General features: G+C 47.0%; 1 protein-coding gene across 1 annotated transcript; it reads left to right on the forward strand.

Moving 5' to 3' along the window:
- Nucleotides 1–22303: 22303 nt before the first annotated feature.
- On the forward strand, nucleotides 22304–36139 carry UBE2D4 (ubiquitin conjugating enzyme E2 D4 (putative)). The gene is made up of 7 exons (XM_063931896.1): nucleotides 22304–22411; nucleotides 23236–23299; nucleotides 23960–23991; nucleotides 25772–25849; nucleotides 25951–26056; nucleotides 26452–26545; nucleotides 33376–36139. Exons 1-7 carry the CDS (start codon nucleotides 22388–22390, stop codon nucleotides 33419–33421), a joined length of 444 nt encoding a protein of 147 aa, XP_063787966.1. The 5' UTR covers nucleotides 22304–22387; the 3' UTR covers nucleotides 33422–36139.
- Nucleotides 36140–72089: the final 35950 nt, after the last annotated feature.

A 72089-nucleotide genomic window follows, 5' to 3' on the forward strand; every position in this document is an offset into this window, starting at 1 on the left:
GGTGTCCTTTTCGGAGCAATTCCTCTTCATACGTAGGAACTCCCCTTTCGGCAGTCCTTTTATCACTGACGGGTGGTGGGAACTCTCGTGGTGGAGTATACTATTTGTTGCAGTTTTCTTGCGAAATAGATCTTAGGAGATATATGGCCATCCTCTTCCAAGGTCAGTGTGACATCAAGAAAGTTGATCCTCTTTTCATCCATCTCATATGTCAGCTTCAAGTTGAATTTATTCGAATTGAGCTTTTTCATGAACTTTTCGAATGTTGGTTTATCACCTCCCCAGATTATGAGGAGATCATCTATATACCTCATCCACATGTGAATGTGGACGGTATATGGATCGTTCTCCTCGCAAAAGACGATGTCCCTCTCCCACCACCCCAGGTACAGGTTAGCATACGTGGGGGCACACGTAGTCCCCATCGCAGTCCCCTGTACTTGTAGGTAGAAGTCACCATTGCAGACAAAGTAATTTTTGGTCAAAACGAATCGTAGAAGTGTGACCAAAAAATTATTAAAATCACTTGTCTGATCCATATTCAGAAAATATTGAACCGTCTGGATTCCGAACTCATGCTTGATGCTCATGTATAAACTTTCAACGTCACAGGTTATCAGCCATGTGCCGGGATTGAATATTGCATCTTGGATCTTGCTGAGGACGTCAAGAGTATCTCTTGTATACAAGGGTAATCCTATAACATATTCCCTCAAGTGTGAGTCTAGATATTCACTCGCCTTCTCCGTCAGACTGCCTATTCCTGACATGATGGGTCTGCCTGGTGGGTTGACCTCATCTTTGTGAATTTTAGGAAGAAGGTATAGGGTAGGTACCCTTGGATTTTTAGTTTGTAGAAAGTCAAAATCTCTCTTGGAAATAACGCCACTATCTTTTGCTCTCTGAATCATCTTATTGTAAAACTCTTGATAGTCCTGTGTTGGGTTAAAGGTAAGTTTCTTATAACAGAGTCTATCCCCTAATTGTCTCTTAATTTCTTGTGTGTATTTTTCACATGGCCAAAGCACAACATTGCCCCCTTTGTCAGAGGACTTAATAATCGTATCCTTCCATTGTTGTATTTCTCTAAGAGCCCTCCTCTGTTCGATATTGAGATTCTGTTGGTATTTTCTCTTTCCTTTGGATCCCTCTAGTTTATCTAGATCCTGGCTTACCAGGTCCACAAATACTTTCACCGGTGGACAGATATGAAAATCTGGGGAGAAAGAGGATTTTTTCTTCAAAATAATCTCTGGTCTGCTTGGTACAGTTTCTATTTTGAGACTCTGTTGTGTCGGCATTCCTGCACCGGGTTGAGTTCCTTCAAGTTCTTCTAGAATAGACAATGCTTCAGAATCTTCATGGGTTAATTCCTGAGGAATAATTCCCAATTCTCTGAATTCTGATTTAAAAAAAAAAAAATTTTTTAAAGTAATTTCTGAGCAAAAAGATTGAGGTCCTTCTCCATATTAAACCTATCAAATGATTGAGTGGGGGAAAATGAAAGACCCTTATTAAGTACCTCTATTTATGGTGGGGTGAGTATTCTTTCCGTCAAATTGATAATCCTGAGGGAATCCGCAGTATCTACCTCCTGTACCGTCTGGAATCTCTGTAATCTTCCTTCCATTCTTTGGGTCCCTTCTTTCTTTTTCTTTCCCCTTCTGACCCTCTTGAACCTTGTCCTATAGTTTCCCTGATTTCTCTGGGTGTAGCCCCTAAAAAATCTCTGTGTTGTCTTCGGGGAAGCAGTTGGTCTTGTGGGGATTCATTATCTGATGACTCTACTTCTGATGTTGTGTAACCCGTATTTCTTTCTGTCATGGGTTTTTTCCTCAAGTCCATTTATAGATGTTCTGTGTGAGGAAATCATTTGTATCCCTTTGTATTTTGCTCTTTTTCCGGCTAATGATTTATTTCTCAATTCCCTCAATTTCTTGTTTGTATTTATCGTATGTTGTTTGGAATTTTTCCAGGCTCTCATAGTTCTTTAATTTCCCTCCAAGAATTGAAATTTCCTGGGTGCATTTTTCCATCACCAGTTCGTCATGTTTGATTAATATATTAATGAGGTTTAAGGAGCAAGTTGTTAGTGTCTTCTCCCACTCATTCTTTAAGGTTTCCGTTGCCAGTTCAAATGCAGGAAAGACTCGAGGTCTCAAGCCCCTAGGTGTTATTGCCAATTTGATATAGTTCTCGAATGTCAATTTATTCCAAAAAGTTTTGGTTTGTTTAATCAGGGTTAGTTTAAGTTGGAATAAATCATTCATCCAGTCGCCCTGTGATGTATCGGCATTTGCCATCTCCTTATCAAATAAGGTTTCTGTGTTGGTTTTAAGTCTAGCTTGTCTATCATTGAGTTCACGGCTCAGGCTAAAGCTCGCCATGTTGAGTTTAATTGTTTATAATCAAAATATCTTCAATTTTGTGTAGGATGTGAACCTGGTTACAATCTGGTATGGGGAGGAAGGAAATTTACCTCCTCTTTTTATAATTGATCAATAATAGATACTAAGTCATTTATAATATTTAACCGTGCAGACTAGTCGAAAAAGATGTGGAATAATCCACTAGAGAGGACAAGTTACTGTAGTACTGGTCGCACAAGTAAATTTATATTCAATAGATGGCCCCTATTTTTATATTATCAAAAACACGTTAGTGTTGTTCCAGACTGTTTAGGGGGTGCTTCCACAGGCAAGGTAAATCTACGAGAGAAAGAAGGAGAAAGGGTTCGAAATGCCCTATGGTGGTGCACACAATCTTGTATTAAAATATAATTTTTATTATGATATATATTAAAACCAGCGAATATTAAAAGGAAAATAGAATAGTGTAAATAGAAAAGAAATCGTGATTTAAAATGAAAGTGCTGCGCACTAGATGCCACCGGATAGGCTCATATATTGCTATCAAGGTTTGTGGATAGTCAAGAGTATATTAGGAGTATATATTTCATGTATATTAAAATTCGCGTTTTTTACTGCTAAAGAGGCTCCTAGAGTAAATGTCCAAAATTTTTGTCCCTCCCAGGATTTAAAGTATAGGACCGTTAAAGCAAGATTCCAGATATCATCATATATAATGTAATAATACTAATACTCGAATGGTTCGCTGTGTGTAATACTGAAATATCTCTCAATAAAATGTTCAAATAATAGATGTATACTGTGCTTTCACTATATCTCAGAGTTAATGTACAAACTCTGTTACAAGGTCTCAATAACACCTGTGTACCCTCCCAAGCTTTATAAACAGTGTTGTATCCACTGCAATAGAAGCATAAGAACATTAGGATACAAATGTATCCACTAAAGAGAAACCTGGGTATACCCTAGAAGCCGGCCCCCCACCCTGGGATCCCCAGGGGGAGGCCCGCCCCGTCATGCGCCAGGCTTATCGGTCTTGGCTGCTGGCTGACTGGCAGCCCAGGCTATTTTGGGCTTCGGCTTACCAGGTTTGGAAGTGCGGGCCTGCTTATGGTACGCCTGACCTTTTGCTTTACCTGAAGGACGAAAGGGGCGAAAAGACGTGCCTTTGGCCTTCGACACAGAAGGAGCTGTATTAGGCAGATAGGCAGTTTTGGCAGTAGCCAAGTCAGCCACTATCTTATTTAAGTCCTCCCCAAACAGAATATCCCCCTTGAAAGGGAGTACCTCCAGGGTTTTTCTAGAGTCCAGATCCACAGACCAGGAACTCAGCCACAATATCCTGCGAGCCTGCGAGCCAGGACTGACGTAGTAGAGGCCTTGGCTGCTAGGATACCGGCATCAGAAGCCGCCTCTTTAATACAGCGAGAAGCTGTGACAATATATGACAAGCATTGTCTAGCATGGTCAGAGGAGATTTCAGCTTCTAACTCCAAGGCCCATGCTTCAATAGCCTCTGCCGCCCATGTAGCTGCAATAGTGGGCCTTTGTGCAACACCTGTGAGGGTGTAAATCGCTTTTAGACAACCCTCGACACGTTTATCCGTAGGCTCTTTTAGAGACGTGACGGTAGTGTCAGGTAGAGCTGAGGAAACCACCATCCTAGCCATGTGAGTCTACTGGAGGAGGCGTTTCCCAATTCTTAGACAGCTCTGGCGCAAGGGGATAGCGAGGCATCATCTTCTTTTGAGGCACAAACGTCGTACCCGGGCTTTGCCAAGGTTCCTGACGTATATCCACTAGGTGGTCAGAGTGAGGTAAAACTTGTTTAATCACCTTCTGACGCTTGAACCTATCTGGTTTCTTAGGAGGAACGGATGGCTCGGGATCAGCCGTAATCTGCAGAATTAACTTAATAGCCTCCAAAAGATCAGGAACATCCACATGTGAACTACCCTCCCCATCAGCCGTATCTGAGTCAGAACCTGTGGGGTCAGTGTATGTGCTGTCTTCATCAGACGAGGTGTCAGTGACAGCAGTAGATTGTCAGGAGACGAGCGCTTGCTTAGAGAACCTGCTGGACTTAGGCGAGCGATGGTCAGACTTTTTAGTAGTCAGGGACTGGTTCAACTTCTTTAATTGAGCAGATAAATCGTCCGCCCACGGCGGGTTAGCTGCAGGGACCACATACGGTTGTACCGGCATTGGGGGTCCCATAGAGGGTGTTAGTTTATGAACTAGCGTATGCAGAAGCGTGGAAAAAGCGGCCCACGGAGGGTCAGTATGTGCCTCCGTTGCCACAGTCCCACTGGGGGGCAAGGAGCCCCCAGAACCAGAGCCCACAGCTGCTATATTCTCCCCATATGTGTCTGTGGCTTCAGCAACACCAGCAGTGTGTTCCGCCCCAGAACCGTTACCCTCAGAAGCAGACATGATATAACTTGCAGTATGAGGTAACACAGTACAATTATTAACAGCACTATATCCCTAAACCCAAACCCCTGCGCAGTGTAGTCAGCACCAGCAGAGCTAAGGGAGAGATATGGTGACTAAATCACAGAGAAAAATACGTAATACAGTATATATTTGTGAAAATCCTATATTAAATAACACCTGATGCACCAAGCCCCCTCAGGTTATAGAATATAGGGATAGCAAGTTGAGTGAAAGACACGAGATGGACACCACTCAGCTATCAATGCACACACAAATAGTCACAGTTTGTACAATGCAGAGGTTATTACAGACAATAATACTGCACTGGACTAGCTTACACAGCTATATAGTCAATAGATATAACACTACACAGTAAGAAACTGGATGTATATCACAGGGTAATTGTACTATAAACCCCTGACTAAATGCACTCTTTCTTACTAACACTGACTAAAAAGGCAGGTAGAATACTTAAGTGTCATGTAAAGGCACAGCGCTGACAACCAGGCGGCTTTACATAGGAGGATTTGCCCAAGCAGCCCCAGGAACAGTGAGCTGAGGAGTAATGGCGCCGCAGACACTGACAGGGAGTGACGAAAAGACAGAGATACAGCTCCAGGGCGGGAACACTTGCTGGAAATGGCGCCCTGGGGCTGGGGGAGGGGCTTTAGGTCTAAGCCTTATCCCCCTTGCTGGCAAAACCACCGGGTACTGTGGGCGATATTAAAATCGGTTTTAAGAGAAAAACTGACCTGCGCCCATGCCCTGGTGATCTAGTGGGATCGCCTGTATCCACAGTGTCCACCGCTAGCGCGTGCGGCCAGCCTCCAACTGACCGCGCCGGATCGCGATAAAGACCGGGTCCCGCGAGCGGGACCCACTTACCACCTCCCGAAGCGCGGCCACGCGATCCTGGAGAGCCCCAGCCGTGTGTGTCTAACATGAATAAAACCGGAGCCTCCGCTGTAGGTACCCGGCAACCAGGGCTCGGGAGTGTACAGCGCCGCTGGGGAGAGCTGGAGCTGCAGCAGTGAATGTCACAAGACATTTACCACCGCTGCTGCCCTTGAAGTCTTCACTTTTTACCTCATAAAAAGCTTTTCTCAGGGCTGATTGGAGCAGCCCCTCTGTTAAGTGCCTGCTTACTGCAGCACCAACTGACAAACTGAGCTCCTGTGCTGGGAGGCGGGGTGATATAGGAGGCGGCGCTGTGCATTCTGGGAACAGTCAAAGCTTTGAGCCTGTTGGTGCCTCGGATCAAGATCCTACTCTACACCCCATTGTCCAGACTTGTGGAGCCCAGTGTACCCCGCAGCAGAAATAGGATTTTAAATACCTTCCGGTAAATCCTTTTCTCGTAGTCCATAAGGGATATTGGGGACAGATTAGTATGATGGGGTATAGACAGGTCCAAAGGAGCCAGTGCACTTTTAATTTCTTCAACTGGGTGTGCTGGCTCCTCCCCTCTATGCCTCCTCCTACAGGTCAGTTATAGGTAAAACAGTGCCCGGAGGAGAATGACATACTTGAGAGAAGGAACATAATAACAAAAAGTGTGGTGAGATTTACACACCAGCACACCAACATATAATTTAGCCAGCAACGCAGCTGAACAGGAAACACAGAACAGAGAACCTGCAGAAAAGTCAATGCACTGAGGCGGGCGCCCAATATCCCTTATGGACTACGAGAAAAGGATTTACTGGTAGGTATTTAAAATCCTATTTTCTCTAGCATCCATAAGGGATATTGGGGACAGATTAGTACGATGGGTATGTCGCAAAGCTTCCAGAACGGGCGGGAACATGCGGAGACATCTGCAGCACCGCCTGCCCAAACTGGGTATCTTCTTTGGCCAGGGTATCAAACTTGTAGAAATTCACAAAGGTGTTCTTCCCCGACCAGGTAGCAGCTCGTCATAGTTGTAGGGCCGAGACTCCGCGGGCAGCAGTCCAGAAAGAGCCCAATGACCTGGTAGAGTGGGCCTTCAGAGACTGTGGAACAGGTAAGGCTGCCGACGCATAGGCCTGTTGGATAGTAAGCCTAATCCAACGACCAATGGACTGCTTTGAAGCAGGGCAACCCTTTTTCCGCGCATCATAGAGCGTGAACAAGGAGTCCATCTTTCTGATCCGAGCCATCCTCTAGACATAGACTTTCAAGGCTCGCACTGCGTGCAATGCCTCCGGAGGAGCAGAAGTGTCAGAACTGGACGGAATCACAATAGGATGATTCAAGTGAAACGTGGAGACCACTTTTGGCAGGAACTGCTGTCTAGTTCTGAGCTCCGCTCTGTTCTCGTACGAACTTTTGCACGACAAGGCCCCAATTCTGAGACACACCTAGCAGAAGCCAAGGCCAGTAACATCACAATTTTTCCACGTGAGGTACTTATCTTCTACCGTTGTCAGAGGTTTAAACCAGGAGGACTGTAGAAAGCATAGGCGGCACGAATGGAGGTTGTATGTGAAGCACCCCTTGCAAGAAGGTCTGAACTTCCGGCAAGAGAGCCAACTTCTTCTGGCAGAAGATGGAAAGAGCTGAAATCTGGACCTTAATGGATCCCAGACGTAAGCCTTTATCCACTCCAGCCTGCAGGAAACGTAGGAACCTTCCGAAGTGGAATTCCGCAGAGGGATATGTTTCCTCACACCAGGAGACATATCTCCGCCAGATATGATGTTTTGACGCCTGTTTTGACGTCACAGGTTTTCTGGCTTGCACCATAGTGGCAATGACCTTCTTGGAAAGCCCTTTGTAAGCTAGGATGTTCCGCTCAACTTCCATGCCGTCAAACTAAGCCGCCGTAAGTCCGGGTAGACGAACGGTCCTTGTTGAAGAAGATCCCTTCTTTGTGGTAGAAGCCAAGGGTCCTCTACGGACATGTCCAGAAGAGCCGCGTACCACGCTCTTCGGGGCCTATCCGGGGCAATCAAGATTGCTCTCACTCTTTGATGCCTGATCCGCTTGAGCACCCTTGGGATCAACGGAATCGAAGGAAACAGGTAGACCAGCTGGTAAAGCCAAGGCGATGTCAGCGCATCCACTGCGCTCGCCTGATGGTCCCTGGTTTGTGAGCAATAGCAGTGAATCTTCTTGTCGAGGCGAGAGGCCATCAAGTCGATCTGTGGGCATTCCCACCTGTCGATGATCTGTTGAAACACCTGAGGGTGTAGTCTCCACTCCCCCAGGTGGAGGTCGTGGTGACTCAGGAAGTCCGCTTCCCAGTTGTCCACTCAGGAATGAAGATCGCGGACAGCGTTCTTGCATTTCTTTCTGCCCAGAGGAGTATTCTTGACACTTCTCGCATGCAGGCCCTGCTTTTTGTCCCTCCTTGTCGATTGATGTACGCCATGGCCGTGGCATTGTCCGACTGAACCTGGATCGCCCGATCCCAGAGTAGAGGGGAGGCATGAATCAGAGCATTGTAAATGGCCCGAAGTTCCAGGATGTTGATCGGAAGGAGGGCCTCTTGGGCAGACCACCTGCCCTGGAACTGCACCCCCTGGGTGACAGCTCCCCATCCTCTCAGACTCACATCTGTCGTGAGGAGGATCCAATCCTGAATCCCAAAGCGTCAACCTTACAGCAAGTTGGAAGACTGTAGCTACCACAGGGGGGAAATGCTGGCCTGGGGTGACAGCCGAATCATCCGGTGCATCTGAAGATGGGAACCGGACCACTTGTTCAGGATGTCCAATGGGAAGGATCCGGCATGAAACCTTCCAAACTGAATCGCCTTGTACGAGGCCACCATATTTCCCAACAATTTTATGCAAAGATGAATGGAGACTCAAGCAGGTCGGAGGACCATGCAAACCATTTCTTAAAGAGTTCTCACTTTTTCCTCTGGGAGGTACACTTTCTGTGCTACAGTATCCAGTAGCATCCCCAGAAACAGGAGCCGCTGAGACGGTTCCAGATGGGACTTCTGCAGGTTGAGTATCCACCCGTGGTGAGATAGAAGTTGGATAGTGCGATCTATATGGAGCAATAGAAGCTCCCTGGAACTTGCTTTTATCAGGAGATCATCCAGGTATGGAATTACATTGACCCCCTGGACCCTGAGCTGAAACATAATTTCCGCCCATTACCTTCGTGAGCATCCTCTGAGTTGTAGACAGGCCGAAGGGTAACGCCTGAAACTGGTAGTGATCGTTCAGTAGGGCGAACCGCAGATAGGCCTGATGAGGAGGCCAAATTGGGATATGGAGGTAAGCGTCCTTGATATCCAGGAACTCCTGTTGTTCCAGGCCTGCGATCACCGCTCTCAAAGATTTCATCTTGAATTTGAAAAACCTTCAGGTAAGGATTCAGGGACTTCAGATTCAGAATGGGTCTCACAGACCCGTCTGGTTTTGGTACTACGAACTGTCAAAGTCAGAAAAATATCATGCTACACGTTGCCATATATTCACCTCATGCGCGTGCCTGCTGCACGTGCACATTCTCTCCCGTGCGTGCGGATATACGCAGCCGCGTGATGGCGCCTCGACCATGCGCTCGAGCGCGTGGTATGTGCATTTACGGTAGAGTTTGTGTGCGTCTAGCGGGCGACTCAATCGTTTAATAATAGAACCAAATAGTATGTTTTATAGATAATGTTCCCCTTAATAATGACTGTAAGTTTGGTTAATGTAAATGGTCGCTGGACAGAGGAATTCCTCTTTGTATGGTACGAAGGGTCAGACAGGGTTTGAACAGCTGTGTCTGGTACCTAACTAAAGAACATTTTAATAGCAACAATCCGGTGTTGGTTAGGTAAAGATTAATCGCTCATGCGTATAGTTATGGCCATTAGTAGATTCTGGACATTTCATATATTTGCGATTCATTACCCATGCGGCGGGAATCTTCAGATTCCCTCCTACTTGAGCAGTTTGATATAGTCACAGCCCACCTGTTCAAACTAACCTATGACCTTTTGTTATGATGCGAGGAGACATTCCTGTGTCCAATGAACAATGAGATTATAGGTCCCTTTGTAGTATACTGTACTCAGTGTATATAAGATCAGCCAGCCTGGGCAGCTCACTGTCACTCCACAAACGGTTTTCATATTGACTAACTCGAAACTGGTACCAGGCTGCGCAGCGATCGTTCCCAGTGTGTGTAAGTAATTCTCTGTAATCATCTCGCTCTTTGTTTGTATTGGCCACATTCTCTCTCTCTCTCTCTGTTTAGTATAAGATTGTAACGTTATTGTATATTTCTGTCTAGATAATCTGTTAGAATTATATGTTAGTCTGTAGTGTATGACTTGTAACTGTTTCCCCTTTTCAATATAACTAATAGCTTGTTAGTAAAGGTGTTGGAACCTTAGCACGGTATCGTGTGTTCATTACATTGCAGTGGGTAATAGGAGCGTCTCGATCGCTCAAACAGCTTTAGTGTTAATCAGGTTAAGCAGCGTTATATCGCTACAGTGTTTCAGTACAAGGTTTACAGTATAAGAGTATCATTTCTGTGTGTTACATTCAAGGTTTACTGATTGTCATCTTGTGAGCGTCTGCGCCGCTCGTGATCTCCTCGTGGTCTCGAGCGTCCGCTACGCTGGTAGCGTAGCATTACGGTAGTCGCTCGCCTATAGCGTGCTCGACACCACGCATTAAGCTGTGAGCGAGCGTGCCGCATGTGCGTCTCGATCACGGCCGAGCGTATACTACGCTAAGTGCGTACCCTTACGGTACCCCATACGCCAATTGCGTACCGTGTCTCTTACCCATTATTGTGAAGGTTATAAGGTAATCAAAATCAGCATTATCAATTGGCGGCTCGTCCGTCCTCCACATATCCGCACTAGCGAAAACAAACGTTATCTGTCAGCAAGGGCGGGAAGGCAGTATCCCTTCGTATCGGGATACAGTAGTGCTGGCTAGATAAGCGTCTGTTTCGCTACGTGAAGGAGTGCTGGTGGAATCCGGAACCGGAGGTAAGAACAATACGCTAGTGTCTTTTAAAACTGTTTATTTCTGTTTTGCGTACACACGCACGCACGCACACACCTGTATTTCTTTTCACTTGTGTATTTTCACATATCATTTTCCTGTTTGCCATTTCACAATTGATAACGTGCTGAGAAAGATCTGTTGCTATTGGTAGTTAAGAGTAAAAATAATACGTTAAGGAGTAATTTGTAATACACGCGCACGGCTTGCCTAAAATACAAGGAAGTTTGGTGTGGTGTTCAGTAGATGATTACACTTAAAGATCATCTACATTGATATAAACGTGTTAAATTGTATTTCTGTGGATATACCTGGCTGGCGTACACGTGTCTCTAACAAAGGGCGGGACTAGGGTACGCGATGCAAGGGCCGACGCACGGAGCGTATACTACGCAACGGAGCGTCTGGGTACGCCCACATAATACAAATCACACGATAGTATTGTTTTAATTAGGCGATAAGGAGGCAACGCGAAAATAGCGCAAATCGATCTCAGTGTCCAAAATTTTAAGCTAATAGATCCTTCTCTAGTTGTAACTCCTCGGGATTAGCCTGCGATACTGAATGAAAGGGATTTCTGCGCAGAAACGAAAGTAAAGAGTACATGAGGTGAAAGAGTGTGTATACATATATATGTTTCTAATTTTGGGGGTTTGAACCAAGGAAATCATCGAGTTCTCGTGAAGGTACATACGGGTAAGTGACTGCATGGTGGCTTGGGAGGCATCCCTTGTTAAACATTTAAAAAAGAGCATTAGAGTATAGCAGACCAGGAGGTCTACTGTAGCACAGACCAGGAGGTCCAGACAGACCAGGAGGTCCAGGTACAGCAGACTAAGAAGTCAGCTATAGATAAAAAGTAAAGGAGCACAACACCAGGAAGGGTTGGTGCGGTACCCATCTAGGCCATTAAGCTCAGGCTGAAGGAATTCGCAGCCACAATTTTCGATTCCACTGGTCGCTCCGCACATAAGATTAGTTGCTTATGTGCAGAACGATTGTACCGCACGTAATTGTGTGCATTAGTTAGTAATTTGACCCAGTACCATTTGTGTACGCTAGAGGGGTCATAAACGCTATTTGTACATTCTAACGTGATTTGTGTAATTTTTTTTATTTTAAGGGAAGTTCGCTAGTCACTTGGGAACTATCCAACAACCAATAGTTACTGGAAAGGGTTAAGTGCTCTTCGGATCGCACCCACATGTTCCAGTAAATAGAGGTTCAGGTCGCAGGGGCCCTAGGTCGAGTACGCCAGCGCTAGAGCAGTGTGTGGGCGTATTGGTCGACGTGGGCGAGTGAGTGGAGTACTCGGTAAACTGCCACCGCCGGCCTACCCCGGACATCTTGGTTTTTGTAAGGGTTCGCTGAAGACCCTGAATTGAAGGTCAGAGGTAGTGAAAGCAACACCTACAAAGATGGGGGCCAGTTGTTCAGGTAGGGGGCAATCAACCTCGGTTCGGGTTGATTCCGCAAACCGACCAATCGGGTCGGCAAGGTATGTAATGTGTGAGAAATACGGTTCACACACAGAAGTTTTGTGCAATGAATGGGAAAGAATGACTGTGCATGATGGGGAAAAGTTCCCACGGGTAGGCAGTTTTAGTCCTGAGGTGTTACAGAATCTAAGGAGAAGGATATGTCTCATTAAATCTGCAAAGAGACGGATCAAATATTATGATTGTTTACAATTATGGCAACAGGAAGGTGAAATACAAGGAGGATTAGCTCATACAGCTGACTCTCACTGTGGTAAGAAAAATATGGCAGCGAGAGAGAAGGTGGTTACAGAGAATGGCACACTGGTGTTTGATAAACATGCACTTAGCAACTGTATTATAGATGATAAGAACAATTGTAATAAATGTAGCAAGAATAATTGTAATACTGTTAAATGTACAACTATTAACCCATGGAAGTTGCACCCCATGTTAAACTTCCCTCAGGATTACCAGCAAGAAAGTGAACCTAGCACGATGTCGGCATCTTTTCCAGCAGCCATCACACAAGACGTCCAGGTGGACACGACCAATTAGATAAAGGCAATAATCAAACCCCCTAACGGAGGGTCAGGTGAGGTCGTGTCAACAGGTAAGTACGGTATTGTATGTTACTCACAGACAAATGCATCTTACACCGAAGAGTTAACACAAAATAGCATAATGGAACAAAATCCTGTCAGGGTGAACACAATCCCCAATGAAAGGACTAATAATCACAAGGTCACTCCCATCAGAGACATTGCTATGCAATGTCCCTGGTCCAGGATGGAATTGATGACAATTATGTCTGAATTCCCTGATCCCAGGAGAAATCTAGCCGCATGTCAGAAGTACATTAGAGAGTTAGGTAATTCCGCAGAACCCACCAACAAAGGTTGGCGGGCAGTGCTGAGGGCATGTCTGCCCTCCAATGTTGACTCTGCGAAATTTATTACTGATTGTGAATTAGACACCGAAATACCTCAAACGGAGGAACACAATCAGGAATGTATTAAGCAGATCAACCGACAGTTAGGAGTATATTTCCCAGCCGTTGTCGAGTGGAAAGAAATCTTCTCCATAAGACAAAGAGAGGGGTAAATCACTCCTAATTACTTTCATCGGGCACTGCAGGAAATGGCTAGATACACTGGTATAGAAGATATTAAATCAAATGTACACTACAGGAAAGTAGCAGTTTATGTGTTAATAAATGGTTTAAAGGAAGTATTAAGAACGAGTATACAAGCCTCTCTACCTAACTGGAGAGATATCTCAGTGGCCGATTTGAAAGAGTCCGTTATTAATCATGACCGGAACATTAAAAGCAAGCCACAAACCCCTGTGAATAGGTCAAAAGTAAGAAGGTGTTACAACTGCTTAAGGGAAGGTCATGTTGCACGAGATTGTAGGTCTAAAAACACACACAAGATATATACACCCCCTAGACAATGACATGACCATAATAGTCAAAGAACCAGGGAAACACAGGAAGAGCGGTTGATGGTGATGAGCATCCAAGCGTTTGAGGAGGCATCAAATCAACCAAGACCTCGGGTCACTGGCACTTGGAGGAAGCCCAGGGTTTGTTATCATTGTAAAAGAGAAGGGCATTATGCCAGTAACTGCAACAGCCCACATAAAGTCAGACCCCCTAGACAAGAACACGAGCAGAGTTACGACACTTGGAAGTATAATCAGGTATCATACAGGAAGAAGTTTGGGCCGCGCCTGTAATATGTAGTCGGGAAAGGTGATCATTAGGACTGATAGTAAGCCTGAGGTTACAGTTAATGAAATTGAGAGGTCATTCCTTGAAGACACAGGAATGACCGGGTACAAATTGTAATGTATCTGTAAAATGTTTCTTTTTCCCCATCTCTGACGTTCACCACAACAGCTCCAACATCACCTGACTACCTGACCTTTTCAGAAGTCTACCAAACCCCAGTATGACCTACCAGCATCGATGTATCCTGGCCAGATACAAAGGGTGGAGTATGGAAATACTGGTGGGAGAGACTATGCAAAGATACCATTGGACATGTAGATGTGACAGCCTGATGGTGAACGGAAGATCTGACAATGTTTCGTTGTTTATTGTTGGTTTATGTAACATATATATATGAATTGTTCTCTCTCTCTTTTGTTTTGTTTTTTCCTTCTCTCTCGAGTTCTCATGCTTTAAAGATGGTATGTCACACATCAGTTAGACAAATGGTAATGCAAGATTTTTGCTCCTTACAGAAAGATCGCAGATTTGGAAGGAATATTGTATCACCAGAATGTTCGTTTGGAAGACTGAGAGACAGCACCTTTGAGATGACAACAGAACAAGAAGAACAACAAGACTAGAGAACTAATTATCGTAACAAGTTTCTCTCCCCCTCAAACTATTTTTTTGTACCCCCATTACAAATTTCTCTTTCTCCTCCTGTAAGATGGACTCACCTCAAGAGACTGTGATCCGGATTTTCCTGTTGACCATGATGTTGACCAGAGCAGTCTGTTTCGGTGAGAGTACCAGTGAGGTCGAGAAAAGATCCAGAAAGGTTCTGATGACTGAGACGGAGGCGTAAATTTCCAATAGCAACACAATCACCAAGCAAAGGCGAGTATCAGAAAACGATCTAGCAGCCATGTTATTTGTAGACAGTGTGAAGGATTGTTAGCTGAAGAGAACTGCATCTGTAGGCATTGTGACAATATAGTTGAGGATGGGTGCATAAAGAAATGTCAGTCCAGTTTTAATGTCCACATGGACCGGCATCCATTGAGTGACTATCACTCCTTAGTGGGTAAAGTGTTAAACCAGACAGACTGTTGGGTATGCTCTCAAGTACCTCAAGGCCATAGTAAATCAGGATTAGTACCATTCCCTTTAACTGTAGGAGAGGTACTTGAGCTAAGTGGTGGGAGGCCGGTGGACAAGAGGTTTAATATCTCTAGTCCTCCTAGTTTGAAGCTCCACCAATATCATGTGGATAGGTCCTTAGTGTGCTTTAACATTTCCAATCCCCGAAAGCCGGGAAATTGGGAAGTGTCATGGAGTAATCGAACCATGACATTCTCACATAGAGCCGACAGATTGCCCATAGACACAGAACTTATACGCCAGATAGCCGACCATAGGAAATTCTTTCGGTATAGGTACACCCTAGGAAGTAGGACCATGCGAGTTGGAGAAGTATCACCAGGATACTGTGCACATGTCGTACAAACAGATACGTGTACTAAACAGATGGAAAAATTAGGGTTAGGAGATTTCATATGGAAAATTTGTAATATGGTTATGTCACACTCCGTCCCATATGTTCTCCCCGATGATGAATATTTTATATGCGGGAGGAAGGCGTATAAGTGGCTTGCCCCAAACTCAGAAGGGTTATGTTATATTGGAAAAGTACTGCCTGAGGTAATGACTGTATCCCACACTAAAATGAAAGATATTCACCGCAGTGCCCAAGCTCCTTATACTCACACTCATTACGAGCACATCGTTAAGCGACACCTGATAGAAAGAACAGAGCATTCGGCCTCTGACCTGATCCATGAATCCACCGGGATTCAATTCCTACTCGCGTTAGATATCACTCGTACCGCCAGAGGAGTGATAAATTACAAATATATATCTGCGCTTGCAAATTTATTAGACAATATCACCGAAATGTATGACGACACATTTAGGTACACTGGGAAAGAGTTACAAGCCTACAAAACAGAACTGGTTCAGCATAGGATGATTCTCAATTACCTCACAGCTGTGACAGGCGGGTATTGTGTTACCCTGGCAACTCAATATGGAATCAAATGCTGCACGTACATTACAAACAGCACGGAGGACCCAGCCGAGGTCATAGACCAAAAGATGGATGACATTTTACAATTAAAATGGGAGTTCCGAAGGAAACACAATCTCACCCTTGCTGCTGTGGGTAATGAGCTGACCAGTTGGGTGTCATGGTTGAACCCACGAAATTGGTTCTCTGGTTTAGGAGAATGGGCCCAAGGTATTATTATGGATGTAGGGAAATTTCTCTTGTGTATTCTGGGTGTCATCATATTGGTCGGTCTGATATTTAGATGCGTTCGGGTTTTAGCGAAGCGTAAAAGTAATACCAGGGTGATGAGTCTAAGGAGCGAGGACACTGTACTAACAACAACAAATTTGATGTATGACCCAACGATAGAGACAATGTTGTGATGAAAATGTGATTCCACAGTCCGTTTCTTTCACCCGTTTCTCCTTTGTTTTTCTCCAAGGTACAAAGACCCGCTTGGAAGAAGGATTTGAAGACCACATTTATACAAAGATTTCTTTATGGACTATGTTGCCGGCCCCCAATATCCCTAGTGACTTTAATGAAAACGCTAGCCCAGAACTTTAGTGATTTAAAATTTTATGGACATTGAAACGGCTTTGCTCGCATTATAGCAAAAGCCCAAAGAGACTACAGTCAACATGTACATCGAGACAAGACGCAAGACCAGACCTCAATCAACAAATGTATATTAAACTCACATAGTTTATGACTGCATTTACCATAATTGCTTCTTATCTTCATTTCTACAACCTTCAGGTAATGACACACATAGTCGATAGGGAACATAGGCACAGATATCAGCACTCACATATCCCCCCATTCATGTATCATCAACTAAAATGTGCTCCCCCATTTTGTTGCAACCAAAAGCCGAAAAGAGCTCGGTAAAGTTTGACAGCCCATCCACAGGCCCGTAATACGGGATAAGAAGGAATTCAAATGTATACTTCGCAATACCTCGAAGCTTGATTTAAAACACGTACGGCAAGATGATATATGACCCCTCAAACATGGACTCATGCACACATGCTTCTACTATCTCACTAGGTCATACCTTTTTCCCACCTTCCTCTCTTCTCCCTTACCCAATCATAGAAATGTATTTATACCTGACATATATTTTTCTCTTTTTGAACTGTTTTAGGAAGTGGCAGTTATTGATGACTGCCAAAGGGTGGACTGTCAAAGTCAGAAAAATATCATGCTACACGTTGCCATATATTCACCTCATGCGCGTGCCTGCTGCACGTGCATATTCTCTCCCGTGCGTGCGGATATACGCAGCCGCGTGATGGCGCCTCGACCATGCGCTCGAGCGCGTGGTATGTGCATTTACGGTAGAGTTTGTGTGCGTCTAGCGGGCGACTCAATCGTTTAATAATAGAACCAAATAGTATGTTTTATAGATAATGTTCCCCTTAATAATGACTGTAAGTTTGGTTAATGTAAATGGTCGCTGGACAGAGGAATTCCTCTTTGTATGGTACGAAGGGTCAGACAGGGTTTGAACAGCTGTGTCTGGTACCTAACTAAAGAACATTTTAATAGCAACAATCCGGTGTTGGTTAGGTAAAGATTAATCGCTCATGCGTATAGTTATGGCCATTAGTAGATTCTGGACATTTCATATATTTGCGATTCATTACCCATGCGGCGGGAATCTTCAGATTCCCTCCTACTTGAGCAGTTTGATATAGTCACAGCCCACCTGTTCAAACTAACCTATGACCTTTTGATATGATGCGAGGAGACATTCCTGTGTCCAATGAACAATGAGATTATAGGTCCCTTTGTAGTATACTGTACTCAGTGTATATAAGATCAGCCAGCCTGGGCAGCTCACTGTCACTCCACAAACGGTTTTCATATTGACTAACTCGGAGCTGGTACCAGGCTGCGCAGCGATCGTTCCCAGTGTGTGTAAGTAATTCTCTGTAATCATCTCGCTCTTTGTTTGTATTGGCCACATTCTCTCTCTCTCTCTCTCTGTTTAGTATAAGATTGTAACGTTATTGTATATTTCTGTCTAGATAATCTGTTAGAATTATATGTTAGTCTGTAGTGTATGACTTGTAACTGTTTCCCCTTTTCAATATAACTAATAGCTTGTTAGTAAAGGTGTTGGAACCTTAGCACGGTATCGTGTGTTCATTACATTGCAGTGGGTAATAGGAGCGTCTCGATCGCTCAAACAGCTTTAGTGTTAATCAGGTTAAGCAGCGTTATATCGCTACAGTGTTTCAGTACAAGGTTTGCAGTATAAGAGTATCATTTCTGTGTGTTACATTCAAGGTTTACTGATTGTCATCTTGTGAGCGTCTGCGCCGCTCGTGATCTCCTCGTGGTCTCGAGCGTCCGCTACGCTGGTAGCGTAGCATTACGGTAGTCGCTCGCCTATAGCGTGCTCGACACCACGCATTAAGCTGTGAGCGAGCGTGCCGCATGTGCGTCTCGATCACGGCCGAGCGTATGCTACGCTAAGTGCGTACCCTTACGGTACCCCATACGCCAATTGCGTACCGTGTCTCTTACCCATTATTGTGAAGGTTATAAGGTAATCAAAATCAGCATTATCAATTGGCGGCTCGTCCGTCCTCCACATATCCGCACTAGCGAAAACAAACGTTATCTGTCAGCAAGGGCGGGAAGGCAGTATCCCTTCGTATCGGGATACAGTAGTGCTGGCTAGATAAGCGTCTGTTTCGCTACGTGAAGGAGTGCTGGTGGAATCCGGAACCGGAGGTAAGAACAATACGCTAGTGTCTTTTAAAACTGTTTATTTCTGTTTTGCGTACACACGCACGCACGCACACACCTGTATTTCTTTTCACTTGTGTATTTTCACATATCATTTTCCTGTTTGCCATTTCACAATTGATAACGTGCTGAGAAAGATCTGTTGCTATTGGTAGTTAAGAGTAAAAATAATACGTTAAGGAGTAATTTGTAATACACGCGCACGGCTTGCCTAAAATACAAGGAAGTTTGGTGTGGTGTTCAGTAGATGATTACACTTAAAGATCATCTACATTGATATAAACGTGTTAAATTGTATTTCTGTGGATATACCTGGCTGGCGTACACGTGTCTCTAACAAAGGGCGGGACTAGGGTACGCGACGCAAGGGCCGACGCACGGAGCGTATACTACGCAACGGAGCGTCTGGGTACGCCCACATAATACAAATCACACGATAGTATTGTTTTAATTAGGCGATAAGGAGGCAACGCGAAAATAGCGCAAATCGATCTCAGTGTCCAAAATTTTAAGCTAATAGATCCTTCTCTAGTTGTAACTCCTCGGGATTAGCCTGCGATACTGAATGAAAGGGATTTCTGCGCAGAAACGAAAGTAAAGAGTACATGAGGTGAAAGAGTGTGTATACATATATATGTTTCTAATTTTGGGGGTTTGAACCAAGGAAATCATCGAGTTCTCGTGAAGGTACATACGGGTAAGTGACTGCATGGTGGCTTGGGAGGCATCCCTTGTTAAACATTTAAAAAAGAGCATTAGAGTATAGCAGACCAGGAGGTCTACTGTAGCACAGACCAGGAGGTCCAGACAGACCAGGAGGTCCAGGTACAGCAGACTAAGAAGTCAGCTATAGATAAAAAGTAAAGGAGCACAACACCAGGAAGATTTGAAAAATCGTTAGGGAGGAGCACCGTCGAACTCCAGTTTGTAACCCTGAGAGATAAGGTCCCTTACCCAAGCATCTTGGTAGGAACCGTCCCAGATGTGGCTGAAGTGACGTAACCGAGCTCCCACCCCGAGATCCCCTTGGGTGGGTTGGCACCGTCATGCTGAAGTCTTTGCGGAAGCAGAATTGGTGCTCTGGTCCTGAGATCCGGCAACGGCTGGTTTCTTAGGCTTACCTCTGGTGCCGCCAGCTGCGTTGGAGGCCCCACTGGCCCTAGATCGAAAGCTAGAGGACCGAAAGGACTGAGTAGATGTCCCGGGTAGATACGTCTAGCATGCAGAGCTCCTGAAGGGAGAAACGTGGATTTCCCAGCAGTAGCTTTGGAGATCCATGCGTCCAATTCACCTCCAAAGACCCATTCACTTGTAAAGGAAAGAGATTCCACATTATGTTTGGAGTCAGCGTCAGCAATCCACTGACTACACACTCGGCGTTCCGCCACTAAGCTGCCCGACGGTGGATACGGGCGACCCGGCAGCGGGGGGGAGGTGACGGGGGGAGTGAAGTTTCTTCACTCCCCCCATCACCCAGCTCCATAGCAGTGCATGCTAATATGGACGAGATTGTCCATATTGGCCTGCATGCATAAGCGACCCGGCACCAACGATTAACGAGTGCTGGGCCGCGCATCGTTAATCGTTGGTGCCTACACACTGCACGATATGAACGAGTTCTCGTACATTAATGAACAAGAACGTTCATATCGTGCAGTGAGATCTGTAAGTGTGTAGGGCCCATTACTGCCTAATTCAGAGTTGTTCGCAGCAGCAAATTTGTTAGCAGTGTGCAGAGAGAGTTAGATTTGGGTGGGTGTGTTCAAACTGAAATCTAAATTGCAGTGTAAAAATAAAGCAGCCAGCATTTACCCTGCACAGAAACAAAATAACCCACCCAAATCTAACACTCTCTGCACATGTTATATCTGCCACACCTGCAGTGCACGTGGGGGGTAATTCTGAGTTGATCGCAGCAGGAACTTTGTTAGCAGTTGGGCAAAACCATGTGCACTGCAGGGGAGGCAGATATAACATGTGCAGAGAGAGTTAGATTCGGGTGTGGTGTGTTCAATCTGCAATCTAAGTTGCAGTGTAAAAATAAAGCAGTCAGTATTTACCCTGCACAGAAACAAAATAACCCACCCAAATCTAACTCTCTGCACGTTATATCTGCCTCCCCTGCAGTGCACATGGTTTTGCCCAACTGCTAACAAAGTTCCTGCTGCAATCAACTCAGAATTACCCCCATGGTTTTGCCCAACTGCTAACAAATTTGCTGCTGTAATCAACTCTGAATTATCCCCTCAGTGCCTAAACCTAACACTTCCTCCCTGCAACCTAATGGCCCGTACATACTGGCCGATATATCCGCCGATCTACTGAACGGCTGATATATCGCGGGTCAGTCGGCCAGTGTGTACAGGCGATATGTCTGTGAACTCCATCGTTCTCAGACATATTGCATCAGCCCTGCAGCAGAGCAGACGGCCAATATATCTACCGATATATTGGCACATCCCTGTGTGTGTACGGGCGACCAGCCGACTACCCGTACACAAGTTGCGGCAGCCGGCGGTGATTGACAGCTGAACTGGGCAGGCATGTGTACACGCCCGCCCAGTTCATGACGTCAGTCCCCGACGGATCGGGTAGTGTGTATGAACAACACAATGTTAGCAATGTTCAATTGATCTGCAGATATATCTGTCATTGTGTACCCACCATAACTCTAAACCTCCCTCCCCCATAGCTTAACCCTAACCCCTCTTTCTTAGGCCCAGATTTATCAAGCCTTGGAGAGTGATAAATAACACGGTGATAAAGTACCAACCAATCAGCTCCTAACTGTCATTTTTCAAACAGTCTGTGGCATGGCAGTTAGAAGCTGATTGGCTGGTACTTTATCACCATGCAATTTATCACTCTCCATGGCTTGATAAATGAGGGCCCTAGTTCCTAACCCTAACCCAGCCTAATCTAAGTGCCTAAACCTAACCTCCCCCCATTGAGAGCAATGTCGGTATTCTGGTGCCAGTGTTCCCATGGGTAAGGATACGAGGGCCAGGATTTCGACTGCAGCATCCTCTCTGCCAGGGGTTGCCATTGATAAACTGGGAATAATAATGTCCCCCAATGCAGGTAACGTACAGTAACAGGAACCAGCTCTGCTGGAGCACCCCCAATATTTGGAATGCTTTGTCAATAGCCACGTCTATGTAATATATCAGTCAAGGGAAGGGAGTATAGCAATAGCAACCACAAATTATTAAAAAGCTAGATGTGACAATCATGATGCTGTTTGCATATCATTCCTCATCACTTTCATCAAGTAATACCGCCTCCCGCACTGATATAAATCACCCACTGGTTATTTTTTAATGCTCAGCTGTAATGCGCATGCGCGGCGGTGGCCAACACGGAGACTACACTCCCCAGCAACAGCAGCGCGCCGGCCTTCCCGAATCCCGCACCTACTGCGCCTGCGCGCCGCTCTCACAACAAAAACTACACTTCCCAACATGCCCCACTGCGGCGAGCGCCTGCGCAGTGAGCTCTGTGGGCGGAGCTCCGTGTCAGTGTCGGGCTCTTGCTGCCCCCAGCACAGCGCGCTCCGCCGGCTCTGGGACAACATGGCGCTGAAAAGGATTCAGAAGGTGAGAGCAGCTGGGTAACCAGGGAAGGCCACCCCATTCCCCCGTGACACAGAGCCGCCCGGGTTCCCGCCACCCTCCGTCCCCGGCCGTGCCGCCGCCGCCGGATGGCGAAAGTGTTAGCGGTGATGTGTTGGCGGGATGCCTGGTGGGGAAGGAGTGGGAGAGGCCGGATCACAGGGGCTTTCGGCGGAGCCAAGGACAGCGCGGAACCGATGCCAGATAGTGATCCAGTGTGGCGGGGTCTGCGCATGCGCCTGCTCTGTCACCACCGTCTCCCTCCCCCCTGAGAGAGTGCGGTCTGCGCATGCTCAGCGCTGCGGGAAGGCTCTGTTGCGGCTACTGCGCATGCTCATTAGGGGCGGCCGAGGCGAGGCGGCTGAGCGCATGCGCGGGGGGTGACAGCTGCTCCCTAACCTCCCCCTCCCCTTATTCTCACTGCTATCGTTTGCCAAATAGTGATCCTATAGGCCAGCTGCTGGGGACAGACCTTACATGGGAAGAGGGGACAGGGGGTGAGAAGGGGATAGCGGTCACAGACCTGTCTGCTGTAATATAAGATATAGTAGAGCAGCAGGACCCCTCCACAGTGTCTACCTGGGGGCAGAAGCTGCTCCCCTATAATCCAATGATGGGGGTGACATAGGAATTGTGTAATCCATTCTCATTATAGATGTCTCCAACCATGTTCTGTCACAGTGAATATAAGGTTATTGGGGTGTACAACCCCTTTAATCCATAATATTGATACATCGGAAAATAAAAGTGCAAACCTTCATACCATTTACACTTTTCCTCTTCTTTCCCTGTAATCCCGATTTGTGCAGGAACTAATGGATTTGCAGAGGGATCCCCCAGCTCAGTGCTCTGCTGGTCCTGTGGGAGAGGATTGTACGTAATGTACCCGGCCTGGTAGACATACGCCCCCCTTATAGTGACATCAATAGCCTAACAACTCTTAATTAGCAAAACACTTAAGACTCCGGGAAGATTTGACATTAAACTATATTTTATTTTCTTAAATTCGGTGTATATAATTTATGTTTAGTAATATTCTTTTCGTCTGGGACTCCTGTGATTTAAACAGGTTCGCTGGCTGATTAAAATCAGGTGAAATGTAGGCTTGAAGTCAGCCAGCCACAGAAGCTGTGTAAATCATAGGTGTCCTGTATTGTGGCAAGCCTATTTCTATGCATACATTTCTGATAGTACCTCAGTTGTGCAGCTATACAGCAGGAAAGTGCAGCATTGTGTAAAACCAGCTCTGTGAATTATAGTATAGATTACTATGCATGCTATAGTTTATCTGAACAATACATGTCGCTGCCATCCGTACACTGTCCCTACAACAAAGGATGATCAAGATAACGTGCCTGTAAATTCTAGTTTCCAGCTACCTGCGTTTTTGTTTTGCAGAATGTATTTTTATCATGATGTATTTATAGCACTTTCACTAGTACGCTTGCCACCGCTCCCATACACATCTCACTGCCAGAAGTGCAGCATACATTCCATTGAATATCCCCCAAGTTGTGTCTCTCTGTATTTCAGTGTTTCACTGGCAGGCGACTATCATGGGCCCTGTAAGTATCTTGTCCCACAATATGTGCACCACTGATCTGTTTGTGTATGAACTAATCTCTGTCACGTCACATTCTTAACAGGGTGTTCAGCACTTCCGCAATATACTGGCAGCTGCTTCTTACTGAAGTGTAGCTAGACTAGCAAAGATTATCTTTAAATGATATAATGCAAACCGCATAATATACTGTGAAGTAGTTTGGACCTTGGTTACCAGATACTAGAGCAGTGGTTCTCAAACTCGGTCCTCAAGACCCCACACAGTTCACGTTTTGCAGGTAACACAGCAGGAGCACAGGTGTATTCATTACTCTCTGACACACTTATACGGTCCACAGGTGGAGCTAATTATTTCACTTGTGATTCTGTGAGTAGACCTGGAAAACATGCACTGTGTGGGGTCCGGAGGACCGAGTTTGAGAACCTGTGTACTAGAGAACTGAGAGGTGATATATGCTGGGTGATTTATGTCCATGCAGGTTCAGTCACTAGTCCTGACTGTAGTAGGCAGTGTCCTAGTGGATGCCGATTTAATTGGACAGAATGTCCAGGCCTCAGGTGTCAGAATGGCTGGTAATATAATGGGTGGCAGTGATACATGCAGGAGAGTATTGGGATAACTGTCGCACAAGAATTAGGTGCGCTTTCATATTTTATCAGCCTATTATTGAAAAGGGTTTATAGAATAAAAGCCAACATTTGATAATTGAGTACAGTACCCCTCTAATCATGGTCAGTCTTCATGAATGTCTCCAGTCATAATAAGACTGTCCTAAGAAGTGATAGGCAGAAAGTGGTGGGAAGCATGTGCTAGACCGGACTGGTGTGAGGTACAGTGTTTCACTTACTTACAGTATACTAATGGGTCTTCAATAATAGTAGCTTGGAGATTGGTGTACGTCATGGGTCTTCAACCTGCGGCCCTCAAGCTGCTGAGGAACTACACATCCCAGCATGACCTGTCTCAGTTTTAGCACACCTTAATAGCAAAACTGTGGCAGGGCATGCTGGGAAATGTAGTTTCACAGCAGCTGGAGGGCCACAGGTTGAAGACTCATGGTGTACATATTGGTGTACTTGGTAGGGACCTGGAACATACATGCGCACAGGACATTGTGTTCGCCACTTTTGGAAAGCACCCAGCAGCAGCAGGGATCACACTTCATGGCTGTATCTTAGTGTTAGGAGCCTGCTAATACAGGGAATTGGTGGTCGTTCAGAGCATGAGACCCCTGTAAGGTTGGGTAGGTGACAGCGTTTAGCGTTGGGGATGTGCCCTGTGATATGCACTGTGTGTGTGAAGTGACCCTACAGTACAATGTTGGGCAGCTAGGTGGCTGCTTTTATGGGTGGGACGCCTGAAGGTTTAGGAGTTGGATGTAGGTGCGACCCGGCGTGGGATACCGGAGCAGACTGCATGGCTCACATTGTAGGTCAGAGGTTTCTCGTTTGTTCTACGGCGTAATTTATGTTCTGGGGTAATATTGTTTCTAATGAGACTTGGTCAATTTCATTTACTATATTATGCGAATATATCCATTTTGGAGCTAATTATAAACAATAATATAAAATTGTAATGTAATTTTTAGTAGAATATAATGAAACCTCTGCTGCAAAGCTATAACCATGGCTGGCTAGTGAACAAGTGACCATATAGTCCATGTAGTTTTGGTTATACTGTGGCTTCTCTCTCTCGAAGACACTTCTGTATCCTCTGTCGCCCTTTTTCCCCCTACGGATTGCTACCCTCCCCCATTGCTGACATGCTTCTTCATTTTTCAGAATGACAGCCCTTTCCAAGGTGGCGTTTTCTTCCTCACCATTCATTTTCCCACAGATTATCCCTTCAAACCCCCCAAGGTAAGGATAGAGGAGGCTCGGCAGCCATGACAGAGCGCAGAACAAATAACCACTGGAATGTTCTTATTAGCAGGTCATCATATTGTTTTCTCTCTTAACAGGTGGCATTTACAACCAAAATCTATCACCCCAACATTAACAGTAATGGCAGCATTTGCCTGGATATCCTACGAAGCCAGTGGTCACCGGCTCTTACTGTATCCAAGGGTCAGTCACCAGAATTGTCACATTATGAAGTGGGGCTGCATATATTGATGTGTGACGCTCACATGTAAACCATTGACTGCCCGCTCTGGGTGTCTATTTTCATGATAACATTTGTTTAAACATCTTTAAAGTGTATTGTATGTTCTTATACATACAGTATGCAGTAGCATAGAGCAGATGTATTCATCATACGGCCCTCCAGCTGCTGTGTAACTACACACCCCAGCATGCCCTGCCACAAGTTTAGTATGCCCTAATAATAAAACTGTGACAGTGCATGCTGGGATGTGTAGGTACGCAGCAGCCAGGACCAAAAGCTGATTACTCCTGGCATAAAGTTTTCCCATGTAAAAGGGTTGACATGCGCAGTAATCACTGTTGTTTTCTCCTTGCAGTTCTGCTGTCTATCTGCTCTCTCCTCTGTGACCCCAACCCAGACGATCCTTTGGTGCCAGAGATCGCTCACACATATAAAGCAGACCGGGAGAAGTACGTAGGACATAACTATTTTTTATATTTGGTACCTAGAAAACACCATCTTGGTGTCAGTTTGTGCCCCAGATATGGCCTTTCAGTTGTGTCGGAGGGGATGGGCTTGGCCGGAACTACACAGCTTTGCTTTGATATCCAGAGGCTTGTTCCTGAGGCATTTTAGAAAGCGGCGCAGTTGGCTCTTGGCCAAAAAGGGATTGCAAAGCAGACCTATTGCTGATTTACCTGTAGCTCCAATGCAGCCTCCTCTGATAGACGAGTCTGTACTTGGAGGGATCGAATGCAGAAAAGTGTGCTTTTTATGATTATTCACTTGTATCTATAATGCACCAAACTACAAACCGTAACAGGGTATCAGAGCATATGTACAACGCGCAATGGAAGGTGATAGCATAGGTGGCAAACATTAATAACACGGCCCAACCTCCTATAGGGTTAATGGTCCCGTTTCCCGCTGACAGGACACTGAGCTCCTGAGGGAACCATTCGCAAGCCCCAACCATGGGGAGCGTACATTCCCGCAGCACGCCGCCACCCCTAACGGAGCCAGAAGTAAGAAAAGTGGTGAGTAGGCGGCCCGGTTAGCGGGTCACCAGCTGTAATGGTGGCATAAGGGTATGGAGCGCAGCGCTGACATGCAGGCTGCGTCTCCAGGCTCAGGACAACATTCCGTGTGTGTGCCGCTGTGAGGGGCGAGCTGAGCCACTAAAAACAATACCCACACTGGCAGTACAGCTTACAGGGGTTCTATCCCGCTGTTAAGCATCACAAACACCTCAGCCAGTATAATAAAACCGGGAAGACCGTGCGCCATTAAGGGGGCGGGGCTTCACTATGAGCTGAACCAGCAGCTCACCAGCGCCATTTTCCCCCTGCAACTCACGCTGACAAGACTGGCAGGGAAGCGCAGGTCCTCCACAATTCCTCAGCGGTAGCAGTGGGTCATAGTAAGGGGGGGGGGGGGGGGGGGAAGCGTTGTTAGAATAAATAGGGGGACATTCATTAGGCAGTGATAAGAGCGGAGAAGTGAGCCAGTGGAGAAGTTGCCCCATCAACCAATCAGCAGCTCTGTGTAATTTTATAGTATGCAAATTATAGATGTTACTTCAGTGCTGATTGTGGCTCACTTCTCCGCTCTTATCACTGCTTAGTAAATGTCCCCCTAAGCCCCTTTTAAGGGTGCTTAGTCTGCGACCCAGCTAAGCTTGGCATTAGCAGTAAGGGCGCTGTGTGGCTGGCTCCATCATACTCTGTGTCTCCCTAGAAGGGCTCTGTGTAGGTTACTTGTGCTTAACCTTTTCCTGTGTGTGTGTGTGGATGTTATTTCACATTTACAATGTCAAAGGAGTGTTTCATGCACGGCGGAGTGATTTTCTTCCCCAGGGGGATCACTGCAATGTACTCAGGATAGTACACATTCTCAGGCTAGTGGGTCCGAACCAGCATGGTTGGATTCACTAAAAGGGATGATCTTGAATATTTCTAATAAATTATTCCAGAATGAGAAAGAGACGCAATACTTAAGACAGCCTGTGGCTGACCTGATGAATAGAGATTCATGCACCACACCGCCTCAGACCCCTACCATTTGTCCACAAAAGCGTACACTGGCCCAAATCCTGCATGCTGACACTGATGACGATGTGTCAGAGGCAGAGGAGGGTGAGGTGGACTCAGTGGGGGGGGATGCAGCTCTGTCACAGGGGGTACAGGCTCTGATAGAAGCTATTAGAGACGTCCTGCAAATTCCTGATAAGGTGACAGAGGGGGATGAGGAGTCTTATTTTAATGTAAAAAAAGAAATCCTCTGCTACTTTTCCTGCATCAAGAGTTGAATTCTCTGTTGAAGAAACCTGGGTTAATCCTGATAAGAAGTTTCAGATCCCTAAGAGATTACTCATAGCCTTCCCTTTTCCTCAGGATGATAGGAAAAAAATGGGAAAACCCACCGATTGTTGACGCATCGGTATCTAGGTTGTCACGTAAGATAGTCTTACCGGTCCCTGGGGCAGCCTCCTGTAAAGGAAGCGGCTGACCGCAAAATTGAGACCACTCTCAAATCCCTGTACACAGTTGCTGGGGTGGCCCAAAGACCCACTATTGCCTGTGCATGGATCATTAGGGCCATTGCTAAATGGTCAGGTAATCTAATTGACTGGTTAGATTCCTTATCCAGGGGGGAGATAATTTTACTCCTACAGCATATACAGGACTCTGCAAATTTTATGGTGGAGGCCATTAAAGAAATTGGCTTGCTCAACGTACGCACCACTGCCATGGCAGTGTCAGCACGCAGAGGCTTGTGGCTACGCTAGTGGACTGCGGATTCGGATTCCAGGAAAATTATCGGATTTAGGTGTGGAAAGCATACCATTCACAGGTGAGGCCCTGTTTGGAGCTGAACTGGATACGTGGATATCCAAGGCTACAGTGGGTAAGTCTACATACCTTCCTTCTGCAGCTCCCCCAGCTAGGAAGACCTACTCTGCTCCAACTCTGCAGTCCTTTCGGTCAGCCAAATTTAAAAGTAAATCCAAAGGTTCTCCTACAGCCGTCACAGGCAATAGAGGTAAATCCAGAAAACAAGCAACTGCAGGTTCACAGGAACAGAACTCCGGTTCTGCTTCCTCAAAGCTTACAGCATGATGGTGGACCGCACTGCCTGGGAGACAGGCAGGTGGGAGCCTGATTACAATATTTCAGTCACATATGGGCAACATCATGCCAGGATCCCTGGGTAAAAGATCTTATCGCCCAGGGCTACAGACTGGAGTTTCAGGAACTCCCACCTCACAGATTCTTTAAATCAGGCTTTTACCAGCTTCTCAAGAAGCAAGTATGACTTTACAGGAAGCAATTCAAAAACTGTTACAGACTCGGGTCATTGTTCCAGTTCCACTTCAGCTGCAAAACAAGGGTTATTATTCCAACCTGTTTGTGGTACCAAAACCGGACGGTTCGGTAAGGCCCATTTTAAACCTCAAGTCACTGTACCCGTACTTACGGGTGTTCAAGTTCAAGACGGAGTCTCTGAGAGTGATGATCTCAGGTCTGGAGGAGGGGGAATTCCTGGTGTCTCTGGATAGTAAGGATGCGTACCTTCATATTTTCCGATTTGGCTGCCTCATCAGGCTTTCCTAAGGTTTGCATTACAGGACTGTCACTACCAGTTCCAGGCCCTGCCATTAGGCCTCTCCACGGCACCGAGGGTGTTCACCAAGGTAATGGCAGCGATGATGTTTCTCCTCTGCAAACAAGGAGTGAACATAATACCGTACCTGGATGATCTGCTGATAAAAGCACCATCCAAGGAGAGGTTGTTGGACAACATTGCCCTCTCAACCCGACTACTCCCAAGATCACGGGTGGATTCTGAACCTACCAAAATCTCACCTGGAACCAAGACGGAGGCTTCCGTTCCTGGGGATGATACTGGATATGGAGGCACAGAAGGTATTCCTTCCATTAGAAAAGGCATTGGTAATCCAGTCAATGGTACGGGATGTTCTAAAACCAACCCAGATATCGGTGCATCTATGCATTCGCCTTCTGGGGAAGATGGTAGCCTCTTACGAGGCACTGCAGTACGGAAGGTTTCACGCAAGGCCCTTCCAGCTGGATCTGTTGGACAAATGGTACTGATCGTATCTTCACATGCACCAGAGGATACATCTGTCGCCAAAGGCCAGGATTTTTCGGTGGCTTCAGACCTCTCTTGACCGAGGGCCAAAGGTTTGGGATTCAAAATTGGATTCTGCTAACCACAGATGCAAGCCTCAGAGGTTGGGGAGCAGTCACCCAGGAGGAACAGTTCCAAGGAAAATGGTCAAGTCAGGAAACCATTCTTCCAATCAACATTCTGGAACTAAGGGCCATATACAACGCCCTTCTACAGGCATCACATCTTCTTCAAGATCACGCCATTCATGTTCAGTCGGACAATGTAACGGCGGTAACGTGCATAAACCGACAGGGCGGAACGAAGAGCAGAGCAGCAATGTCAGAGGTAACAAGGATTCTCCTCTGGGCAGAAAGACATGCTGTGGCATTGTCGGCAATCTTTATTCTGGGAGTAGACAACTGGGAAGCAGACTTCCTCAGCAGACACGACCTCCAGGGGGGAGTGGGGCCTTCACCCGGAGGTGTTCAGGTGCTTGACACGTCGGTGGGGAATTCCACAAATCGACACAATGGCCTCTCATCTCAACAAGAAGCTCAAACGGTATTGTTCCAGGTCGAGAGACCTACAGGCAGTGGCGTTGGATGCTCTGGTGACTCCATTGGTCTACCAGATGGTGTACGTGTTTCCACCACTTCCATTGATCCCAAGAATTCTCAAAAGAAAAAAAGGGAAAAGATTCAAGCAGTTCTCATTGCTCCGGACTGGCCAAGAAGGGCCTGGTACGCGGATCTACTGGAGATGCTCTTAGAGGATCCGTGGCCGCTACCTCTTTCACGAGGATCTTCTACATCAGGGGCCATTCGTCTATCAAGACTTACCACGGCTACGTTTGATGGCATGGAAGTTGAGCGTCAAATTCTAGCCCGGAAAGGGATCCTGGACAGGGTTATTCCAACCTTGATTCAAGCCAGAAAGGGGGTAACGTCTAAACATTACCACCGTATTTGGAAAAAATGTCTCTTGGTGTGAGAACCGGAAATTCCCTACGGTGGAATTTCAACTGGGATGTTTTCTGCTTTTTCTGCAGTCAGGTGTGGATGTGGGCCTATGTTTGGGCTCCATAAAAGTCCAGATTTCGGTCTTATCCATTTTCTTCCAGAAACAATTGGCTTCTCCTACAGCACCTTGGGATCTCAACGTGGTGTTGCAGTTCCTACAATCGGAATGGTTTGAGCCTTGACAGGAGGTTGACGTAAAGTTTCTTATGTGGAAGACCGTCACACTATTGGCCTTGGCTTCAGCAAGACGTGTGTCGGAGCTGGGGGGGGGGGGGGGGGGTTGTCTCACAAAAGCCCCTATTAGATTTTTCATGAAGAATGAGCTGAACTCAGAACTCGTCAGCAATTTCTTCCTAAAGTGGTGTCTGCGTTTCATGTCAACCAACCTATTGTGGTTCCAGTGGTTACTGACACCTCTGCTACTTCAAAGTCATTGGATGTTGTGCAGGCTTTGAAGATCTATGTGAAGCGGACGGCCCGTCACAGAAAATCGGACTCGCTGTTTGTTCTCTATGATCCCGATAAAGGGGGTCTTTCCGACCCGTTCGCTCGCTGCGTTTTCACGCAGCAGAGCGAACGGGTCCCTGCTGCGCATGCGCCGGCGCCTTTGTGCGCATGCGGGACGGCTGTGGCACGACAGCAATCGCCTCTGCCTGATTGACAGGCAGGGGCGATCGATGGGCGGGAGGGGGCGAAATGGTGGCGTTTGGCCGCCGTTTCATAGGCGTGGTCCGGCCAACGCAGGCGTGGCCGGACCGAACGGGGGGCGGGCCGCATCAGCTGCGTGGCGTGATACGCAGCCGCTGCAGGCCAGGGAGCGAGGAGTAGCTCCCAGCCAGCTCGCTAAAACTGCGCTGGCCGGGAGTTACTCCTGAAGTGCAAAGGCATCGCCGCTGTGCCGATGCTTTTGCACTTCTGCGAGGGGGGGCCGGACTGACATGCGGGGCGGACTAGCTCCGTGCTGGGCGTCCCTCCGCATGTCGGGAAAGATGATCGTAGCTGTGCAAAATTTTGCACAGCTACGATCAACTCGGAATGACCCCCAAAATTGGGTGTCCTGCTTCAAAGCAGTCTGTTGCTCGCTGGATCAGTCTTACTATCCAGCATGCTTATTCTACGGCAGGTTTGCCAGTTCCAAGATCTGTACAGGCCCACTCTACTAGGTCGGTGGGTTCTTCCTGGGCGGCTGCCCGGGGTGTCTCGGCTTTACAGCTCTGCCGAGCAGCTACTTGGTCAGGTTCGAGCACGTTTTCTAAGTTCTACAAGTTCGATACTTTGGCCTCTGAGGACCTTCAGTTTGCTGAGGTTCCTGCAGAACTGAGTGACCACTCTCCCACCTGGTTTGGGAGCTTTGGTACATCCTCATGGTACCAAATGGACCCCAGTATTCTATAGGACGTAAGAGAAAATAGGATTTTAATTACCTACCGGTAAATCCTTTTCTCGTAGTCCGTAGAAGATACTGGGCGCCAGCCCAGTGCTTCGTGTTTTTCTGCACTGTTACTTGGTTAAGTATTGTTGTTGGTACAGTTCAAGTTGGGTTAGCATGGCTTTCCTCTTGTTTTCTCGGTGTGTGCTGGTTCGAATCTCACCACGTTCCTTTTAAATCCTTCTCTCAAGGTATGTCCGTTTCCTCGGGCACAGTTTCTAAACGGAGTCTGGTAGGAGGGGCATAGAGGGAGGAGCCAGCGCACACTATTGATTTCTTAAAGTGCCCAAGGCTCCTAGTGGACCCGTTTATACCCCATGGTACTAATGTGGACCCCAGTATCCTCTACGGACTACAGGAAAAGGATTTACCAGTAGGTAATTAAAATCCAATTTTTGTGAATAATTATTTCATAGTACCTGTATAGAAGAGATTGGCACTACCAATTCTGTTTAGTCATGTCATTGTGTGCTGGGTAGTCTGTCCTGGACTGTCATGGTGCAATGTGTGTGTATAGGGGATTGGCACTGCCAGTGCTGGGTATTCATGTCATTGTTTGTGTGTATATAGGGGATTTGTACTGCCATGTTATGGTGCAGTGTGTGTATCGATAATATCGTTGGTTGATAAATATATAAATATCATTTCATTTTAGGACTCTGTAATTGTGGGATATTATTTTGGGGGTTTAAGTGACTATTTCCCTCTCCATTTGCAGGTATAACAGACTAGCACGAGAATGGACACAGAAATATGCAATGTAACACACTCTAATAGCACAGCCAGACTGACAGACTGGAGAGGGCAGAGACCCTCCCACTTCTCTTGTTTATCTTCTTGTGCCAACATCCCTGCAATGTTTTTATACTATACCGACCAACCAAAAATAACCCAGCAACTCCAAGGATGCCCCCTTTCCCCCTCCACATTCACCTTTACGCAACTTGGCTGAGGAAGAGGCTTACTCCTTCTCACTCCAGAATCTGCTGCTGTTAGGACACTCTCCTGCCTATTCTACTTGTATGCCTGGCTCCAATAGGTTGAGCACCTCTCCCTTCTGCATCGAAACCTCCCTGCCCTGAGATCTGCTTTCAAAGTGCTCATATATCACCTTACCCTCTTCTTTAAATAACTCAGGACATGGATATTTGTTTGGGAAGGGTCCCATGAACCTCCCCTTCTGTAGCCCTCCCTTTCCCAGCGTAGCATGGCTAGTAGCTGCTGTTGCTGGTACAAGAGTCCTCGTGGAAATTGGAGGAAGATCAGGTGTCATCTGAGTTTCCAGGCCATTCACTTGCCATAAAGTTGTCTCTCTCGTCCTATGTCTGTACTGAGCAGAAGAGCCAAGATGAATATGGAAGAACAGTTTGCAATGCAATTCGCACAACGTGGCAGTATTGTTTGCAATGGCTACACTCCCTGAATGTCTGTCTGCTGTACAATCTTTATAGTCAGAGTGGGGAGAACGGACTCCTGGAACCCCCTATTCTATTTTTAATGAATGAGCAAGCTCTATGCTTATTACACCAATAACTATTCATGGTACCTTGGGGATGTGCGTCATCAACACAATGGTGGTACGCTTATCTGCCTAGCATCTCTGTTTACTTGGATAAGATTGTGTCATTAACACTCATCTGTGTTACTTCTATCATCACACTAACTCATATCATTGTGTGCTTAGGATATATTTAACGATTTGTGTTAAGCAGGTCTCACCCTACCTAAAATGCTAGCCCCTTTTGTAAATGAACAGGTTTTGCATCATCCATTGTGAAACTCCCTCACTCTCCTTTTGGAGCAGAAGCTTGCAAGCCGCTCTGTCAGTCCAGTGTTTCTGGTGTACCCACATGTGGTTGATACAGCCATTTTGTTGGCTGTTCGGTTCCGTAGGGGCTGGTGCTGTCATTGCTGCCTTAGTGATGTCATCACTACCTGGGGAATTGATAAGGCTGCGTTCTGCTGGTTCAGCCTCCAAGATGGCTGCCTTGACTGTGTACACTTTAAATACTTGAGTGCCAGATGTGCCTTGCAACACGTGACAGGCAGGGGAATGTTTTGTTCAGCACTGTGAATTTAGCTTTGCTCCAGTCTACCTCACTGAATTCTGGGACAAAATGCCCCCACCCTCCCCCACCACTTAAATGAACGGTGGCGACTCTACAATGTTTGCACCGAAGAGCAAAATGCTGTACTGCATACAGGGTCTCTCCTTTGTATCATACAAGCATAGTGAAGAGTCTGAACTTGTACGGTCATTAATACACACAGCTAATCATGAACATGATGTGCTGTATATTTGCAGAGTATCTTTAATATTAATATTACATTGTTTTACATTGCTGAGTATCTACTAAAAACTTGCACTGTGTATTGATGCTGAGTGTCTGTATACAATGTTTATGAATGTGCTGCACTGAATTATGTTACTGAGACTCTGTAGCTCCTGGACTCCAGGACACACATGTAACAGGCTGCAATTTTCTGGTCCTCCTGGGGTGATTTTGACGAGGCAGCTACAAGATTTAAAGCGGCACTTCGTTTTAAAGCAGAACCAGGTTGTTTGTGCTTTAAAACGTGATGCCACTTTAAATCTAGCGGCTATCTCACCAAGATCACTCCGGGACCAGCAAATCATAGCATTACACAGGCCTGAGTCTGCATTGGAGATTTAGTACTAGTTTAATTGATGACAAGTGAACAGGACAGTTGCTGAGTAACCAACCAGTGTTCACATATGTAGTAAATGGGGAAAGCAAATATGGCTGCTCTGAGACTGTTTGCCCAGGAAAGAGGATTAATAGTGGTGTTTGTGCTATGCTCACTCCAGGTCTACCTTCCTCTATAACTCGCAGTTCTCCACCTGTGCTTATTGGGGGAATAGCGCCCAGGACGTTGCATAGTGCTAATCATTATACTCTTTCTTGGGTAAACTGGTTTTCCAAGGTTTTTTCTTTTTGGATTACTACTTTGCATCCTGTAGTAAAACAAACAAACAAAAAAAACACAAAAAAAAGGACCTGTCCCCATGTTGCATACACACAGTGCTAGCAACCACCTTGTCAGCTCACCCAATGTTAATGGGATTGTTCACTAGCAACCAGTACCTCATAATTATTCATCAGGCATCATGAATATTAGTCAAGAAGTGCCTCAGTGATGTCACTGGTTCCCAGCGAATGAGTAGACTTCAGCCTCATAAATATCAGGTGAGCCCACAATTTGGCAATCTGCGCTGTGTGTAGCTGCTCTTTAAATGAAATTGATACCTTGTTCATCCATATCTACAGGAGAAACTGGTCTTGCCCACTTTCATGATATCTCATAAAATGTGCTTGAAAATAAAATCAGCAATGTTAGAACATACCTAGAAGTAAGGGTCACTGCACCTAACTAATTTATTTATTCATGATTATGTTTATATTTAAAAAGAAATCGGTTGTCTTTTCCCCCCCCCTCCATAAACAGGAATCTGCATTAAATGTTTCATCTTCTTCACTCGTCTCTACAGCTTAATATAGACACCCTAGGGCTATTTTATCAATGATTTATTGGATGATTACTACTATATATAAAAAAAAAAAAAAAAAGTGCCAGAATATCTTATATGTTTAATAGAGCGTTGGCTGACTGAGCAGTCCCTGCAAAAGAGTGATTTAAAATGCTGTTGTTTTAGGGATTGCTAATCCCTGTGAACGTCATTGTTGCTTATTCACAGGCCAGGAATCTCCAATAAATCCAGCTATACTGAGCACCTCTATCTTGTTGGGCCTTAAAGTGTTCTGTGCTGCGAATAGACTAGAATGGTTATATTTAAAGTGCCAAAAATACTGCAGATGTCCGGCAGAAAACATTTAAGAAGCATGAATGTGATTATGTAAAAGGTGTTATAAACTTAACATGGAAAAGGCAATATATGGAACAGCTATAACATGCCGGAGGCATAATGCCAGGCTGCGCAGGTGGGAGTGGACAAGAAGACAATACAAGGAGGACTTGCTAGTGACAGCTTGCATTCGGACAGAGTGATGTGACAACAAGCGGCCTAAGGCTGGTTCTAGCCATCGGCTATCAAGCGCAGTGGTTCCCAAACCTTTTTCAATCACAATGCCTTATAGTATCAGCATTTTTTCCAATGGCAACCCTAAGCCAGAAGTTTCTTATTGAGAAACTCAGCAACAATTATTACATTTAAGTAAATTGTCCTTAATTGCCATCGTTAGGCTCTTTTGTGTGGTGGTGCACAGGGTTGCACGTCTTTGTCCCCATATTGTATGAGTGGCATACACCAGCATTGGTTTTGCCTATCACATTGACCAAACCTATTTTATTTGGTATGGGACCATCAATCCATGGCACCCCTGCAAGCGCACTATGGCACCCAGTTTGGGAACCACTTATCTAGCACATTCTATAAAATGCTAGCTAGAATCCAGTTGCTATGGGCGACATCTCCGCTTGTTCTCTTTAGAAGGTTTGAGAAGATACCCCGTTGATCTGTATGAGCCCATATTAAGATTAAAAAAGAAGCACGTCTCTGAATAAAGCGTTCTTGAGATCGTGTATATTTACATAAAGGAGAGGCAGCTACAGTTCATCCTGTTTTAGAGATGGCTTGCCTTCCGCAAGCAGGGATTTCCCATTGATAAATACCAACCTTCCGTGTAATAATGGACAGCATGGGGTAAATTTACTAAGATGGAAGTTCTGTTTAAAATGGGATGTTGCCCATAGCAACCAATCAGATTCCAGGTATTATCTTCTAGAAGGTGCTAGATAAATGAGAAGTAGAAGCTGATTGGTTGCTATGGGCAACATCCCATCTTAAATAGAACTCCCGTCTTAGTAAATTTACCCCCATGTCTGAAATAGATTTAAAGGTTCATGAAATGTTTATTTCCTTTAAATGTGCAACACTGTGGGGGTGTGGGCTCCGGCTGGTTAATGCTGATCTGTATTTGCAAAGAACATATACTGCATTGCATTATTGCTTGTTGATCGTAAACAGGTTGCACTGTATAATAATAGAGAGTATACAGAAACAATCTTGACAAGGACCTTTTATTAAGGGCGATTTGGTTTGTGTGTGTACATGTGGCAGGTAATTTCCATGCAAGTTGATAACAAGGGTTTCCATCGACCATTAAAACCAAAAGCAGCTTTGCGGTGTTGGGGTGTGGTTCATTGGGTCGACCACTATTGGTCGACAGTGACTAGGTTAACACCTGAAATAGGGCGACACGGCTATCAGGTCGACATGGAAAAAGGTCAACATGAGTTTAAAAAACAAAATTGTGTTGTTTTGCTCGTAAAGTGACCGGGAACCCCAATTAGTGCAGCTTCGCTCGCCATCCTTCGGGAAAGGTGCATTGCTCTGCTACCGCTGCGCTTAGCACAGGTTACTATTCCCAATCGTAGGCCACGTGAATCGTAAAGTATGAAAAAGTTCAAAAAATAAAAAATTGTGAAAAACTAATGTTGACCTTTTCATGTGTCGACCTTTGCCATGTCGACCTAATTAATGACTGTCGACCTAAGTGTGGTTGACCTAAAGACCGGATACTGCTTTGTTGGTAGATGACTCTACGTTTAGCTAAACAGCCAGTGTATCAATGTATAACCAAATTTATAGCTGCAAAAGGAGTTCTAGCCTGAGAGATGTAAGGTTCTTCAGTACTAGATGCTGCCACACAACGTGGGCCTGTATTATAATACAATCCTCAATCCCCTACAGCTTCTAGCCAGAATTGCAGTACAGCTAGAGTGGTACGTTACCTAACCACGTGCTGTGGCAATAGAAAATGTATATATTTTAAAGGTTAACTTTTTAGGTTCAGTGTTACGTTTAGATAAATTTGTTCCCATATCCGCATCATGAACTACATGTACTAGTATTCTTGTTTCCATAGAAGTTACAGTGCCACCTAATGACCACATAATGGAGCCGCAGCTGAAAAATAAATAAATGTGTAAATACTTTTTCCAACACGTTAATACAAGGGGGTATGTTGATGAAGCAGCGGGTTTCAGTTTAGAATTTAAAGCAGAAAAAATATTAAGTTCACAGTCAGTATCTGTTGGACATTATTAGTGTCACTTTACAGTTTGAGCCTGAAACCTGCCACGAAATTGCAGCGCGCAAAAGCTGACGTGTTTCGTAAAATATACCCCTATATTACAGCAAGAAATGGGCTGTAGTAGGTGGTTATATACTTGAATGTAAAAATGTTTCATCACTTTCTTGGCTTGTGGTTTGGGGCATGTAGTAAAGGATTCACTTTCCAAGATGGTTATTACATACTGGTAGTGAACTATATAGGGGCAGATGTATTAAGCCTGGAGAAGTGTCGATTTACATATTGGAGATAATTGGCTGGTGCGTTATCACTTTGTACTTACTGCATTATCACTTCTCCAGGCTTAATACATCTGCCCCAATATAACCTGAGAGAAAACTAGTCAAGTATAAAGGTTAGTAACCTTCTATATACTCTAACATCGGTGGTGAGACGTATGCTGTCTCAGGAAAGCCATCTAGTAATGGAAGCGGTAAAAATAATCAGCATGGTTGCAGTGAACAGCAGATTCACAATACATTCTTTCAGGATGGGCTTCCCATTAGGGTAAACGTTTAAAACTTTAATTTCCTGATTTAAATCTTGGTCTTTTAGAAATGTAATATCTAATAGCTTCTCTATTGTATGGACTTCTACCCATTGTGTTTAGTAGGAAAAGTTGTTTTATTTAGACTTTGCCTTTTAGGAGAAGATAACTATATAAAGCTGTGTATACACCATGTGATGGTGCAATGTAACAAAACTACATGTGCCGCACACCGCCTGATGCATCATTACATGCTGCCTTGACTGCACTGTGTCAGCCATGGATTTGTCCCATTGGATGTGCAGCACAGCCAATGGGATCATTCAATAAACGTCAGCCGGGTACTGCTGATTGGAGACACACGCTATATATACCATGTGTACAATATGGCGTATGCTGTATCTGTGTCTTATAGAGTATATATTACCTCCAATAGCTTGAACAGGCTGCAGCACACTTCTCCACAGGGTTGTGATGTCTGTACAATATTATTACAGTTTTAGATTGGTCACAGGCTTGGTTCCCATGTCTGTATGTTCTCTCATGTTTTGTATGTGTTTCCTCCCACAGTCCAAAAAACATACTCGCAGGTTTCTGACAAAAGTGGACCCTGGTAAAATAATTTAGGTAATTAAGACTGTGAGCTCCTGTGGGGCAGGGACGGATGTTAATGAGTACATATTCTCTGTACAGCGGTATGTAATATGATTGGCGCTATTTAAATAAACCATAGTAACAAATGTGAATATTGCAGAGTATACCTATCAGTTGCCTACATAAAATGGAGACACGCCTCTGTTTTGAACAGTAAGTCATGAAAATACAGATTATTTGTTTACAAGGAGTCAGAGATCACTGGATTCTCAGCAATGCGCCTATTCCCACCTGGCCCTGTGTCGGATGTTCTTCGTGCAAGGAGAGGCTGCTTTCTCCCTGGGGCCTGGGGCCCTATGTCTCAGTGATATTCTTAGTGAAAGGTGAGGCTGCCTTCTCACTGGGACCCCGTGTCTCAATTATGTTCTTAGTGCAAGGGGAAGCTGCCTTCTCTCTGGGGCCCTATGTCTCAGTGATGTTCTTAGTGCAAGGAGAGGCTGCCTTCTCACTGGGACCCTATGTCTCAGTGATGTCCTTAGTGCAAGGAGAGGCTGCCTTCTCACTGGGACCCTATGTCTCAGTGATGTCCTTAGTGCAAGGAGAGGCTGCCTTCTCACTGGGGCCCCGTGTCTCATTGATGTCCTTAGTGCAAGGAGAGGCTGCCTTCTCACTGGGGCCCTATGTCTCAGTGATATTCTTATTGCAAGGAGAGGCTGCCTTCTCACTGGGGCCCCGTGTCTCATTGATGTCCTTAGTGCAAGGGGAAGCTGCCTTCTCACTGGGACCCTATGTCTCAGTGATGTCCTTAGTGCAAGGAGAGGCTGCCTTCTCACTGGGGCCCCGTGTCTCAGTGATGTCCTTAGTGCAAGGAGAGGCTGCCTTCTCACTGGGGCCCCGTGTCTCATTGATGTCCTTAGTGCAAGGAGAGGCTGCCTTCTCACTGGGGCCCTATGTCTCAGTGATATTCTTAGTGCAAGGTGAGGCTGCCTTCTCACTGGGACCCCGTGTCTCAATTATGTTCTTAGTGCAAGGGGAAGCTGCCTTCTCACTGGGGCCCTATGTCTTAGTGATGTTCTTAGTGCAAGGAGAGGCTGCCTTCTCACTGGGACCCTATGTCTCAGTGATGTTCTTATTGCAAGGAGAGGCTGCCTTCTCACTGGGGTCCCGTGTCTCATTGATGTCCTTAGTTCAAGGAGAGGCTGCCTTCTCACTGGGGCCCTATGTCTCAGTGATGTTCTTAGTGCAAGGAGAGGCTGCCTTCTCACTGGGGCCCCGTGTCTCAGTGATGTCCTTAGTGCAAGGAGAGGCTGCCTTCTCACTGGGGCCCCGTGTCTCATTGATGTCCTTAGTGCAAGGAGAGGCTGCCTTCTCACTGGGGCCCTATGTCTCAGTGATGTTCTTAGTGCAAGGAGAGGCTGCCTTCTCGCTGAGGCCCCGTGTCTCAGTGATGTTCTTAGTGCAAGGAGAGGCTGCCTTCTCACTGGGGCCCCGTGTCTCATTGATGTCCTTAGTGCAAGGAGAGGCTTTCTTCTCACTGGGGCCCTATGTCTCAGTGATGTTCTTAGTGCAAGGAGAGGCTGCCTTCTCGCTGGGGCCCCGTGTCTCAGTGATATTCTTAGTGCAAGGGGAAGCTGCCTTCTCACTGGGGCCCTATGTCTCAGTGATGTACTTAGTGCAAGGAGAGGCTGCCTTCTCACTGGGACCCTATGTCTCAGTGATGTTCTTATTGCAAGGAGAGGCTGCCTTCTCACTGGGGCCCCGTGTCTCAGTGATGTCCTTAGTGCAAGGAGAGGCTGCCTTCTCACTGGGGCCCCGTGTCTCATTGATGTCCTTAGTGCAAGGAGAGGCTGCCTTCTCACTGGGGCCCCGTGTCTCAGTGATGTCCTTAGTGCAAGGAGAGGCTGCCTTCTCACTGGGGCCCCGTGTCTCATTGATGTCCTTAGTGCAAGGAGAGGCTGCCTTCTCACTGGGGCCAAGTGTCTCATTGATGTCCTTAGTGCAAGGAGAGGCTGCCTTCTCACTGGGGCCCCGTGTCTCAATGATGTTCTTAGTGCAAGGAGAGGCTGCCTTCTCACTGGGGCCCTATGTCTCAGTGATGTTCTTAGTGCAAGGAGAGGCTGCCTTCTCACTGGGGCCCCGTGTCTCAGTGATGTCCTTAGTGCAAGGAGAGGCTGCCTTCTCACTGGGGCCCCGTGTCTCATTGATGTCCTTAGTGCAAGGAGAGGCTGCCTTCTCACTGGGGCCCCGTGTCTCAGTGATGTCCTTAGTGCAAGGAGAGGCTGCCTTCTCACTGGGGCCCCGTGTCTCATTGATGTCCTTAGTGCAAGGAGAGGCTGCCTTCTCACTGGGGCCAAGTGTCTCATTGATGTCCTTAGTGCAAGGAGAGGCTGCCTTCTCACTGGGGCCCCGTGTCTCAGTGATGTCCTTAGTGCAAGGAGAGGCTGCCTTCTCACTGGGGCCCCGTGTCTCATTGATGTCCTTAGTGCAAAGAGAGGCTGCCTTCTCGCTGGGGCCCCGTGTCTCATTGATGTCCTTAGTGCAAGGAGAGGCTGCCTTCTCGCTGGGGCCCCGTGTCTCATTGATGTTCTTGGTGCAAGGAGAGGCTGCCTTCTCAGTGGGGCCCTATGTCTCATTGATGTTCTTAGTGCAAGGAGAGGCTGCCTTCTCGCTGGGGCCCCGTGTCTCAGTGATGTCCTTAGTGCAAGGAGAGGCTGCCTTCTCACTGGGGCCCCGTGTCTCATTGATGTTCTTGGTGCAAGGAGAGGCTGCCTTCTCGCTGGGGCCCCGTGTCTCATTGATGTTCTTGGTGCAAGGAGAGGCTGCCTTCTCACTGGGGCCCTATGTCTCATTGATGTTCTTAGTGCAAGGAGAGGCTGCCTTCTCACTGGGGCCCTATGTCTCATTGATGTTCTTAGTGCAAGGAGAGGCTGCCTTCGCACTGGGGCCCTGTGTCTCATTGATGTTCTTAGTGCGAGGAGAGGCTGCCTTCTCACTGGAGCCCCATGTCTCATTGATGTTCTTAGTGCAAGGAGAGGCTGCTTTCTCACTGGGGCCCCGTGTCTCATTGATGTTCTTAGTGCAAGGAGAGGCTGCCTTCTCACTGGGGCCCCGTGTCTCAGTGATGTCCTTAGTGCAAGGAGAGGCTGCCTTCTCGCTGGGGCCCTGTGTCTCATTGATGTTCTTAGTCGCAAATATTTCTTAGTGCACGGACATGCTGCTTTCTCCATTATGCATAGATGGTGTGTATAGTTTAAGCACTTCCCCTTAATTATTTTAAAGGAAATCCCTGACTAGATCATTACACTATGAAATATTGAGTACTTACACTAACAATGTATAATGGGTTTTGCTCAGCTTAACACAGTGCCAGTAATAGCTGTAGCCCATTCATTTCAACTACTAACTAGGGTGTCACAAATTACATTGCCAACTTCCCAGTATTAAACCAATGCATTGATTGTATGGCTTAGTTATATGGGCTAAGCTAGCTTCATCTCTGCACCCCACCCCCACCCCTCGCAACCCCTGTACAATCACTTCTTACCAGTATTTGTGTTCCAGAATTACTGGAAATCCTGAATTTTGTCTTTTATAACCTTTGCATGTACTTCATCTTTATTTCTGTCCTTATTAGGAATGACTTTATATTGTGTGCAGTGTGTGAAGCTCTAATATTATTTATTTTACAACTCTCATCCCCAGTTTGCAGGGGCTCCAGCGGTGAAACGTTTCTTGGCTATTGGCGTTCACTTATTTAATTCTGTTTTGTTTTATTTTATTTCTGCCAAATTGTGAATTTTTAAGTTGGTGCTGTTATAAAAGAAAAAAAAAACACAATTTTTTTTTTTTTAAATATCCGTGTCTGTCAGTTTTCTTTTCCCCATCTGGGTTTCTGTTAATAAATGGCAAGCAAGGGACTGGATTCTGTTTTTCACACTGAAGCAGGACAAGTGTTTGCATACATTGTCGGCTGTATATAAATAAAAAAATATATATATATATACGTATGCTGATTGTGTGTAGTGAGCCCCATCTTTTACTGCTCAGTACAATGCATTATACCAGCACCCACTGTGACTGTACAGGATAGTTCCTATCCCCCCCCTCATACCCTTTAAGATATAGCACTGTATGACGCACCCCTCCCCCCCTAAATGTAGAGTGTGCCTAAAGAAAACATTTAGTTGTACTGGAACAGGGCAACCTGTGGCTTTCCAGCTGTTGTGAAACTACACATACCAGCATGCCCTGCCACAGTTCTAGGATTCCCTAATAGCAAAACTGTGGCAAGGCATTCTGGGAATTGGAGTTTCATAACAGCTAGAGAACCACAGGTTGGCCAGGCCTGTACTGGAACATCCATTTACTATGCTGTATCCTTCTACCCACCTAACGGGGAGGTAGTAATGTGACCGTCACAATACCGACGCTGGGATCCTGCCCCCTGACAGTCGGCATGCTGACTAACAGGGAGTATTACCACTCGTGGGTGTCCATGAAACACATAGAGTGGGAATATAACCTGGAGCGAGCTCAGTGAGCCCAGCAAGGGGCTTCCTTGCGCTCGCCCCTTCCCCCTGCCGGGCATCTAATAGCTGGGATTCTGGCTTCTGTATGTGACCGGCGGTCTCCTGACTGCTGGTCGCGCACACCCAACCCCTAACATGTACAATGGAGGTATTATCATGTGGAGCTGCTACATGTGCTGGGGCATCAACTTTACCAATGCCAAATTGTAATATGTTGTTTATTAGTATATTATGCATTAGTTTTATGCTACTGCTTTATTAGTTATATATTACTTTAGCGCTACCAATCCTAGCCGCAACTGATGGACAGGGCCGTTTCTAGCCAATTTGGCTCCCAGTGCGAGATTAAAAAATGCGCCCCCCCCCCCCCCCCCATATTCACATAAGAAAAAATGCCCCCCCCCCCCCCCCCCCCCCCCATAGATATAAAGAGGAAAACCATGTGTGCGCGCTCCTGCCAAGGGGGTGTGGCCTCATTAAAATGGGCGTGGCTTTAAGATGGGCGTGGCCTCATCTAATCTCATCATCACGGCCACCACAGGATTAAAAAAAAAAAAAAAGGCCTCATTTTACACATTACAGCAGGCACGCGACCCCATTTCACACATTGCGGCAGGAAAGTGTCCCCATTTTACACATTGTGACAGGCACGTGCCCCCATTTTACACATTGCGGCAGGAAAGTGTCCCCATTTTACACATTGCGGCAGGCACGTGCCCCCATTTTACACATTGCGGCAGGAAAGTGTCCCCATTTTACACATTGCGGCAGGCACGAGCCCCCATTTTACACATTGCGGCAGGAAAGTGTCCCCATTTTACACATTGCGGCAGGAAAGTGTCCCCATTTTACACATTGCGGCAGGCACGTGCCCCCATTTTACACATTGCGGCAGGAAAGTGTCCCCATTTTACACATTGCGGCAGGCACGTGTCCCCATTTTACACATTGCGGCAGGAAAGTGCCCCCATTTTACACATTGCGGCAGGAAAGTGTCCCCATTTTACACAGTACGGCAGGCACGTGCTCCCATTTTACACAGTACGGCAGGCAAGTGTCCCCATTTTACACAGTACGGCAGGCAAGTGTCCCCATTTTACACATTGCGGCAGGCAAGTGTCCCCATTTTACACATTGCGGCAGGCACGTGCCCCCATTTTACACATTGCGGCAGGCACGTGCCCCCATTTTACACATTGCGGCAGGCACGTGTCCCCATTTTACACATTGCGGCAGGCACGTGTCCCCATTTTACACATTGCGGCAGGAAAGTGCCCCCATTTTACACATTGCGGCAGGAAAGTGCCCCCATTTTACACAGTACGGCAGGAAAGTGTCCCCATTTTACACATTGCGGAAGGCACGTGCCCCCATTTTACACATTGCGGCAGGCACGTGCCCCCATTTTACACATTGCGGCAGGAAAGTGCCCCCATTTTACACAGTACGGCAGGAAAGTGTGCCCATTTTACACAGTACGGCAGGAAAGTGTCCCCATTTTACACATTGCGGCAGGCACGTGTCTCCATTTTACACATTGCGGCAGGCACGTGTCTCCATTTTACACATTGCGGCAGGCAAGTGTCCCCATTTTACACATTGCGGCAGGCAAGTGTCCCCATTTTACACATTGCGGCAGGAAAGTGTCCCCATTTTACACATTGCGGCAGGAAAGTGTCCCCATTTTACACATTGCGGCAGGAAAGTGCCCCCATTTTACACATTGCGGCAGGAAAGTGCCCCCATTTTACACAGTACGGCAGGAAAGTGTCCCCATTTTACACATTGCGGCAGGCACGTGTCCCCATTTTACACATCACGGTAAACAAGAGTCCCCAATTTACACATTCCGGCAGACTGCGTCCCCATTTTACATATTACGGCAGGCAAGTGTCCCAATTTTACACATTCCGAAGACAGGTGTCCCCAATTTACACAGTACGGCAGGTGGTGGTGGTGAGGAGGGAGAGAGAGAGGGAGAGGGGCTGACTTACATTTGAAGCGGTTCTTCCCGCTCTTCAGCCGCCTCTCCCTCGTCTGCGCGGCGCCGGCCGGCTTGGCTCCCTCCTCCCGAGTGCCCAGCTCGGGGGGCGGGGTTTCGTGGAATGATGCGATTGCGTCATGACGTCACGACGCAAACGCATCATTCTGCGAAACCCCACCCCCCGAGCTGGGCACTCGGGAGGAGAGGGGGGATTTAGTGCTGAAGAAGTGCAGCGGTGGGCGCCCCGTGCGGTTGCACGGTTCGCCCGCCGCAAGAAATGGCACTGCTGATGGAAGACGTATAACTGTTTCCCCTAGTTACAGTTGCTGTCATTATTCAATTGTTTTAATAATACACTTTTCAGACAGAAAGTCAAATGACCGGGAGAAGCCGTTCTACCTGGTCATTTAATACTGTGGACCATGGAATTCTACTTGAGCGCCTGAAGAATTTCTGTGGTCTGTATGGCAGAGTCCTTAGCTGGTTCAAATCATTTGGCAGTTCAGAGTTTCATCTGTAGTATACTCTTTGCCACCAGTGTCATTGACTCGTGCTTTCCCCCAGGTTTATATGCTATCTTCCGTGCTTTTTGCAGTGTACATGCTACCACTGGGTGAAATAATCAGACGTCCTGGCCTAGTCTACCACTGCTATGCAGATTGTACACATCTGTACCTGTCCTTTGCTGCAGGTACTGATAACCCAATAACAACCCTAAATGGCTGCCTAGCTGAGCTCCAGGTGTGGGTAAGTGCCAGTTGGCTGAGACTGAACCCTGATAAAACAGAAGTCCTGATGATAGGTCACAGGACAAGACTGCAGCATAGCCAAATGACAGGACTTACACTTGGAGGTTCTTGACTATAAAACACTGTTCATGTGCGGACTCTTGGTTTTGTCCTGGATAGTGGCCTGACATTTAAACATCAGGTGTCAGCCACAATCAAACCATCATTCTGTCATCTGAGGAACATAGCCAGATTCGAGCACTTAATTCCCTCCGATGATCTACCTAAAGTCATACATGCATTTGTATCATCACGCCTAGACTCCTGCAATGCTCTCTACCTTGGTCTCCCAGCAAAAGAATTGCAGATGGTACCAAATGCTGTAGCCAGACTTTTAACCAACCAGCCCCATTCCAGCTACACAACACCCGTTCTCTACTCCCTCCACTGTCTACCTGTAAGATGGAGAATCATTTTCAAGATTGGCTTGCTCACTTTCAAGGCCCTACATGACCAGGGCCCAAGGTACTTGAAGCAGCCTCTGATTCCTTACTGTCCCACTCGATTACTACGATCTGTAGATGAAGGACTACTAACAGTACCTAGAATCTCCCTGAATTCATCTGGGGGTAGAGCTTTCAACTTTGTGGCTCTGACTCTATGGAACACTCTTCCTTGCAAAGTGCGAGAAGCCTCCACTCTAGAATCCTTCAAAAATAGACTAAAGACTTACCTATTTACTCAAGCATTTCACTAATATCTACTGTTAAGCTTGTATTGTATTTTGAGTTGTAAAATACGTTGAGTCCTATTAGGAGAAAAGTGCTATATAAATATTATTAAATTATTTTATAATTTGGCGATTAACATGGGTCCTTTTTCTGTGTTAAAGGGTCAACCCGGGTTGGAATTCCCAGGACTTCGCACCAGGAATTTACCAAGGTTCGAGACCCAGGAATTTTGACCTGGGCTGACCTTTGCATACAAACGAAATACCCGTGTTCTACAAATTACCGGTTAGAAATTCTTGACCCGGTAATTTGATTGTCTGTGTGAAAAGTGGGTCAGGCAGCGACCGGCAAAACTGTCCGGCACTCAAATACCAGGTAAATGCCAGGATTTTCAGACATTTCTGTCTGAAAAGGGTATAAGAAACTTGAGTGTCGTGATGTAAAAGGCATATAGTTTCTCAGTATTGGGAGAGAAGCGTGATTGTGGCTGTAGGGTGACTTGTACTCCAGTCACTCCAGCAGAATTCCTAGGGGTATATTTACTAAAGCTTCTAAAATAAGACACGCGGAAGTATTGGCCACAGCAACCAATCAGATTTGGCCTATCATTCTCTAGAATGCAATGCAGAAATGATAGCTAAAATCTGGTTGCTGTAGGCAACACCTCCACTTTTCATTTGTTTTTGTTTTTTTAGAAGTTTTAATAAATCTGCCCCCTAGTGTGATACATTGACTGTACCTCTAATTCTAATCCCACACCGCTATTAGGGGGTCATTCAGATCTGATTTCTGCTGTGCGGTTTCGATCAGGACAACAACAACGGGTATCGCCGGTCAGCGACAGAATGGTGCAAAAAATCAGTTCACTCGGCCGTTTGCAAGGTGATTGACAGGAGGAAGCTGTTTGTGGGTGGTAACTGACTGTTTACTGGGAGTGTCTGGAAAAACGCAGGCATGCCCAAGCGTTTTAAGAGAGGGCTCCGGCCCCAATCAGCCTGATTCTGGGGGTAATTCACACCTGATCGCTGCTGTACGTTTTCACTCAGCGGGCGATCAGATCTGAACTGTGCGTGTGTATGCACCGCAATACGCCGGCACGTCGCACAACAGCACCAGGCATCGGTGCCTAGCGACGGGATGGTGCTAAAAAAATGATCGCTAGGTGATTGACAGGACGTTGCTGTTTGTGGGTGGCAACTGACTGTTTGACAGGAGTGTCCGGAAAAACGCAGGAGGGACCAGGCGTTTTCAGGGAGGGTGTCTGACGTCAGCTCTGGCCCCAATCAGCAGCAAACAAAACAGTAAGGGATACATTTACTAAGTAGTGATAAGAGCGGAGAAGTGAGCCAGTGGAGAAGTTGCCCATGGCAACCAATCAGCACTGAAGTGACATCTATAATTTGCATACTATAAAATGATACATAGCTGCTGATTGGTTGATGGGGAAATTTCTCCACTGGCTCACTTCCCCGCTCTTATCGCTGCTTAGTAAATGTTCCCCTAAGTCCTGGGCTGTGCAGAGACTGCACAAACTGATGTTTGTGCAGCTCTGCTACGAAAGCGATCGCACACCTGCACAGCACTTTACCCCTCCCTCTGTAGGCGGCGACTATCTGTTCTGGGCTGCAAAAAACGCACCCTAGCATTCGGGTCTGAATTACACCCTCTATCGCACTAAAAGAGTAAGTCCTTGGCTGCGTAGAGACTGCAGACACAGAATTGTAGCAGATCGGCATACACATAGCATCGCATACTTGCACGGCGAAAATACACTCTCCCTGTATGCAGCGACTATCTGAACGCAGGACAGTAAAAAATGCAGCCCAGCGATCAGATCTGAATGACCTCCCTAGTCCTTACTGCAGATCTGGTGCTCAAGAACTCTCTCCTAGAAAAAAATTGTTGATCCGATAACTCCGTGTCATACCTAAAGCGATTGCAGAGCACTGTTTCTTGTCCCAGCAGGGCGACTTAGTGGATGCTGGGAACTCCAGGAGACTGGGCACTCTAAAAGAAAGATTAGGTACTATCTGGTGTGCACTGGCTCCTCCCTCTATGCCCCTCCTCCAGACCTCAGTTAGAATCTGTGCCCGGCCAGAGCTGGGTGCTCCTAGTGGGCTCTCCTGAGCTTGCTAGAAAGAAAGTATTTGTTAGGTTTTTTATTTTCAGTGAGATCTGCGGACAACAGACTCACTGCTACGTGGGACTGAGGGGAGAGAAGCAAACCTACCTGCGTCCAGCTAGCTTGTGCTTCTTAGGCTACTGGACACCATTAGCTCCAGAGGGTTCGAACACAGGGCCTGACCTCGATCGTCCGTTCCCGGAGCCGCGCCGCCGTCCCCCTTGCAGAGCCAGAAGACAGAAGAAGGAGATGAAATCGGCGGCAGAAGACTCCGGTCTTCATTAAGGTAGCGCACAGCACTGCAGCTGTGCGCCATTGCTCCCACTGCATACCACACACTCCGGTCACTGTAGGGTGCAGGGCGCTGGGGGGGGGGGCGCCCTAGGCAGCAATAAGAATACCTTTTGGCACTAAATACACATAATACAGTCTGGGAAACTGTATATGTGTAAAAAACCCTGCCATTAAGCTATACAAAACGCGGGAGAAGCCCGCCGCTGAGGGGGCGGGGCCTTCTTCCTCAGCACACCAGCGCCATTTTCTCTTCACAGCTCCGCTGGAAGGATGCTCCCCAGGCTCTCCCCTGCAGTATCCTGTACGAGAAGGGTAAAAAAGAGAGGGGGGGCACATAAATTTAGGCGCAAATAGGATAATAAGCAGCTATTGGGAAAAATCACTCATTATAGTGAAAATCCCTGTGTTATATAGCGCTGTGGTGTGTGCTGGCATACTCTCTCTCTGTCTCCCCAAAGGACTTTGTGGGGTCCTGTCCTCAGTCTGAGCATTCCCTGTGTGTGCGGTGTGTCGGTACGGCTGTGTCGACATGTTTGATGAGGAGGGTTACGTGAAGGCGGAGCAGGGGCAGATAAGTGTGGTGTCGCCCCTGACGGGGCCTACACCGGATTGGATGGATATGTGGAAGGTCTTAACAGACAGTGTCAACTCCTTACATAAAAGGTTCGATGACGCAGCAGCCTTGGGACAGCCGGGATCTTAGCCCGCGCCTGCCCAAGCGTCTCAGAGGCCATCAGGGGCTCAAAAACGCCCGCTAGCTCAGATGGTAGACACAGATGTCGACACGGAGTCTGACTCCAGTGTGGATGAGGATGAGACAAATGTACAGTCTACAAAGGCCATCCGATGCATGATTACTGTAATGAAAAATGTATTGCACATCTCTGATGTTAACCCGGTTACTACCAAGAAGGGTATTATGTTTGGGGAGAAAAAGCAGCCAGTGACTTTTCCCCCATCTGATGAATTAAATGATTTGTGTGAAAAAGCGTGGAGTTCCCCCGATAAGAAACTAGTGATTTCTAAGAGGTTACTGATGGCGTACCCTTTCCCGCCAACGGACAGGTTACGTTGGGAAACATCCCCTAGGGTGGACAAGGCGCTCACACGCTTATCAAAAAAGGTGGCACTGCCGTCTCAGGATACGGCCGCCCTAAAGGAGCCTGCGGATAGAAAGCAGGAAGCTATCCTGAAGTCTGTGTATACACACTCGGGTACTATACTGAGACCTGCTATTGCTTCAGCATGGATGTGTAGTGCTGCAGCAGCATGGTCTGATACCCTGTCAGACAACATTGATTCCCTCGACAGGGATACTATTTTGCTAACCATCGAACATATAAAAGACGTCGTCTTATATATGCGGGATGCACAGAGGGACATTTGCCTGCTGGCATCTAGAATTAATGCAATGTCCATTTCTGCCAGGAGAGTATTATGGACTTGGCAGTGGACAGGTGATGCTGATTCTAAAAGACACATGGAGGTTTTGCCTTATAAGGGTGAGGAATTGTTTGGGAACAGTCTCTCGGACCTCGTATCCACAGCAACAGCTGGGAAGTCAACTTTTTTACCTCAGGTTCCCTCACAGCCTAAGAAAGCACCGTATTATCATGTACAGTCCTTTCGGCCTCAGAAAGGCAAGCGGGTCAGAGGCGCATCCTTTCTGCCCAGAGGCAGGGGTAGAGGAAAGAAGCTGCACCAGGCAGCCAGTTCCCAGGAACAAAAATCCTCCCCCGCTTCCACTAAGTCCACCGCATGACGCTGGGGCTCCACAGGCGGAGCCAGGTGCGGTGGGGGCGCGTCTCCGAAACTTCAGCAACCAGTGGGTTCGCTCACAGGTGGATCTCTGGGCTGTACAAATTGTATCTCAGGGATACAAGCTGGAGTTAGAGGCGACTTCCCCTCGCCGTTACCTCAAATCAGCCTTGCCAGCTGCTCCCAGGGAAAGGGAGGTAGTACTGGCGGCAATTCACAAGCTGTACCTCCAGCAGGTGATAATCAAGGTTCCCCTCCTTCAACAGGGATGGGGTTACTATTCCACAATGTTTGTGGTACCGAAACCAGACGGTTCGGTGAGACCCATTCTGAATTTAAAATCCTTGAACACTTATTTAAGAAAGTTCAAGTTCAAAATGGAATCGCTCAGGGCGGTTATTGCAAGCCTGGAAGAGGGGGATTTTATGGTGTCGCTGGACATCAAGGATGCTTACTTGCATGTCCCCATTTACCCACCTCACCAGGAGTACCTCAGGTTTGTGGTACAGGATTGTCATTACCAATTCCAGACGTTGCCGTTTGGTCTGTCCACGGCACCGAGAGTATTTACCAAGGTAATGGCCGAAATGATGATACTCCTTCGGAAGAAGGGAGTTATAATTATCCCATACTTGGACGATCTCCTTATAAAGGCGAGGTCCAGAGAGCAGTTGTTAGTCAGCGTAGCACTCTCTCGGGAAGTGTTGCAACAGCACGGCTGGATTCTGAATATCCCAAAGTCGCAGCTGATTCCTGCGACGCGTCTGCTTTTCCTGGGCATGATTCTGGACACAGAACAGAAGAAGGTGTTTCTCCTGGTGGAGAAGGCCCAGAAATTGTCATCTCTGGTCAGGGACCTCCTGAAACCAAAACAGGTGTCGGTGCATCACTGCACGCGAGTCCTGGGAAAGATGGTGGCTTCTTACGAAGCAATTCCCTTCGGCAGGTTCCATGCAAGGATCTTTCAGTGGGATCTGTTGGACAAATGGTCCGGATCGCATCTTCAGATGCATCGGTTGATCACCCTGTCCCCAAGGGCCAGGGTGTCTCTGCTGTGGTGGCTGCAGAGTGCTCATCTTCTCGAGGGCCGCAGATTCGGCTTACAGGACTGGGTCCTGGTGACCACGGATGCAAGCCTCCGAGGATGGGGGGCAGTCACTCAGGGAAGGAACTTCCAAGGACAGTGGTCAAGTCAGGAGACTTCACTACACATAAATATACTGGAACTAAGGGCCATTTACAACGCCCTGAGTCAAGCAGAGCCCCTGCTTCAAAACCAACCAGTGCTGATTCAATCAGACAACATCACGGCGGTCACCCATGTAAACCGCCAGGGCGGCACAAGAAGCAGGATGGCGATGGCAGAAGCCACAAGGATTCTTCGATGGGCGGAGAATCACGTGCTAGCACTGTCAGCAGTGTTCATTCCGGGAGTGGACAACTGGGAAGCAGATTTCCTCAGCAGGCACGACCTCCACCCGGGAGAGTGGGGACTTCATCCAGAAGTCTTCACGCAGATTGTAAACCGTTGGGAACGGCCACAGGTGGACATGATGGCGTCCCGCCTCAACAAAAAGCTAAAAAAATATTGCGCCAGGTCAAGGGACCCTCAGGCGATAGCTGTGGATGCACTAGTGACACCGTGGGTGTACCAGTCGGTTTATGTGTTCCCTCCTCTGCCTCTCATACCCAAGGTACTGAGGATAGTAAGAAAGAGGAGAGTAAGAACTATACTCATCGTTCCGGATTGGCCAAGAAGAACTTGGTACCCAGAACTACAAGAAATTATCTCAGAGGACCCATGGCCTCTGCCTCTCAGACGGGACCTGTTACAGCAGGGGCCCTGTCTGTTCCAAGACTTACCGCAGCTGCGTTTGACGGCATGGCGGTTGAACGCCGGATCCTAACGGAAAATAAGATTTTACTTACCGATAAATCTATTTCTCGGAGTCCGTAGTGGATGCTGGGGTTCCTGAAAGGACCATGGGGAATAGCGGCTCCGCAGGAGACAGGGCACAAAAAGTAAAGCTTTTTCAGATCAGGTGGTGTGCACTGGCTCCTCCCCCTATGACCCTCCTCCAGACTCCAGTTAGGTACTGTGCCCGGACGAGCGTACACAATAAGGGAGGATTTTGAATCCCGGGTAAGACTCATACCAGCCACACCAATCACACCGTACAACCTGTGATCTAAACCCAGTTAACAGTATGATAACAGCGGAGCCTCTGAAAGATGGCTTCCTTCAACAATAACCCGAATTAGTTAACAATAACTATGTACAATTTATGCAGATAATCCGCACTTGGGATGGGCGCCCAGCATCCACTACGGACTCCGAGAAATAGATTTATCGGTAAGTAAAATCTTATTTTCTCTATCGTCCTAGTGGATGCTGGGGTTCCTGAAAGGACCATGGGGATTATACCAAAGCTCCCAAACGGGCGGGAGAGTGCGGATGACTCTGCAGCACCGAATGAGAGAACTCCAGGTCCTCCTTAGCCAGAGTATCAAATTTGTAAAATTTTACAAACGTGTTCTCCCCTGACCACGTAGCTGCTCGGCAAAGTTGTAATGCCGAGACCCCTCGGGCAGCCGCCCAAGATGAGCCCACCTTCCTTGTGGAGTGGGCCTTTACAGATTTAGGCTGTGGCAGGCCTGCCACAGAATGTGCAAGTTGGATTGTGCTACAGATCCAACGAGCAATCGTCTGCTTAGACGCAGGAGCACCCATCTTGTTGGGTGCATACAATATAAACAACGAGTCAGATTTTCTGACTCCAGCTGTCCTTGCAATATATATTTTTAATGCTCTGACAACGTCCAGTAACTTGGAGTCCTCCAAGTCACTTGTAGCCGCAGGCACTACAATAGGCTGGTTCAGATGAAATGCTGACACCACCTTAGGGAGAAAATGCGGACGAGTCCGCAGTTCTGCCCTGTCCGAATGGAAAATCAGATATGGGCTTTTGTAAGATAAAGCTGCCAATTCTGATACTCTCCTGGCAGAAGCCAGGGCTAGAAGCATGGTCACTTTCCAAGTGAGATATTTCAAATCCACCTTTTTTAGTGGTTCAAACCAATGAGATTTTAGAAAGTCCAAAACCACATTGAGATCCCACGGTGCCACTGGAGGCACCACAGGAGGCTGTATATGCAGCACTCCCTTAACAAAGGTCTGGACTTCAGGGACTGAAGCCAATTCTTTTTGAAAGAAAATCGACAGGGCCGAAATTTGAACCTTAATAGATCCCAATTTGAGACCCATAGACAATCCTGATTGCAGGAAATGTAGGAATCGACCCAGTTGAAATTCCTCCGTCGGAGCACTCCGATCTTCGCACCACGCAACATATTTTCGCCAAATTCGGTGATAATGTTGCACGGTTACTTCCTTCCTTGCTTTAATCAAAGTAGGAATGACTTCTTCCGGCATGCCTTTTTCCTTTAGGATCCGGCGTTCAACCGCCATGCCGTCAAACGCAGCCGCGGTAAGTCTTGAAACAGACAGGGACCCTGCTGAAGCAAGTCCCTCCTTAGAGGTAGAGGCCACGGATCTTCCGTGATCATCTCTTGAAGTTCCGGGTACCAAGTCCTTCTTGGCCAATCCGGAACCACTAGTATCGTTCTTACGCCTCTTTGCCGTATAATTCTCAATACTTTTGGTATGAGAGGCAGAGGAGGAAACACATACACCGACTGGTACACCCAAGGCGTTACCAGCGCGTCCACAGCTATTGCCTGCGGATCTCTTGACCTGGCGCAATACCTGTCCAGTTTTTTGTTGAGGCGAGACGCCATCATGTCCACCATTGGTCTTTCCCAACGGGTTACCAGCATGTGGAAGACTTCTGGATGAAGTCCCCACTCTCCCGGGTGAAGATCGTGTCTGCTGAGGAAGTCTGCTTCCCAGTTGTCCACTCCCGGGATGAACACTGCTGACAGTGCTATCACATGATTCTCTGCCCAGCGAAGAATCCTTGCAGCTTCTGCCATTGCACTCCTGCTTCTTGTGCCGCCCTGTCTGTTCACATGGGCGACTGCCGTGATGTTGTCCGACTGGATCAACACCGGTTTTCCCTGAAGCAGAGGTTCTGCCTGGCTTAGAGCATTGTATATTGCTCTTAGTTCCAGAATGTTTATGTGAAGAGACGTTTCCAGACTCGTCCATACTCCCTGGAAGTTTCTTCCTTGTGTGACTGCTCCCCAGCCTCTCAGGCTGGCGTCCGTGGTCACCAGGATCCAATCCTGTATGCCGAATCTGCGGCCCTCCAATAGATGAGGACTCTGCAACCACCACAGAAGAGACACCCTTGTCCTTGGAGACAGGGTTATCCGTAGGTGCATCTGAAGATGCGACCCTGACCATTTGTCCAACAGATCCCTTTGGAAAATTCTTGCGTGGAATCTGACGAATGGAATTGCTTCGTAAGAAGCCACCATTTTTCCCAGGACTCTTGTGCATTGATGTACAGACACCTTTCCTGGTTTTAGGAGGTTCCTGACAAGCTCGGATAACTCCTTGGCTTTTTCCTCCGGGAGAAAAACCTTTTTCTGAACCGTGTCCAGAATCATCCCTAGGAACAGCAGACGAGTTGTCGGCATTAACTGGGATTTTGGAATATTCAGAATCCACCCGTGCTGTTTTAGCACTTCTTGAGACAGTGCTAATCCCATCTCTAGCTGTTCTCTGGACCTTGCCCTTATTAGGAGATCGTCCAAGTATGGGATAATTAATATGCCTTTTCTTCGAAGAAGAATCATCATCTCGGCCATTACCTTTGTAAAGATCCGAGGTGCCGTGGACAATCCGAACGGCAGCGTCTGAAACTGATAGTGACAGTTTTGTACAACGAACCTGAGGTACCCCTGGTGTGAGGGGTAAATTGGAACGTGGAGATACGCATCCTTGATGTCCAAGGATACCATAAAGTCCCCCTCTTCCAGGTTCGCTATCACTGCTCTGAGTGACTCCATCTTGAACTTGAACTTCTTTATGTACAGGTTCAAGGACTTCAGATTTAGAATAGGCCTTACCGAGCCATCCGGCTTCGGTACCACAAAAAGAGTGGAATAATACCCCTTCCCTTGTTGTAGAAGAGGTACCTTGACTATCACCTGCTGAGAGTACAGCTTGTGAATGGCTTCCAAAACCGTCTCCCTTTCGGAGGGGGACGTTGGTAAAGCAGACTTCAGGAAACGGCGAGGTGGATCTGTCTCTAATTCCAACCTGTACCCTTGAGATATTATCTGCAGGATCCAGGGATCTACCTGCGAGTGAGCCCACTGCGCGCTGTAATTTTTGAGACGACCGCCCACCGTCCCCGAGTCCGCTTGAGAAGCCCCAGCGTCATGCTGAGGCTTTTGTAGAAGCCGGGGAGGGCTTCTGTTCCTGGGAAGGAGCTGCGTGTTGCTGTCTCTTCCCTCGACCTCTGCCTCGTGGCAGATATGAATAGCCCTTTGCTCTCTTATTTTTAAAGGAACGAAAGGGCTGCGGTTGAAAAGTCGGTGCCTTTTTCTGTTGGGGAGTGACTTGAGGTAGAAAGGTGGATTTCCCGGCTGTAGCCGTGGCCACCAAATCTGATAGACCGACTCCAAATAACTCCTCCCCTTTATACGGCAAAACTTCCATATGCCGTTTTGAATCCGCATCGCCTGTCCACTGTCGCGTCCATAAAGCTCTTCTGGCCGAAATGGACATAGCACTTACCCGTGATGCCAGTGTGCAGATATCCCTCTGTGCATCACGCATATAAAGAAATGCATCCTTTATTTGTTCTAACGACAGTAAAATATTGTCCCTGTCCAGGGTATCAATATTTTCAATCAGGGACTCTGACCAAACTACCCCAGCACTGCCCATCCAGGCAGTCGCTACAGCTGGTCGTAGTATAACACCTGCATGTGTGTATATACCTTTTTGGATATTTTCCATCCTCCTATCTGATGGATCTTTAAGTGCGGCCGTCTCAGGAGAGGGTAACGCCACTTGTTTAGATAAGCGTGTTAGCGCCTTGTCCACCCTAGGAGGTGTTTCCCAGCGCTCCCTAACCTCTGGCGGGAAAGGGTATAATGCCAATAATTTCTTTGAAATTATCAGCTTTTTATCAGGGGCAACCCACGCTTCATTACACACGTCATTTAATTCTTCTGATTCAGGAAAAACTATAGGTAGTTTTTTCACACCCCACATAATACCCTGTTTAGTGGTACCTGTAGTATCAGCTAAATGTAACGCCTCCTTCATTGCCAAAATCATATAACGTGTGGCCCTACTGGAAAATACGGTTGATTCGTCACCGTCACCACTGGAGTCAGTGCCTGCGTCTGGGTCTGTGTCGACCGACTGAGGCAAAGGGCGTTTCACAGCCCCTGACGGTGTTTGAGTCGCCTGGACAGGCACTAATTGATTGTCCGGCCGCCTCATGTCGTCAAACGACTGCTTTAGCGTGTTGACACTATCCCGTAGTTCCATAAATAAAGGCATCCATTCTGGTGTCGACTCCCTAGGGGGTGACATCCTCATATTTGGCAATTGCTCCGCCTCCACACCAATATCGTCCTCATACATGTCGACACACACGTACCGACACACAGCAGACACACAGGGAATGCTCCTAACGAAGACAGGACCCACTAGCCCTTTGGGGAGACAGAGGGAGAGTTTGCCAGCACACACCAAAAGCGCTATATATATATATCAGGGATAGCCTTATAATAAGTGCTCCCTTATAGCTGCTTTGTTATATCAAAATATCGCCATAAATTTGCCCCCCCCTCTCTGTTTTACCCTGTTTCTGTAGTGCAGTGCAGGGGAGAGACTTGGGAGCCGTCCTGACCAGCGGAGCTGTGAGAGGAAATGGCGCCGTGTGCTGAGGAGATAGGCCCCGCCCCTTTTCTGGCGGGCTCGTCTCCCGCTATTTAGAGAAATCAGGCAGGGGTTAAATATCTCCATATAGCCTCTAGGGGCTATATGTGAGGTATTTTTAGCCTTTATATAGGTTACATTTGCCTCCCAGGGCGCCCCCCCCCCAGCGCCCTGCACCCTCAGTGACCGCGTGTGAAGTGTGCTGAGAGGAAAATGGCGCACAGCTGCAGTGCTGTGCGCTACCTTTAGAAGACTGCAGGAGTCTTCAGCCGCCGATTCTGGACCTCTTCTGACTTCAGCATCTGCAAGGGGGCCGGCGGCGCGGCTCCGGTGACCATCCAGGCTGTACCTGTGATCGTCCCTCTGGAGCTTGATGTCCAGTAGCCAAGAAGCCAATCCATCCTGCACGCAGGTGAGTTGACTCCTTCTCCCCTCAGTCCCTCGCTGCAGTGATCCTGTTGCCAGCAGGAATCACTGTAAAATAAAAAACCTAGCTAAACTTTTTCTAAGCAGCTCTTTAGGAGAGCCACCTAGATTGCACCCTTCTCGGCCGGGCACAAAAATCTAACTGGAGTCTGGAGGAGGGTCATAGGGGGAGGAGCCAGTGCACACCACCTGATCTGAAAAAGCTTTACTTTTTGTGCCCTGTCTCCTGCGGAGCCGCTATTCCCCATGGTCCTTTCAGGAACCCCAGCATCCACTAGGACGATAGAGAAAAGGGCATTCCGGATGAAGTGATTCCTACGCTGATAAAAGCTAGGAAGAATGTGACAGCAAATCATTATCACCGCATATGGTGGAAATATGTTGCTTGGTGTGAGGCCAGGAAGGCCCCAACAGAGGAATTCCAGCTGGGGCGATTTCTGCACTTCCTACAGTCAGGAGTGACTATGGGCCTAAAATTGGGGTCCATAAAGGTCCAGATTTCGGCCCTATCTATTTTCTTTCAAAAAGAACTGGCTTCACTGCCTGAAGTTCAGACGTTTGTTAAGGGAGTGCTGCATATTCAGCCCCCTTTTGTGCCTCCGGTGGCACCTTGGGATCTTAACGTTGTGTTGGATTTCCTGAAATCCCACTGGTTTGAGCCACTTAAGACCGTGGAGCTGAAATATCTCACGTGGAAAGTGGTCATGCTATTGGCCTTAGCTTCGGCTAGGCGTGTGTCAGAATTGGCGGCTTTGTCATGTAAAAGCCCTTATCTGATCTTCCATATGGACAGGGCAGAATTGAGGACTCGTCCCCAATTTATCCCTAAGGTGGTATTAGCGTTTCATTTGAACCAACCTATTGTGGTGCCTGCGGCTACTCGGGACTTGGAGGACTCCAAGTTACTGGATGTAGTCAGAGCTTTGAAAATCTATGTAGCCAGGACGGCTGGAGTCAGGAAAACTGACTCGCTGTTTATCCTGCATGCACCCAACAAGCTGGGTGCTCCTGCTTCAAAGCAAACTATTGCGCGCTGGATCTGTAACACGATTCAGCAAGCTCATTCTGCGGCAGGGTTACCGCATCCTAAATCGATAAAAGCCCATTCCACGCGGAAAGTGGGCTCTTCTTGGGTGGCTGCCCGAGGGGTCTCGGCTTTACAGCTTTGCCGAGCTGCTACTTGGTCGGGTTCAAACACATTTGCTAAGTTCTACAAGTTTGATACCCTGGCTGAGGAGGACCTTGCCTTTGCTCATTCGGTGCTGCAGAGTCATCCGCACTCTCCCGCCCGTTTGGGAGCTTTGGTATAATCCCCATGGTCCTTACGGAGTTCCCAGCATCCACTAGGACGTCAGAGAAAATAAGAATTTACTCACCGGTAATTCTATTTCTCGTAGTCCGTAGTGGATGCTGGGCGCTCGTCCCAAGTGAGGACTCTCTGCAATACATGTATATAGTTATTGCTTAACTAAAGGGTTATTGTTATTAGAGATGAGCGCCTGAAATTTTTCGGGTTTTGTGTTTTGGTTTTGGGTTCGGTTCCGCGGCCGTGTTTTGGGTTCGAACGCGTTTTGGCAAAACCTCACCGAATTTTTTTTGTCGGATTCGGGTGTGTTTTGGATTCGGGTGTTTTTTTCAAAAAACACTAAAAAACAGCTTAAATCATAGAATTTGGGGGTCATTTTGATCCCAAAGTATTATTAACCTCAAAAACCATAATTTACACTCATTTTCAGTCTATTCTGAATACCTCACACCTCACAATATTATTTTTAGTCCTAAAATTTGCACCGAGGTCGCTGTGTGAGTAAGATAAGCGACCCTAGTGGCCGACACAAACACCGGGCCCATCTAGGAGTAGCACTGCAGTGTCACGCAGGATGTCCCTTCCAAAAAACCCTCCCCAAACAGCACATGACGCAAAGAAAAAAAGAGGCGCAATGAGGTAGCTGTGTGAGTAAGATTAGCGACCCTAGTGGCCGACACAAACACCGGGCCCATCTAGGAGTGGCACTGCAGTGTCACGCAGGATGTCCCTTCCAAAAAACCCTCCCCAAACAGCACATGACGCAAAGAAAAAAAGAGGCGCAATGAGGTAGCTGACTGTGTGAGTAAGATTAGCGACCCTAGTGGCCGACACAAACACCGGGCCCATCTAGGAGTGGCACTGCAGTGTCACGCAGGATGTCCCTTCCAAAAAACCCTCCCCAATCAGCACATGATGCAAAGAAAAAGAAAAGAAAAAAGAGGTGCAAGATGGAATTGTCCTTGGGCCCTCCCACCCACCCTTATGTTGTATAAACAAAACAGGACATGCACACTTTAACCAACCCATCATTTCAGTGACAGGGTCTGCCACACGACTGTGACTGATATGACGGGTTGGTTTGGACCCCCCCCAAAAAAGAAGCAATTAATCTCTCCTTGCACAAACTGGCTCTACAGAGGCAAGATGTCCACCTCATCTTCACCCTCCGATATATCACCGTGTACATCCCCCTCCTCACAGATTATCAATTCGTCCCCACTGGAATCCACCATCTCAGCTCCCTGTGTACTTTGTGGAGGCAATTGCTGCTGGTCAATGTCTCCGCGGAGGAATTGATTATAATTCATTTTAATGAACATCATCTTCTCCACATTTTCTGGATGTAACCTCGTACGCCGATTGCTGACAAGGTGAGCGGCGGCACTAAACACTCTTTCGGAGTACACACTTGTGGGAGGGCAACTTAGGTAGAATAAAGCCAGTTTGTGCAAGGGCCTCCAAATTGCCTCTTTTTCCTGCCAGTATAAGTACGGACTGTGTGACGTGCCTACTTGGATGCGGTCACTCATATAATCCTCCACCATTCTATCAATGTTGAGAGAATCATATGCAGTGACAGTAGACGACATGTCCGTAATCGTTGTCAGGTCCTTCAGTCCGGACCAGATGTCAGCATCAGCAGTCGCTCCAGACTGCCCTGCATCACCGCCAGCGGGTGGGCTCGGAATTCTGAGCCTTTTCCTCGCACCCCCAGTTGCGGGAGAATGTGAAGGAGGAGATGTTGACAGGTCGCGTTCCGCTTGACTTGACAATTTTGTCACCAGCAGGTCTTTCAACCCCAGCAGACCTGTGTCTGCCGGAAAGAGAGATCCAAGGTAGGCTTTAAATCTAGGATCGAGCACGGTGGCCAAAATGTAGTGCTCTGATTTCAACAGATTGACCACCCGTGAATCCTTGTTAAGCGAATTAAGGGCTGCATCCACAAGTCCCACATGCCTAGCGGAATCGCTCCCTTTTAGCTCCTTCTTCAATGCCTCCAGCTTCTTCTGCAAAAGCCTGATGAGGGGAATGACCTGACTCAGGCTGGCAGTGTCTGAACTGACTTCACGTGTGGCAAGTTCAAAGGGCATCAGAACCTTGCACAACGTTGAAATCATTCTCCACTGCACTTGAGACAGGTGCATTCCACCTACTATATCGTGCTCAATTGTATAGGCTTGAATGGCCTTTTGCTGCTCCTCCAACCTCTGAAGCATATAGAGGGTTGAATTCCACCTCGTTACCACTTCTTGCTTCAGATGATGGCAGGGCAGGTTCAGTAGTTTTTGGTGGTGCTCCAGTCTTCTGTACGTGGTGCCTGTACGCCGAAAGTGTCCCGCAATTTTTCTGGCCACCGACAGCATCTCTTGCACGCCCCTGTCGTTTTTTAAAAAATTCTGCACCACCAAATTCAAGGTATGTGCAAAACATGGGACGTGCTGGAATTTGCCCATATTTAATGCACACACAATATTGCTGGCGTTGTCCGATGCCACAAATCCACAGGAGAGTCCAATTGGGGTAAGCCATTCCGCGATGATCTTCCTCAGTTGCCGTAAGAGGTTTTCAGCTGTGTGCGTATTCTGGAAAGCGGTGATACAAAGCGTAGCCTGCCTAGGAAAGAGTTGGCGTTTGCGAGATGCTGCTACTGGTGCCGCCGCTGCTGTTCTTGCGGCGGGAGTCCATACATCTACCCAGTGGGCTGTCACAGTCATATAGTCCTGACCCTGCCCTGCTCCACTTGTCCACATGTCCGTGGTTAAGTGGACATTGGGTACAACTGCATTTTTTAGGACACTGGTGAGTCTTTTTCTGACGTCCGTGTACATTCTCGGTATCGCCTGCCTAGAGAAGTGGAACCTAGATGGTATTTGGTAACGGGGGCACACTGCCTCAATAAATTGTCTAGTTCCCTGTGAACTAACGGCGGATACCGGACGCACGTCTAACACCAACATAGTTGTCAAGGACTCAGTTATCCGCTTTGCAGTAGGATGACTGCTGTGATATTTCATCTTCCTCGCAAAGGACTGTTGAACAGTCAATTGCTTACTGGAAGTAGTACAAGTGGGCTTACGACTTCCCCTCTGGGATGACCATCGACTCCCAGCGGCAACAACAGCAGCGCCAGCAGCAGTAGGCGTTACACGCAAGGATGCATCGGAGGAATCCCAGGCAGGAGAGGACTCGTCAGAATTGCCAGTGACATGGCCTGCAGGACTATTGGCATTCCTGGGGAAGGAGGAAATTGACACTGAGGGAGTTGGTGGGGTGGTTTGCGTGAGCTTGGTTACAAGAGGAAGGGATTTACTGGTCAGTGGACTGCTTCCGCTGTCACCCAAAGTTTTTGAACTTGTCACTGACTTATTATGAATGCGCTGCAGGTGACGTATAAGGGAGGATGTTCCGAGGTGGTTAACGTCCTTACCCCTACTTATTACAGCTTGACAAAGGGAACACACGGCTTGACACCTGTTGTCCGCATTTCTGGTGAAATACCTCCACACTGAAGAGCTGATTTTTTTGGTATTTTCACCTGGCATGTCAACGGCCATATTCCTCCCACGGACAACAGGTGTCTCCCCGGGTGCCTGACTTAAACAAACCACCTCACCATCAGAATCCTCCTGGTCAATTTCCTCCCCAGCGCCAGCAACACCCATATCCTCCTCATCCTGGTGTACTTCAACACTGACATCTTCAATCTGACTATCAGGAACTGGACTGCGGGTGCTCCTTCCAGCACTTGCAGGGGGCGTGCAAATGGTGGAAGGCGCATGCTCTTCACGTCCAGTGTTGGGAAGGTCAGGCATCGCAACCGACACAATTGGACTCTCCTTGTGGATTTGGGATTTCGAAGAATGCACAGTTCTTTGCTGTGCTGCTTTTGCCAGCTTGAGTCTTTTCATTTTTCTAGCGAGAGGCTGAGTGCTTCCATCCTCATGTGAAGCTGAACCACTAGCCATGAACATAGGCCAGGGCCTCAGCCGTTCCTTGCCACTCCGTGTGGTAAATGGCATATTGGCAAGTTTACGCTTCTCCTCCGACAATTTTATTTTAGGTTTTGGAGTCCTTTTTTTACTGATATTTGGTGTTTTGGATTTGACATGCTCTGTACTATGACATTGGGCATCGGCCTTGGCAGACGACGTTGCTGGCATTTCATCGTCTCGGCCATGACTAGTGGCAGCAGCTTCAGCACGAGGTGGAAGTGGATCTTGATCTTTCCCTAATTTTGGAACCTCAACATTTTTGTTCTCCATATTTTAATAGGCACAACTAAAAGGCACCTCAGGTAAACAATGGAGATGGATGGATTGGATACTAGTATACAATTATGGACGGGCTGCCGAGTGCCGACACAGAGGTAGCCACAGCCGTGAACTACCGCACTGTACTGTGTCTGCTGCTAATATATAGACTGGTTGATAAAGAGATAGTATACTCGTAACTAGTATGTATGTATAAAGAAAGAAAAAAAAACCACGGTTAGGTGGTATATACAATTATGGACGGGCTGCCGAGTGCCGACACAGAGGTAGCCACAGCCGTGAACTACCGCACTGTACTGTGTCTGCTGCTAATATATAGACTGGTTGATAAAGAGATAGTATACTCGTAACTAGTATGTATGTATAAAGAAAGAAAAAAAAACCACGGTTAGGTGGTATATACAATTATGGACGGGCTGCCGAGTGCCGACACAGAGGTAGCCACAGCCGTGAACTACCGCACTGTACTGTGTCTGCTGCTAATATAGACTGGTTGATAAAGAGATAGTATACTCGTAACTAGTATGTATGTATAAAGAAAGAAAAAAAAACCACGGTTAGGTGGTATATACAATTATGGACGGGCTGCCGAGTGCCGACACAGAGGTAGCCACAGCCGTGAACTACCGCACTGTACTGTGTCTGCTGCTAATATATAGACTGGTTGATAAAGAGATAGTATACTCGTAACTAGTATGTATGTATAAAGAAAGAAAAAAAAACCACGGTTAGGTGGTATATACAATTATGGACGGGCTGCCGAGTGCCGACACAGAGGTAGCCACAGCCGTGAACTACCGCACTGTACTGTGTCTGCTGCTAATATAGACTGGTTGATAAAGAGATAGTATACTCGTAACTAGTATGTATGTATAAAGAAAGAAAAAAAAAACCACGGTTAGGTGGTATATACAATTATGGACGGGCTGCCGAGTGCCGACACAGAGGTAGCCACAGCCGTGAACTACCGCACTGTACTGTGTCTGCTGCTAATATATAGACTGGTTGATAAAGAGATAGTATACTCGTAACTAGTATGTATGTATAAAGAAAGAAAAAAAAACCACGGTTAGGTGGTATATACAATTATGGACGGGCTGCCGAGTGCCGACACAGAGGTAGCCACAGCCGTGAACTACCGCACCGCACTGTACTGTGTCTGCTGCTAATATAGACTGGTTGATAAAGAGATAGTATACTCGTAACTAGTATGTATGTATAAAGAAAGAAAAAAAAAACCACGGTTAGGTGGTATATACAATTATGGACGGGCTGCCGAGTGCCGACACAGAGGTAGCCACAGCCGTGAACTACCGCACTGTACTGTGTCTGCTGCTAATATATAGACTGGTTGATAAAGAGATAGTATACTCGTAACTAGTATGTATGTATAAAGAAAGAAAAAAAAACCACGGTTAGGTGGTATATACAATTATGGACGGGCTGCCGAGTGCCGACACAGAGGTAGCCACAGCCGTGAACTACCGCACTGTACTGTGTCTGCTGCTAATATAGACTGGTTGATAAAGAGATAGTATACTCGTAACTAGTATGTATGTATAAAGAAAGAAAAAAAAACCACGGTTAGGTGGTATATACAATTATGGACGGGCTGCCGAGTGCCGACACAGAGGTAGCCACAGCCGTGAACTACCGCACTGTACTGTGTCTGCTGCTAATATATAGACTGGTTGATAAAGAGATAGTATACTCGTAACTAGTATGTATGTATAAAGAAAGAAAAAAAAACCACGGTTAGGTGGTATATACAATTATGGACGGGCTGCCGAGTGCCGACACAGAGGTAGCCACAGCCGTGAACTACCGCACTGTACTGTGTCTGCTGCTAATATAGACTGGTTGATAAAGAGATAGTATACTCGTAACTAGTATGTATGTATAAAGAAAGAAAAAAAAACCACGGTTAGGTGGTATATACAATTATGGACGGGCTGCCGAGTGCCGACACAGAGGTAGCCACAGCCGTGAACTACCGCACTGTACTGTGTCTGCTGCTAATATATAGACTGGTTGATAAAGAGATAGTATACTCGTAACTAGTATGTATGTATGTATGTATAAAGAAAGAAAAAAAAACCACGGTTAGGTGGTATATACAATTATGGACGGGCTGCCGAGTGCCGACACAGAGGTAGCCACAGCCGTGAACTACCGCACTGTACTGTGTCTGCTGCTAATATAGACTGGTTGATAAAGAGATAGTATACTCGTAACTAGTATGTATGTATAAAGAAAGAAAAAAAAACCACGGTTAGGTGGTATATACAATTATGGACGGGCTGCCGAGTGCCGACACAGAGGTAGCCACAGCCGTGAACTACCGCACTGTACTGTGTCTGCTGCTAATATATAGACTGGTTGATAAAGAGATAGTATACTCGTAACTAGTATGTATGTATAAAGAAAGAAAAAAAAACCACGGTTAGGTGGTATATACAATTATGGACGGGCTGCCGAGTGCCGACACAGAGGTAGCCACAGCCGTGAACTACCGCACTGTACTGTGTCTGCTGCTAATATATAGACTGGTTGATAAAGAGATAGTATACTCGTAACTAGTATGTATGTATAAAGAAAGAAAAAAAAACCACGGTTAGGTGGTATATACAATTATGGACGGGCTGCCGAGTGCCGACACAGAGGTAGCCACAGCCGTGAACTACCGCACTGTACTGTGTCTGCTGCTAATATAGACTGGTTGATAAAGAGATAGTATACTCGTAACTAGTATGTATGTATAAAGAAAGAAAAAAAAACCACGGTTAGGTGGTATATACAATTATGGACGGGCTGCCGAGTGCCGACACAGAGGTAGCCACAGCCGTGAACTACCGCACTGTACTGTGTCTGCTGCTAATATAGACTGGTTGATAAAGAGATAGTATACTACTAATATTATATATACTGGTGGTCAGGTCACTGGTCACTAGTCACACTGGCAGTGGCACTCCTGCAGCAAAAGTGTGCACTGTTTAATTTTAATATAATATTATGTACTCCTGGCTCCTGCTATAACCTATAACTGGCACTGCAGTAGTGCTCCCCAGTCTCCCCCACAATTCTAAGCTGTGTGAGCTGAGCAGTCAGACAGATATATAATATATATATAGATGATGCAGCACACTGGCCTGAGCCTGAGCAGTGCACACAGATATGGTATGTGACTGACTGAGTCACTGTGTGTATCGCTTTTTTCAGGCAGAGAACGGATATATTAAATAAACTGCACTGTGTGTCTGGTGGTCACTCACTATATAATATATTATGTACTCCTGGCTCCTGCTATAACCTATAACTGGCACTGCAGTAGTGCTCCCCAGTCTCCCCCACAATTATAAGCTGTGTGAGCTGAGCAGTCAGACAGATATATATAATATTATATATAGATAATAGATGATGCAGCACACTGGCCTGAGCCTGAGCAGTGCACACAGATATGGTATGTGACTGAGTCACTGTGTGCTGTGTATCGCTTTTTTCAGGCAGAGAACGGATTATAAATAAAACTGGTGGTCACTATCAGCAAAACTCTGCACTGTACTGAGTACTCCTAATGCTCCCCAAAATTAGTAAATCAAGTGTCTCTCTAATCTATTCTAAACGGAGAGGACGCCAGCCACGTCCTCTCCCTATCAATCTCAATGCACGTGTGAAAATGGCGGCGACGCGCGGCTCCTTATATAGAATCCGAGTCTCGCGATAGAATCCGAGCCTCGCGAGAATCCGACAGCGTTATGATGACGTTCGGGCGCGCTCGGGTTAACCGAGCAAGGCGGGAAGATCCGAGTCGCTCGGACCCGTGAAAAAAAACATGAAGTTCTGGCGGGTTCGGATTCAGAGAAACCGAACCCGCTCATCTCTAATTGTTATGAGCCATCTGTTACTGAGGCTCAGTTGTTGTTCATACTGTTAACTGGGTATGGTTATCACAAGTTGTACAGTGTGATTGGTGTGGCTGGTATGAGTCTTACCCTGGATTCCAAATCCTTTCCTTGTTGTGTCAGCTCTTCCGGGCACAGTTTCCTTAACTGAGGTCTGGAGGAGGGGCATAGAGGGAGGAGCCAGTGCACACCAGATAGTACCTAATCTTTCTTTTAGAGTGCCCAGTCTCCTGCGGAGCCCGTCTATTCCCCATGGTCCTTGCGGAGTTCCCAGCATCCACTACGGACTACGAGAAATAGAATTACCGGTGAGTAAATTCTTATTATTTGCCACGTATAGATAGCACCAGTACAAAATAAAAATACATCTATGGTCTGCCTCTTCAAAAAAAAAAAATTACAAAATTTGAATGGGAATCTGCTTCTGTTTCACAGAGCGATCACAAATACCAAATAAATAAAGTAAATAGATTTTACCATGGCGGTTTTTCATCACTGCTCTACCCCGGGATGTGGAAAAGAGGGTGGCATTGGACCAGATTGTCAATTCTCTCCTTTTGCATGGTGTCATTCAGGGCCGGATCTAGACCTTGTGGTGCCCAGGGCGAAAGTTTCTTGTGGCGCCCTCCCCTACAGGTAAAATACATTTGGTGCACGGCGAGGGCGTATGCCCTAAAACAGGGGCGTGGCTTCTTCATAGGGAAGGGGAGTGCCCACAGTTATCCCCCTGTACTTGTGCCCCCAGTAGCAGTGCCCCCAGTTGATTTGTCCCCTGTAGTTGTGCCTCCCTGTAGATTTGCCCCTTGTAGCAGTGCCCCCAGTAGCGTGCCCCTTGTAGCTGTGCCCCCAGTAGCTGTTCCCCCTGTAGTTGTGCCCCATGTAGATCTGCTCCCAGTAGCTGTGCCCCTTGTAGCTGTGCCCTCTGTAGTAATGCCCCCAGTATGTACCCGCTGTAGTAGCGCCACTTTGAAATCCTAAAAGAAAAAATCACAATACTTTCCAGTCTCGCTCCTGCTTCCGGACCGCTGCTGCTACTGTCCCCGGGCGCCAGCTCCTCTCTATGGGAGCGACGTCATGACGTCTGTCCCATAGCAGTGCCGCACTGACATTAGGGGTCAATTTTCACCTCTAGCGTCAGTCAGTGACGCTGGCTGCAGCGGGCGCACACGGCGCTCGCTGCAGCCTGGGAGTGGGGAGGGAGGGTGGATTAGTAGCGGCTCTTGCCACGGCGGCGCTGGCGCCCTCAGGTTAGCGGCGACCCGGGCAAAAAGCCTGCTTGCCCGTGGCAAGAGCCGCTACTGGTGTCATTGCTCAATTCCTCTGCTGGAACAGAGGCTGTGGTTTTACTCCCAACTTATTCCTCGTTCGGAAACCATATGTCTTTTTCAAGCTGATCTTAAATCTTCGTTCCTTGAACACCAGGTTTTGAGTAGATTTTTAAATGGAATCTCTCCAATCAATGATCCACAGCATGGAGGAAATGGCTTCCCTGGATGTCAGGGACGCGTATCTTCACTTTCCAACTTGGGCAAGTCATCATTCTTTCCTTCCAGTTCCTACCTTTTGGTATAGCCATGACTCACCAAGATCATGTCAGTGATGGTGAGCTTGCCTCACAATGAAGGTATCGCAATCATACCTTATTTAGATGATCTTGTGAAGGTTGACTCTGCTTCACAGCTACAAAAGCATCTAGCTTGCACCTAACTTAAAGTACTTCAGGATCAGGGCTGTATCCTGAATTTCAAGTACTCACCTAATACCTTGTCAGTACCTTCAGTGATTGGAGGTGGTCTTTTGAATTCTTTCACCAGTGAATTTTCTTTCCAAAGTTCAAAGCATGGGTCCTACAGAATTTGGTCACAATGATGGGGTCAGTGCCTTGTCCCTCAATCTTGCTGTGCATGAAGTTGTTGGGCACAATGGTCACCTTCAAGACCATTTAGTACACCTCATTCCACTCAAGAGAATTCAAGTGGGAAATTATCTCGTTCTGTCCGACAGCACTTGTCACTCTATCCATTGGTGGCTGATTTCCACTTATTTTCTCCAGGGATGATCCTTGGTCACTCCATATTGGGTCAGTGTGACCACGGATGAGAGTCTCCTAGGTTAGGGTGCCATGACATTAAATATTTTGCTCCAAGGCCTTTGGTCACAATCAGACATGGCTCTTCCAATCAGTTTGCTTGAGCTCTGAGCCATCTTTCTGGCTTTTTTGGGAGTTTACTCCATTCTGGCTGGCCAGCCACTTCGTATTCAGTCAGACAATGCCACAGACATTTATTTCCAGCGCCATTTAGCCGTATTCCACCGTTTCGTCCGCTGGTAGCACAGTACGTTATTAATCTATCAGCTCTCAGGCAAACTCCATTTGAGCCTTTAGATTCAGCATATCTTCAGTTTGTTACTTGGAAGCTGGTCTTCTTTATAAGTATTGCCCTAGCTCGGCGTGTTTCCGAGTTGTGGGTTTGTTTTGCTAGCTTCCTTTTTCGTCTTCCATGACAATAGAGTGGTTCTCTGTACGGTACTTACATTCCAGCCAAAAGTTTTGTCAGTTAAATCAGGAAATTGTCTTTCCATTTTCCCTCCTTCAGCAACTAATTCAGAGATGGAGTCAGCCGCTGCGTTCGCATGAAGCAGGTGCATCCATCGGGTCGGTGCACGCTCAATGGCCATAGTGCATGTACGCAACCCTTCACAATGCGGACTCGTCTCATCTCAGCTGTTAGGGGGCCACTGGCGCTCAACGCAGCCACTCCGACAAACAAAAATGGCGCCAAACTGCCTGCTAGGGCAGCCAGGGGTCGACTTCTTCAAATTGATGCATTCACAATTGTGAACGCATCATGGGATGGGGACACAGAGATGTTGGATGGCCTGTGCTGTGCGGCCCCCACCATGTGAGTAGATGGACGCAGCTCTTGCTGCGGAAGAAAGATCTGCATCCATCTCTGAATAACCCCCTTAACCCGGGACCGGGATGATCTGGCTCTGCTAGACGCAGTCCAAGCTCTGTGGATTTACTTGAACAAGACTTCTGTTTGCACAGATTCACTGCATGTTTTTTACAACACACATGAACGTGGTTGGCCGGCTACAAAGCAGACCATTGCGCATCTGATCAGCTGCGTCATCACTCACGCCTATTCTAGTGTCAGCATATTCCACTAGGAGGGTGGTGTCCTCCTTGGCAGTGTGACACAGGGCTTTGAGGGAACAGGTCTGTCATGCAACTACCTGGTCCTCTGTCTACATGTTTGCTAATTTCTGCTGCGGGGTACACTGGGCTCCACAAGGAATAGCATCGGGGTGT

The sequence above is a fragment of the Pseudophryne corroboree genome, chromosome 6 (assembly GCF_028390025.1).
Source record: "Pseudophryne corroboree isolate aPseCor3 chromosome 6, aPseCor3.hap2, whole genome shotgun sequence".
NCBI lineage: Eukaryota > Metazoa > Chordata > Amphibia > Anura > Myobatrachidae > Pseudophryne > Pseudophryne corroboree.

Coding starts and splice junctions, on each gene's coding strand:
- UBE2D4 (XM_063931896.1), top strand. CDS start 22,388: ATGGCGCTGAAAAGGATTCAGAAG. Junction 23,300..23,959: donor TGGTCCTGTGGGAGAGGATT/GTACGTAATGTA, acceptor TCTGTATTTCAG/TGTTTCACTGGCAGGCGACT. Junction 23,992..25,771: donor AGGCGACTATCATGGGCCCT/GTAAGTATCTTG, acceptor TTCATTTTTCAG/AATGACAGCCCTTTCCAAGG.